The sequence below is a fragment of the Oreochromis niloticus genome, linkage group LG4, assembly GCF_001858045.2.
Source record: "Oreochromis niloticus isolate F11D_XX linkage group LG4, O_niloticus_UMD_NMBU, whole genome shotgun sequence".
Classification (NCBI taxonomy): Eukaryota; Metazoa; Chordata; class Actinopteri; order Cichliformes; family Cichlidae; genus Oreochromis; species Oreochromis niloticus.
In genome coordinates this window covers 34829374-34888970 of record NC_031969.2, presented here as the reverse complement: position 1 = coordinate 34888970, position 59597 = coordinate 34829374, and the positions used below count along the sequence as shown (strand labels likewise).

Sequence of the window (59597 nt, the reverse complement as noted above, 5' to 3'; positions counted from 1 at the left end):
TAGCTGCATCCTCAAAGCTAAAACCTGCTAAAAACTTGAGTTAGTGAACTCTGCCCTCGACAAGACTCACACTGAGCGTGTCAGCTATTAAACTGACCAAAACAGCTCACTCATGTTCGTATTTCAACTAATGGCCTTTTATCATCTGAGAGCTACGTGACAGTGGCTTACCTCTGGCCATGCTGCAAGGAGCTGTGACCGGAGCAGACAAGCACACGCCTACGTCATGAGGTAGTGCACGACCACGCAAACACACAGAGCACACAGGCATGGGATTAAAACACAAAATAAAATATGTAATAAAGAAGTGGTTTTTGGCGAAATTAATAAGCATTTAACACATCTGCTACACTAGGCCATCTTCACTGTCTACACAACAAATTTAAGGACAAGTTATCTTAAACCACACACAGGTCGCACAGATACAGCCACACAGGGATAGTGCACCCATGCCCCGTACTCAGTTACAGCCTGCAGAGGTAAAGGCGTTTTCCTCTTTCTAACAGCTCACCACAACATCTTCAACACATTTCCATTTGTCCTGCAGTGTTTAAGAAAGTCCTGGGCTTAACGTTTAAAACTGGACAGAAGTACCGCTGCACCTGCAGGAGCTGCTCAGCCACGGAAACCCAGGCCATGAAGCTCCCAGCGCACAGTCTGGTGCTGATTTTAGTGCCAGAGGAAGTTTGGAGCTCTGCAGCTTGAAGTCAGTGACCGCTTCAGAGCCAACCAATCAGACTGCATGAAGCACTTGATTTTATACACCTGTGGCCATGAAACCAAAAACAGAGTGTAGACCTGCACAGCTCCAACGTCCGGTCTTCCTCAGTCATGCTGGGTATGTGATTGCTGCAGAAGCACCAACCTGCTGTTAACTGAATAATGAATGTAACCTTGGCAACGATATCTTATCAGAGCTGAGGGTTTTTAAGTCTTTCATTACCAAAACTGTATCAGGTGTATCAGTAGAAATCAGCTGAGGGGCACAGTGACCATTTGGACCTCCTCCGTGCCGAGCCTTCATCTGGAACCGCTGCCAAGGTCAAAGGTCAGCGCACAAAGCAGCTGCTTCACTGTGTTTGGCACAAAGATGCAAAGATTTCAGGAAGAGCTCAGCGGGAAAGGAAGTTATTTCACTGATTCCAATGCCCAAATCAGACGGTTGGTGGTGGCAGTGCAGAGATTTTCGCTGTTTGAATAATGTCACAGAGAATGGCGTTACCCTATTCCCCACATCCGGGATTTTTCTTCCCACCTTGCCGGGACCTCGATTTTTTTTTCTAAAACTGACTTGGTGCGGGTTTATCACCAGGTTCCATGCGTGCCAAAGACGTTCCCAAAACCACCATAATTACCCCTTTCGGCCTGTTTGAGTTGTTGCGCATGTCGTCTGAAAGGCGCCGCCCAGACTTTTCAGCAATTGATGGACTCTGTCTTGCGCAGGCTGCCTTTTGTCTTCGTGTACCTGGACGATATATTGTGGCCAGCTGTTCTGAGAGGCAGCACGCGTCCCATCTCAGGGACACACAAGTATCAATAAACTCATACTGTTATTATCATTATAGTATGTATTTATTTATTTCATTACTTTATTTATAAACATGTTTAGTAATGTAAATTTGAACAGACAGAAAACACAGACATGCACGTGTCAGCACATTTTTTTTTCTTGTAAAAAAGGAATGTAGTCTGAGATTATCTGTCATCCTCCATGAGAGCAGCCAGACCTGCAGCTGTCGCTTTCACGATTCCCAGCTCAGCTGAATATGAGAAACCTAAAGGGCCAAAAATAAAAGGACTAAAATAAGAAGAAATAGAAAGTTCTTACCTGATCCTTTGACCTGTTAGAGCAGCGGGTGAGGAACACAGACTAATGTTAGCTTACGTCCAGGTTTTGTTCAGGTTTTTATTGTTTCATGTGTCTTCTGCATTCTTTGTTTTTAGTGATTCTTAGAGGGACATCAGGAAGAATCATTAAGGTAAATACTGTGGTAATAACGAGGTTCAGCTGTGCTTCTGTCCATGTTTCAGCTGCAGTAACAGGATGTGCTTAGCAGGGAAAATGCATCAGTGCAGCACCTCACAGAGTGGTGGTGCAGTCATTTCTAAAGGTGTGATCACAGAGTGGTGCAGTACCATTTCCAGAGCCAAAGATTTCTCCGTTTTCCAGCAGGGATACAGTCAGAGACGCTGATAGAAATTCTGAAGCATTTGAGAAACTAGGAATTTAAAGAATATAAGTGGTACATGCAGAAAGATGACTTCCTGGAAGACTTCCCACCCATCCCGGAGAGCCGACGGTAGAAGGCGGACTGTATGGACACGGTGGACCTGATGCAGACCTACAGCAGTCAGTACCTGGAGGTCACCTGTAAGGTTTTAAAGAAGATGAAAAAGAATGATCTGTTGGAGTCGTCGTCAGACACCGGCTCGAAGCCCAGAGGTGAGTTACACAATGTGATTCACTCGCTCTGGTTTTATGAATGAAACCCACTCAGTCAGGAAGTTCGTTTGCAGCCAGCGAGGCAGCAGTGAACTGCTCGCATCATCACACACACTGCTGCGCGTGTGTGTGGAAGCAGGAACAGTCGGTGATTCCAAGGAGAAAACGGTGAATGTTTGTATTACTGTCAGGTCAGCACGAAGCACTCACACAGCAGCTCACGATGCAGTTATTCCAACAATAACTCCAACAGCTTCTCAGAAACAATCACAGCAGTATGATTAACGTCCTAATAACAGATGATTAAAGCCAGAGCGGTGTATAAACAAACTCAGCGTCTTTGGAATCGGAGAGGATTCATCCGGAAACAAGCAGCAGGTTGCAAAGAGGTTCCGCAAGAGAAAAGACGACGTGGAGAGAAGGTGCAAATTAGTTTTACTGCATTTATTACAGTGTTGGGGTTATTGCACTTGTTCTTTCATGCTTTAGTTTTATCTGAGAAAACTACCGATGAAACTTTTCACAGTCATTAAAATGTAAGAAAACTTAAATCGACTTTCTTTGAAGGTTTAATCCGCAGCAGTTGGCATGTCTGTAACTTTTTAACAAAGTATAAAAAAGATGATCGATGATTTCAAATCTTGTGTTGTTTGCAGACAAAGCTGCTAAATCAAGCCTAACTTTCATTTGTGGGAGATGCTTTCTCAAACTATGGGGCGTTTAAACATTTAAATCAGATGCTTTCTTAACGTGTGCGTCATGTAATGTACTGCTGCTAATTGCACCGAATAAAAGCCTGTATTATTATTTAGGTTTGATACTGAAAAGAAGCGACTGCACCTTTGTTTAGAACAGCACAACTTTTTGTAAATCACCCCAAAACTACCCACGAGGGTCAGTTGGGGATTGTGCTGACACTGTTTAGTAAATCTGACTGTGATGAAAACATAAAATATCATAAGATCCATCGATCTGTATCTCCTTGAAAACATTTTAAGAAAATATGGTGCAACCTAGAAAAGGTCCTGTTGCCATGTTTGTCCAGCAGAGCCGGTTTCTAATGCTCCCAGCGCTCTGCTGCAGCGCTGACGGCCGCAGAGTCAGGATGTTACTGTAATTATCAGGTGATATATACACAGAGTTTACTCCTGAAATCATTTGTATCTGTAACGTCTTCAAATATGAACACTCACTGAGGTGTTTCTCATTTCTCGGAGCAGTGAGTTTATTTTCAGTGGACGCTGCTGATGGTCAGTCTGTGTTTGCCAAGACGCCCCACACAGCGTCGGAGCCTTCACCTACATCACTAACAAATATCCAGTATTGTGAGTGTTTGAGGGACGGAGGGGTTTGGTTTCACACGGTTTACTTCTCTGCTACAAAAGCAACCAATTACTGAGAATTATGTCAAATTCACCTCAATGTGTTCAAAATGACAGTTTCCAGAGGTTTGCACAGTTTTTTTTTTTTTAAAAAGTCAAATGATCATTTACACTTTGGTTAAAATGCTTAGAGTTGTATTTTATAATCAGCATTGGAAACTTTCTGTAGAAATGTATTCCTACATTCAGATGAGATTGTAGGAGATTCAGCAGGCACGAATGTTTCAGATGTGACAATCTTCTCTTTTATATCAGTAGGCACACAAAATGTTCAGGTAAACACAATATTGTAAGTTGAAGGATCCTGAGAAATGGAAGATCTGATTAGTCTGGTTTGGTGTTTGCAGCATTTTAAAGCTGACTGCACAAAATACATTCAATTTCTTACATTTTGATATTTAATATAATATTGAGGTGCAGGTGATAGAGGACGTATTCCCTGGATGTGGGCTGAACCTCTCACACTGATCTCTGCTGCCATCTGCTGTTTCAGCAGCAGGTTTCATGCTGCTGAAACAGCACATCTATATCCATCTATCTACATATATACAGTATGTAGATATAAAACCAGGACAGGTGAATCTTGAAAAAGTTACAAAAGTCTGATCTGAACATTTTGCATGAAGAATAAAGTCACATAACTTTTAAAACACGTCAGAATAAGAAACATTAAAGATGAAAAACGATGGCCGATGACCTTTTTACTTTTTTCTTTTCGACACTACACAGTTTACTGTCAGCTGTTCGGCTCTGCTGATAATTCGTGGCAGTTTCACACTGATATCACACTGATCAAAGATCAAACTGTGAGCTGCTGTATAGAAATATAGGTTAAAACTCAGAAGTGGTTCTGTCTGATTTCAGGCCTTTCAGTCTGAGAGCCTAAAGAATGATTAGCAGGTATGGAAACTTTGAGCACCCCTCCTCAGGTGGACTCTCCATCGATTTATCTTTGTTCTCTGCAGATGGAAAGATGTCAGCTGCACAGCCCGAGCTGCGGTTCCCATTGGCTGTGTGTTAACTATTGTCAGAGGTAGATATGCATTAATATTATGATATATGTTTGAATTCATTTACAGTGAAAATCACAAAATGACAAAATCCAATCCAGCACTTTGGTGCAAAGTGGTCAACAGACTGGTTCTTATATAACGCTTTTCTACTCTCAGCACTCAAAGCACTTTACACAACTTGTACATTCACCCATTCACACACGAACTTTCATCAATGCTGTTTCTTAGTGGTTCCAATCTAACATTCATACACATTCATACACATTCATACTCCGATGGATGCATCAGAGAGCAACACGGGGTTCATATCGTGCCCAAGGATACGTGGCATGCAGGCTGGAGCAGACTGGGATCGAATCACCAACCCTTCGGTTAGTAGGTACCTGCTGTCCGTGCAGTCAAAGATTTATTAATGTTCATTCTTATTATCTATAATAAAAATTCCCACGATGAGTCAGGCTGCAGTTTAAGCTGCAGTAAGAGGATGTGGTTACACCAAACCACTTCATCTGTTAACTTCCTGAAACTAAGTACCCCTCATAGAGCAGCGAGCATCAGTCCAGACTTCCAGCGAATAAACAGGTAAAGCCTTTTTTCACATTTCTTTTAACAATGAAACTGGAGCTACAGATGTTTCTAAACCTGAATCCAACTGAAGTGACATTGGATTTAACATGGGTGTGAAATCTGCAGTCAAAAGGGAAACTGTTGCTGCTTCCTGGAAGTTGCGTGTTTAATTTTTTTTTTTATGAAGCCGTGGTTCGTTCATTGTAATGAAAATGTCAGCTGATAAAAGAACATCTTTCTTTCTTTCTTTCTTTCTTTCTTTCTTTCTTTCTCGCACAAAATCTTCAATCACACAGTAAATTGTTGCAGCGCAGGCTTACTGTGAAAACCACAGTGTACAGGAAACCACTCGTGCAAGCTGTTGTGCGACACGGAGTTATTTCATGTGAATGAGCAACAATTTGGGACTTCAAAGGGATCCCTGGGGTACGCCACAAGTTTAGATAGTATTATTTCGGTATAGTAACATTGGAGCAAACGCTGACAAAAAAATGTAACGGTTTTTGTCAAATGGACAGAGACATGCCGACTATTTTCAGGAAGTATGACTGCAAACGTTTTAAAAATAGCATGAAGCCCTTTCTGTCTGCAGTAGACCTCCTGCATAGGCTGAACAGTGTTCTTAGGTAGGTCTGGTCAAGTTTAAAAGATTCAACAGTCAAATATTTATCAAAGCAGTTACTGATTAATTGTCTGTCAACAGTAAAATATATTACTGTCATCTGCAAACATAAATTAGTATATCTGCCTGGTCATTTCCAAATGCATTAGTGCCTGTCAGGTTTTTTAATGCTGCAGTGCTGTGGACACAGAGGGACTAAAAGTGACTGTCTAACACAACTGCATGTAGTTATCTGAAGGCCAAAAGATGTTTTTGTTCTGATGCAGGTATAAAGTTGCTCTTAGTAGAATGCAACCCCTCTGATAGATCTTTCAAATTAAAAGACCTCTGAGCAGCTGGATGACCTCACCATTTAAATGTCAGATTCAAATAATCATACCTCCTCTTCCTCCTAACAACTTTTCTCTGACTTTGGTAGAAAAGGTCATGAGGTGAAGGACGGGTGTGCCAGAGAATCTGACAGTTCTGATGTTAGACTGTGTGACAGGATTGAATCTGCAATGTCAACAACATGGACTACAAATTCACATTTTATATCACCTCAGTACATTCTAACATTGGTGATTCATGCACATATTGGATCATCGGCCGTTTTGATGTTAAAAATCTTTTCAGTTCAGTTTTAAATCACAACAGTTGCCTCTTTTTATTTTAATCCCTACACTAATGCAGAGAAAACCCCAACAAAACGCAGAGGGATGTATAAACACACAGTGAATTTCTATGTTATTACCATGTGGTAGTTTCTGTGTAATAAGCAGGAAACAGCGCAGCAGTGCTCAGTGTTGAAAGGAAGATTAAGGGCAGTCAGCACTCCTCCCATTCACTCTGCAGTAAAAACAAAAAGAAACACACAGATCTTTTTGGTTTATTATGGATGAAAATGAACTTGATTAGGACAATAGTGAGTGTGCATCACTTTAAATTGCCATGCCATAATTTCCTCAGAGATTAATAATGTATCCTGATTCTGACTGATTCTAATTCAACACTGACAGAACTGACAGCTACTTGCTGCAGGAGAGGCTGAATCTTTGGGTGGTTAGAGGTCAGTCAGTGATGAAGGCAGTGCAGGACAGTGGTGGACAAGCGGAAGAACATGGACGGCATCTTATTCATGTGTACTGGACATTTTAAATGTGTTCTCCACTTTCTTTGCTACCAGGAATATTTTTACCATATCATGCACTGTCATCCAGGTATAAACTATACTGTGAAAGAATATACTCTGCACTCAAATCTAATGTATTATTATTCTTTTAAACCTCATTGTTAGCATTTTGTATCTTGATGCTTGTTTTATTCAGTTATCATTACCATGGTATTACATTCCTGCTTATCTCACAGGAACTTCCACAGGTGTGTTTGGTAGTCATCATTGTTCCGTAAGGTTGTTTTAAAGGGTTATTAAAGCAAGTGCTTTGTAGCATTTGTAGCATATGTGTGGGTTTAGTCAGAATTTAAAGAGCAAGTAGTTACAACACGTGGTGGTAAAATATACAGAATATGTAATTGTTTATATTGTATGAAGCTGTGTTATGTTGTGTATAAATGTACAAATTTGCAAATTTACAGGTTAACCCTTTAAGACCTACCATAGAACCAAGTCCGCCAGAGCTTACTTTATATTTTTACATGCTGTGGAGCCATTTTTGGGAGCATTTCAAGTTGCTATACATCAATACAACCGTTATAGCCCAAATTTTAATAATATGTATGCATTAAGTCCATAGTAACTGCATAAATTGCAAAAAAAACCTTTTTTTTTTTTTTTACATATATTTCTACTTAGAGAAATTTAAGAGGTTTATCCCTCAAAACTTTAAATACAAAAAAGTTGCAAAAAATAGTTTACAACAACAGGAAATTTATAGTTTTATTTTTGAGATACACCAATTTTTATATACTGCAGAAAAAACGAAAAACAATCCTATAATGCAAATTTGCAGAGAAAACAGCATATGCATCAAAATAAACTATTTAAAGCAGTGCAATTTGAGTTCTAAGCATCCTAGAAACTATTCAGAAAAGCATAAAGTCAAACATGACTTTTAAAAACACCAGTACAGGCTTATAAGGCCTACAAGTAAAAACTACATTTTCCACGAAAATGACGTCACTTCCGGTTCCGGCCAGGTAATGGCGGACACGCGATAGTTTCCTGCTGACATCTATTTCAATGTAGGAAGTGTTATGAACAGCTGATCGATCGGCAAAGCGTGTTTCTGGAATATTATGTTCTTGTTCCTGCAAGCGCTTTTTATGCAATTTTTGCAAAGCTGTATGTGGAAGGAAACCTGACCTAGGACAAGCTGATGGCATAAGATGCAAGTACAACTCCTCCGGTTTCATATGCAATAAAAAATGATTGCGCTCACCTGTTTCCTTCCCTGCAGAAAGCCATGTTTCGCTTACTGTGGGGGAGCCAACATGAAAGATTGAAGAGAGACATTATGTATAGACCAATAAAAATGGGGGGAAGAGCCGACCCAGAAGTTGCATCTAAGCTTAATGCAATGTTTATTGCTCCAGTCCTTAAGGCTTGCTTTAGTGACTTTAATGATTTGATTTGGCCATATTTTAAAAGATTTTGGATTGGTCGGAGAGTCTTGAAGGCATGGGGCAGGAGATGCCCCCTTAGTACACCTTTCTCTGAGCATTATCCTGCTGTCTACGACATAGTGATTAAATCATTAAAGTGTTTTTCATCCCAGATCATGCCCCAGGCTATAACCAGGGCCAATTTAGAAGAATTATTATTTCCAACAGATAGAATGACTCCAGTAGGGAAACTTCTGGAAAACCTCTGTAAATGGCATGGCTTAATGTTAACAACAAGATTTTGTTAAATATTCATAAAGACTTAACTTGGCAAGCAGTTCTGGAATGCTTACCTACCTACAAGAGCGTTTTTGAAGGCAAGAGAGTGCACGAGGAGTGCGCAGTGCCCAAGATTGAGATGTGGGAATGACGAGACTGTTAGGCATTTGTTTTGGGTCCTTTTGCTAGGAGGTGTGGTGTTTATTGCGGCACCGGTTGAAAGAACTATATAAAGGGGATTTTGAAAGGTAAGGGGCGGAGAGAGGAAGATCGTTGGTGGATAACTGTGAACTGTGTTAAAGATGCATTATGGAGCATTAAATATTTGTGTTTTTAAAAAATATGAAATTTCTGCACGAGTTGTGGTAAATAGTACCTTTAATTTGTTGAATGATTATTTTTTAGGTGAAAATATCCTTTTGCTGAAGGGAGCAAAATAAAATGTATGGATGTTAGTTGAAAAAATTGGAATGTGGGATCCCTTATAGAAACTTTTATTTTTCCTTTGAATGTTTAATTTTTATTCCTTTTTTTACTCGTCTTTGGGGTGTTTGTAGTTTATTTTTGTAATTCCAGGTTTGTTTTGTCCAAAGTTAAGAATTTGTATATTTTTATGTGATGAACAATAAAAAATTTTGAAAATTGAAAATTGAATTGGTTCTACCGGGATTTAAAAAATAGTTACGCAAAACGGAGTGTGCCCGCTCCGACCGGCTTTAAAGGGTTAAAGATAATCACAGTTTGACAATAAGTCAGTGATTCAGTGGCCTGATGGCCTGTGGACTGTCCTTGCTTCACACTCCTGTAGTGTCTGCCAGATGGCAGTGGTGTGGGATCTCCGGTCCCTGTGTCAACTTCATGCGTCTTAGTCTGGGTTACAGTGTGTGTGTGTTTTATTTTGAAAATCCCACATCTTGCATGTGATGTCCAGTTTTGCTTCCTCTGTCTTGTTAGTTAGATTCTGTTCAGCTGTGCTCCCAGGTGTGTCCACTCTACCCTCATCTCCTCCTGTGTGCTGTCAGTCTGTTTGGCATTCGATTGGTTCCTGCCCGCCTCTGTTTTGCCAGGACTAACAAACAATATGATTTTAGGTTTGGGTCCATTCTGGGTCCTCATTGCCTGCCTCTTCTCTCTGGTGTCAGATCTGTTATGAACCAAAGGGAAATTTCTGACAAACTGCAGTTATTACTGGGAGCATGTTAGCGTGTTGGATTGATGTCTGAGTGTTACACGTGAGTGCTGAAAAAAAGACTCATTTATCAGGACCTCACAGAGTCCAGGCAATGTCTAACACAGGAGTTATCCTTTATTCTAAAAGCACATTGATTCTCCTTCAGCCTGCTGCCGCTGAGCTGAACTGCCTCACCGAGAGAAACTCTTCTCCTTCATCACGTCTCCTCGTGAATGAGCTGCCTGTGGCAGAATGCTGGCTATTGTTCAAATTAACTAATAATTCCAACAACTGTAAAACAACAACAGTCATTACTGATGCAGACTGAATTATAAAGAACCTCAGACACACATTCATTTAAGATGATTTGGGTTTGGAGACCTAACAAGTTACTGTCATTTCTTACAGCGCTGCGATGTTCACATTCAGTGACTCAACAACAGGTCACAGCATGAAATAGAAAACGCAGTGTTTGTCATGGTCCTGGGTCCGTTACCCAGTGTTTCTGTGTTATTAATAGGCTTTGATTTCATTATTTATCCGTTTTAGTCTCCTGGTTTCTGTTTCTGTGCTCCTCCTGTGCTCCGTGTACCATGTTTCCTGTGTCTCCTCAGTCAGTCTCTGTCTGTGTCTTTCTGGGTGTCTCCTGCTTTACTTTGATAGTCTCGTTTCCTGTGTTCAGTGTTTTCCTGTCCCACCGTCTCACTATGTCTGATTAGTCCCAGTTGTGTTTCCACCTGTTCCCCTGTTCGTACCCTCTCTGTGCTGGATGTTTCCTCCATGCTGCCGGTCTCAGTGTTTGTTTTCTCATCGGTTCCTAGTTTTCTAGTTTCTGGTCTCTTGAGTTCCTGGTTTCCGGGCTCCTGCCTGCCACACAGCATAACATGACACTGTTATTGAACATTTACATGATTAACATCACTTTGTCAGTTATGTTGAAATTCTTTTTTTTTTTTTTTTTTTTTTGTACAAATGATGATATATCAAATTGTGTCAGAACATTAGGGACAGCAGTGTATCCCTACTAATGGAGGTAATAAAGGAAGCACCTTTCCTTAGCTGTTATTATCACGACTCCCACGCACCTCCAGGTTATTTCTCTCTCATGTCTCCGTTAGTAACCTTCTGAAAGTGCAATAGTCTATTTGATCATATCCTCAAATTAAACCGAAAACACGGGCAGATAAGAAAAGGTCATATTTTGCCGCTTCTTTAAAGAACTTATTAAGTTGATGTTTAACTGACAAAAAAATGAATGCAAGAAAAGATTTCATGTAATGTGGCATTAATCTGTCAGGATTACTAAGCGTCTGAAGGAGACATTGACAGAGGTGAAACTATTCATTTCTTCTGTGAAACTGACACTAAAACCACATGTGAGACACACATGTGGTTTGGAAGGATTGTTCATTATTACACTGAAAACAGTCCAGTTAAAAAACCAAACAAACAGTTTAAACCGTAAAGCCGTAAAGTAAAATCCATCTGCAGTGGATTGTGTCTAACTCATGGGTTTATTTTATTCTTGTTGATCCACATGTCCACAGGTACAGATGTGCTGAATCTGGAGCTAAAGACATCTCCTGATTCCTGAGAGGACCAAGGATGGCAACACCAACAGAGTTGGAGGAAGTGCTGGAGGAGCTGGGAGACAGGGAGCGAAAAGATTTTAATGAGATGGAAACAAAGGATCAGGTGGAAAGTTTATCAAGCACTGACTTAGGACCTGAAGGTGAGTCATGGAAGCAGGTCAGTCAGCTGAAGCAGCTTCTGAAGCAGTTGAGGCAAAGTGAACTCCACAGTAAAATATCTCATACACTCACACATATATACATACATACTTAGTCCAGACCTATTGGAGCATAACTAAGGGAGGATTCAGGGTCACCTGATCCACTCCTAACTATATGCTGTGGAACCAGAAGAGGAGCTTCCAGTTTGAAAAGCTGAAGACTCTAGAACCCAGTAGACAGTACTATGGGATCTTTACAGTATGAAACAACCCTCTGAACCATCGGGGGGAAAAAACAGAATACAGACAGCAAGCTGGGAGGAAATGAGTATTTGCACCTGTGCCCTGCACCTCTCGCAGAGTCCAGCCCGTCTTCAGGAGTATCTTCTAGAGTATCTTTCAGCTCAGGCTCCCATCCCACCACAGAGATGATGCTTTTACAGGGAATTATACAATTTTAAAAAAATATCTGAATCAGAACTCTTTAGTGAGGCCAAGAGGAAATCGTGTGGTCTCAGTTGCTCTAAGACAGTAAGAAGAGTAGCTAGCTAAGCTAAATTAAACATTAATATTTATTACAAAGTTACAAAATTTAACTAAATGGTGCAAACAGATGAAACACAAAGAAAGTAAAAAAGTTACGCTTAAAAAGTTTAAAGGATGGAGGAAAAACAGGAGCAACTGCAACAGACTGCATGCAGGTTGTGCGCACAAACAGGTTGTTGTGTTGGTGTTTCACACAGCAGACTTTTCATGGGTGTGTCTTTGCTCCCCACAGATGTGAGATGCATGCCAGCAGCTCCGCCTCCACAACCTGAAACATCGTACCAAGTCACACTGCAGTCTGAACTCCAGAACATCTTCAGGTGTGCTCAGGAGGGACTCGAGAAGCAGACTGAGGAACGTTTGTATGACGTGACCCCAGAGCTGTTTATTACAGAGAGACGGACCACAGACTCCTGTTCACAACAAGAGGTCAGGCTGGCTGACCTCGAGTCAGAGAGGGCGGTTAAACCCAGTGACCTCTTCCAACAGTTTTCTAGTGAGGGCACTGCTGTGAGGACAGTGCTGACCAGCGGGATAGCAGGAATTGGCAAATCATCCATTGTTAAGAAGTTTTTGTTGGACTGGGCTGAAAAAAGAACCAATCAAGACTTACATCTGATCTTCCCCTTTGACTGTCAGCAGATGAGTTTATGGAAAGGAGAAACATTTAGCCTGGCAGAGCTCATCCATACATGTATCCCATATTATTCAGCCAGTGGTATCAAAGAAGAGACTTTAAATGACATTTTCACAAGTTTACAGAACTCAGGGGACACAAGTGAGTTCAGACTTCTGTTCGTGTTTGATGGATTGGATCAAAGTCGCCTTCAGCTCGACTTCACAGGAAAAACAGAGAAGTCTATTGATGTGACAAAGTCAGCCGGAGTAGAAGTGCTGCTAACCAACCTCATCAGGGGGAAACTGCTTCCCTCTGCTCGCCTCTGGATAACCACACAACCTGCAGCAGCCAATCGAATTCCCCCTCAGTATGTTCACAGAGTGACGGAGGTCAGAGGGTTCACTGACCCTCAGAAGGAGGACTACTTCAGAAAGAGATTCCAAGATGCGGAGCAGGCCAACAGGATGGTCGCCCACATCAACACATCCCAAGGACTACACATCATGTGCCACATCCCAGTCTTCTGCTGGATCACGGCTGCAGTTCTGGAGGATGTGCTGAAAACCAGCAAGGGAGGAGAGCTGCCCAAGACCCTGACTGAGTTGTACATCCACTTCCTGACGGTTCAGATTAACCACACAAAGCAGAAGGATGTCCCAGAAAAGTGCATTCGGTACATAATGTCATTGGCTGAACTAGCTTTTCACCAGCTGCTGAGAGGAAACGCCATCTTTACTGAGGAGGAGCTGAGCTGCAGTGGCATTCATGTCAGAGCAGCATCAAAGTACGCAGGACTGTTCACAAAGATCTTCAAGCAGGTTTGTGGACAAAGGAAGGAACAGGACCAGAAGAATATCTTCAGCTTTACTCACCAAAGCATTCATCAGTTTCTAGCTGCAGTTCATGTGACCATATCACTGTTTAGCTACAACAGAAATGTGATGCCTGTCCCCCGACTCACCGTGCAAAGTCTGTTCATGTGTTTCAGTAAATCGAACTCTTCTACAGCTCTGAATATCCAAAAAAATGCAGTGAAGACAGCGTTAAAGAGCCCAAACGGTCACCTGGATTTGTTTGCCCGCTTTCTCCTCGGTCTGTCACTGCAGACCAATCAGACTCTCTTACAAGACCTGCTGACACAAACAAGAAGTAGCTCACATAACAATCAGAAAGCAATCCTGTATGTGAAGAAAAGGATCAGGAAGAATCCTGGTCCAGAACAATGCATCCTTCTGTTCCACTGCCTGAATGAACTGAATGATCGTTCTCTAGTGGAGGAGATCCAACGATACCTGAGTTCAGGAAGTCTCTGCATAGATAAACTGTCTCCCACTCAGTGGTCGACACTGCTCTTCATCTTACTGTCATCAGAAAAAAATCTGGATGTGTTTGACCTGAAGAAATACTGCGCTTCAGAGGAGGCTCTTCTGAGGCTGCTGCCAGTGGTCAGAACCTCTAGAAAAATTCTGTAAGTTCATAGATAATTGAGTCATCCACAAAACCAAATATAATATAACTCCTCCTAAGCAAATCGCCTTACAGAGCTTACAGAGTTGACATTGCGAGACATAGCAAGCAAGATGATGTTATTTACTAGTCCAATAACAAAAAGGCCAAGCCACACATATGTTTCTGGCCTCTATTTTGCTCTCTTCTGCGCTTTCTCTATTATCATGCTTTTGGTATATTTGCCGCTGCTGTAAATACAGAATATGTCAGTGTCATAGCTTGCTGAAAACCTACAGTGGGTGTTCTCTCACATAAAGTAATTGTGACAGCTCAGCCAAATGCAACAGCTGGTGCGAACAGGATACAATGGTTCCTGACAGAAAGGCCAATTTTCCTCTTACAAGTCAGGTGCCATCAAGAAGATTTTACAGCTGTAATTCTAAGTAAGAATAGTTGCATAACATTGCTTTAGAGTATAAAAGTATTTGTATATGATAATGTTAACAAAAGGTTCATACACCCGCTTATTTCCCAAGAAGTCACCACAGCAGAGTGAGAGGGGAAAGACAGGATAAAGACATGCTGTGGAAGAGAGACAGAGATTAATAACAAGTACGATTCAGTGCAGAGAGGTCTGTTAACACACAGTGAGTGAAGAAGAAAAACTTACTGAATCATGGGAATCTTTAAAATTTTAAAGATTTTGAATTCAATTCTGGATTTAACAGGAAGCCAATGAAGGGAAGCCAAAACAGGAGAAATCTGCTCTCTCTTTCTAGTCCCTGTCAGGACTCTTGCTGCAGCATTTTGGATCAGCTGAAGGCTTTTCAGGGAGTTTTTAGGACATCCTGATAATAATGAATTACAGTAGTCCAGCCTGGAAGTAATAAATGCATGAACTAGTTTTTCAGCATCACTCTGAGACAGGATATTTCTAACTTTAGAGATGTTGCACAAATGGAAGAAAGCAGTCTTACATATTTGTTTAATATGTGCGTTGAAGGACATGTCCTGGTCAAAAATGACTCCAAGGTTCCTCACAGCATTACTGGAGGCCAAGGTAATGCCATCCAGAGTAAGAATCTGCTTAGATACCATATTTCTAAGATTTTCAGGGCCGAGTACAATAACCTCAGTTTTATCTGAATTAAGAAGCAGAAAGTTAGCGGCCATCCAGGTCTTTATGTCTTTAAGACATTCCTGCAGTTTAACTAATTGGTGTATGTTACCTGGCTTCATGGACAGATAGAGCTGCGTGTCATCTGCATAGCAGTGAAAATGTATGCTATGTCTTCTAATGATGCTGCCTAAGGGAAGCATGTATAATGTAAACAGAATTGGTCCTAGCACTGAACCCTGTGGAACTCCATAATAGACCTTAGTGTGTGAAGAGGACTCTCCATTTACATGTACAAATTGGAGTCTATTAGATAGATATGATACAAACCACTGCAGTGCAGTACCTGTAATACCTACAGCATGTTCTAATCGCTCTAATAGGATATTATGGTCGACAGTATCGAACGCAGCACTGAGGTCTAGCAGGACAAGCACAGAGATGAGTCCACTGTCAGAGGCCATAAGAAGATCATTTGTAACCTTCACTAAAGCTGTTTCTGTGCTGTGATGAGCTCTGAAACCTGACTGAAACGCTTCAAATAAGCCATTCCTCTGCAGATGATCAGTTAGCTGTTTGACAACTACTCTTTCAAGGATGTTTGATATGAAAGGAAGGTTGGAGATATGTCGGTCATGGACTTACATGTTTGATTTGGCTCAGATTTTATGCTGAAGGTTCTTCCAGATTGAACATTCCCATTTGGGAACAGAGTAACACTAGGAGTGTGCTAGCTTGTGACTCGGTGAGGCTGGATTTGTGTCTTGAATCATCAGCAGTGCAGATATCTAGCTACTGCTTTAAAATGAAGCGAGGTGACCAGTGGTCACTAAAGCAGTAATTATTTGAATGTTTCAAGTGTTTAAGTTTTGTCTCTTTTTCATCATAGGCTGAGTGGCTGCAAGCTGTCATGGAGAAGCTGTGAAGCTTTGTCTTCAGTTCTCAGCTCCCAGTCCTCCAGTTTGAGAGAGCTGGATATGAGCAACAACGATCTTCAGGATTCAGGAGTGACGTTGCTGTCCACTGGACTGCAGAGTCCACACTGTATACTGGAGATTCTTAAGTTAGTCATTATCAGTAAAAAAAAAAAAAAAAAAAAATGAAGCATAGTATTCTTTGCAGATTTTTGATAATACAGACTTTTTTATTCTTCAGCTTAAATATTGAAGCTTTTTCATGATTTCCATGTAGGCTGTCAGGCTGCATGGTCACAAAGGAAGGCTGTGCTTCTCTGGTCTCGGCTCTGAGCTCCAACCCTTCACATATGAGAGAGCTGGACCTGAGCTACAATCATCCAGGTGACATGGGAGCAGATATGCTGTCTGCTCGACTGGATGATCCAAACTGGAGACTGGATACTCTCAGGTATGCTCTGAAAGAACGAGAAGCATACGTGTTCTGATGTAATTTTCACATACGGTGGATGCCAAAGGTCCCTAGTATAACAAATGTCAGTGACAGTGCTGCTATTAATGAATTCATGTTACCGTGTACCGTGCTGTTAGATTTAATATTGCATATTGCAATATTAAATCTAACAGCAATCTCTACATTTGCAATTGTGGTAACATAGCAGTAACAGGACCGCTGTTTTTTCTTCTTCTGCACATCATACAGGTCAGCTGTTTGACACATATTTCACGTTGCACTAATGCAGCTCTCCTCTGAATAAATCATGAGCTCCACCTGAGTCTCAATCCTCAGGACCCTTTGCACAGTGCTGGGGAGTTCTGCCAGAAGCATAACTTAAAAAGCATACTGATTCTCCTTCAGCTTCCTCTGATTTATCTAAATTACTGCACTGTTTTTGAGAAAAACACAAAATAATAACCTGAGTTATTATTTTGATTGATGGGCCCAAAACTCTCCCTGCTCTGGTTTGTGCATTTTTGAGCCATTAAATTGCACTGCTCTTAGCAAACGTTCATCCAGTTCACCTCAGGTTTTTACTAAAGTGAATGTGTAAATAAATGATTGCACATTGTTAGAATAGAATAGAAATATTCTTTAGTGTCCCTCACTGGGGAAATTCAGGAGAAATTTAGTAGATCACCTGTGGCATCACAATAATTTCCCCTGCTTAGTAAATCTGCTGCAGCCAATAAAATTAAATCCATGTTATTTTCTTATATTTAGCTGCTGTGATCCCGTAGAACTTTCCTTCTCCCTATTTACCATTCCCGTGACTGCTCCATTCCACGTTTATCCCAGCTCACCTGAAGTAAACATGAATCCATGATAATCTTAAAGGCTGTAATACTGCAAAAGACATTAATAATGCAAACTGATTCCACAGAAATATAAACACACTTTTGTCAGTTAATATACCTTATTTTTTTTGGGGGGGGGGGGGCTGTCCCGTTTGGCTCTTTTGCCATCAGAATTATTGTCTAAAGGTGAAGAAAGATGCCCAATGGATTTACTTTACCAAATGGACCATCCCAGCCTTGCCGTAATAGTCTATTTGATTCCCCTTTTATTGTTTATTTTATTTTATTTTCACTTGCTAAATACGGGACAGACTTGACTGGGGGAAAGAAAGAGGGAAAGAAAAACAGCGGGGAAGAGGGACGGGGATAAAGGGCAAAAAACAAAAACCAACAAAATAAGCAGACAAAAAATACATCTATCAATCACCTGGATCACCTGTTGAGAAAGAAAAAAGAGAAAAAAAGCAGAAGAAAAAAAAGAGCAACATAATAAACAACATCACGATGATCTATGGGAATGTAACAGTAAATACTAAATATTAAACATTATTGTGCAGCACGTAAGATCGACAGCGCACAGTGTGCTTTGAGGTAGGAGCCAAAAAGGGTGTAGTTTGTGTGTGTGAGCACCCGTGTGTACACCTGTGAGCATGGACGCGCTTGTTTTTAAAAGGTTCCTTCATGTAATGATCTGCTAGAGGGTGTGGGGGGGCCACAGCCCCGTCCTCCAGGGCATGAAGCAGGTATGGAGGAGATCAAGACTCCAGACATCCAGAGGCCCTCAGAGCACAAGAGACCAAGGAAGACCAACAGAGGGGCAGCTGCGCCACTATCCCAGAAAGAGCTGAGGAGATACCTTATAATAGAGATGGACCAATCCGGTATTATGTATCGGTATCGGTCCGATACTGACCTAAATTACTGGATCGGATATCGGAGAGAAATAAAAAATGTAATCCGATCCAAAGTATCACAAAATCACCCCACAAAACGTGCTACTTGGCGTAACCCAGCTCAGCGCATCGGAGCAGTATGTGTCACGTGATAGAGCGGCTGCTGTCTGGAGACCTGTCGGCGGTCTGGTTGAGCATTTGGAGCCTTGCTGTGCTTCCAAACCGCGGAGAAAACTATCCCAGAGAAGTAAAGCAAGTGTGTAAGTTCATCTCTGAATTTTTGCATAGAATTTCCACGTTAAGCTTAACAACTGATATATGGAACCACAGCTGGGCTGGCCATCGGAGTTCCATATTGAGGTGAAAAGGAAGCGATTTGTCCCGTACTTCAGCTAGAATGAAAACAAACAAACAAACAAAAAAACAAAGCTGGACTTCTGTCTTTACGCTGTCAGCTGCCTCTTCTTCTCTCACTCTCCCCCTCCCTCTCCTGTTGCTACTTCAGTCATGAAACTGATCAATGATCAGCTGATCGGCTTTTCTGTCGCAAGTCAGCGGATAAACAACAGCAGCACGTTTAAGCTTGATCAGCTGTTGTTAGAATTGATTTAATATTAATTTCTAGTATCAGCTGATGTTTGCTGGAGCCACAGCTGTAAAGCTGCTGGTCATGATGTCGGTTTGGATATGTAGTGAGAGGGAAACATGAAGATGAAACCAGGAGATGTCCTTACTGAATCATCAGAGCTGAACAGGTGATGGAGAAACAGGTTTACCTTTTAGGTGACATGAATGAGTTGAAGTTATGAACTGTTTCTGAGAGACAAATAACATCAGGATCCTTTTCTAAGTAGCTGACAGCTGGTAACTGTGCAGGGGCGGGTCTAGTAAAGTGTTGCCAGGGGGCCAGGTAGGGCATTAACAGGGAAAGGGGGGCACAAAGACATACTTTTCTTTCTTATTCTCATTTAAAATATCTAACTTTTAATAAATAATTATCTGAATCTTACAACCAAAGTGGTCATCTGATTAAATGTATAGAAATCCATTATTGTATATATTAACTATTAAGTCTAATAGTAAGCTATAGTACTTTTTCCTTTGGGAAGGTACCGTCTGTGCAATCTGCAATTCTGTTGAAGAAAGATGTTGAATCTATTTAATTATTGTAGAAAAATAATTCATTTCTGTGCATTTTTTTTTTTTTTTTTTTTTTTTTTACATGTGCATTAAATTAAAGTTGATTACATCGATTAAGCATCGCGAGGCGGAGGGTGGGGGGTGGTTCCCTAACATTTTTGCAGGGAGTTGGCAACCCTGTTAGTTAGGTTGTTTAATTTCTGCTAAGTACTCTTTATGGAGGATGGTGCAGGTTTAAGTTTAGGCTGAAGTATGAAATATTTTGGGTGCAGTGTATTTTTTGCATACAGGTATAACAGAATAGCTTTAGTGTTGTGTTTTTTAAAACTTGAGTATGAACTTATACAAAATGCAGCAAGATGTTTATAAAAAACAGTTTTATTGATTACAAAATACACTGTATTGGATTCATATCGGTATCAGCAGATATCCAAATTTATGATATCGGTATTGGACATAAAAAAGTGGTATCGTGCCATCTCTATTTTATAATCTGGAGAACTTTGTTCTTCATGCAGCAACAGCTCAAAGAAAAGTAGTTTTTGTTCCAGCAGTGTGATGTTCAGAGTTCAGCTGTGAGTTTATCAAACTGTTTTTAAAAAAATTCAAAATATTTCACCATAATAAACATCCAATTACAGTTAATATATATACGAGCTGCACCACTTTCTTAAATGATTTTTTCATGAATGGTCAGATGGTCCATCGCAAAGGATGGTCCAGCGTACTGATTCAGCTGTTTTCATCTAGTAAAAGAGTGAAGGCTTTGAAACTCAGAGAGAGAAATGAAAAGTAGTTTCTTTGGAGGATGTTTCTATTTTTGTGCAAAGCTCACTGAACCCTGTGTTATATTAACATAAAAATAAAGTCATATCAGTCAAGGGGAATTCAAACTTTAGTCTGACTTTAGTTTAAAGAAGGACAAAAATTCTTTATTTTATATATTGACAGGAAAATGTGCACAGTCAGGGGTTAAAGTGGATTCAGCAGGTGGGGGAACCTAAAATCAGCTGTAAGGTTCAGGGAAAATAATCATAACTCTCCAGTAGATTTTCTTAGTGTACAGGCTGTGATCAGCTGACCTGCAGTTTGTTTAGCAGCAGGTTTGACAATATGAACAAATGTAGAAATGCGAGGAATAAAAGTAAAACTAGTCAGAAAAAACTACTCAAGTAAAGAACAGATAGCTGAAAATTGTACTTAAGTACACTAATAAATTATTTGTACTTCGTTACTTTTTTTTCTTTTGCCTGTCCCATTCAGCACTGTAGCAATCAGCATTGTTGTGTGAAGGCCAAGAGAAATGCCCAGTGGATTTATTTTTCCAAGTGGATCATTACAGCTTTGCCCTACTGGTCCACTTAATTGATCTTTATTATTATTGTTTAATTATATTATTATTTTTTTAGTTAGTTGTATAGTTAATTAGTTATTACAATTGGACCAGACATGACTGTGGGAAAAATAGGAAAAGGAAAGATGTAGACAAGACAAGTTTGAGAAAAAAAGGAGGGAAGAGGGACAGAGAGAAAATCCACTGGATCACCTGCTGGAAGAAAAAAAAAGAAAACAAGCAAAAAGAGAACAACACAGTAGGGAGACCACAGCAACACCTAGATAAGTATAAGTAATAATAAATAATAAATATTGAATGTTATTGAGCAGCACACAAGACTGACAACGCATGATATGCTTTGAGGCAGCAGCCAAGGAAGACAGTGTGTGTCTGTGTACACCTGTGCACACCTGTGTACGTGAGCACGCTTGTATTCAAAAGGTTTCTCCATGTAACGATCTGATAGTAGGTTTGGAGAGTTTACTTCTCACTTCTGAAACCCAGAGATAGTCTTTAGAGAGAATGAGAGAGGAAAGAATCAGAAAGGGTTTTATTACCAAATGTTGAGCAGGTTTACAACATTAGGAAATTGCTGCAATACTTAGTGCAAACATACTGTAAAACAACACTTAAATAAACATAAAACTAAAAAAAAAAGTGCTGAGCAGATAGATATATACATGAATGGAGGTGATGATGGAACAGATAGGGTCATGTGTTAGTGGTGGGAACAGTCATGTGGTTATTGTTCATGAGTCCAACAGCAGAGGGGAAGAAACTGTTCTCATGGCGAGAGGTTCTGGTGCCAATGGACCGGAGCCTCCTGCCTGAGGGGAGCAGGTCAAACAGACTGTGTCCAGGGTGAGAAGGGTCAGCTGTGATCCGAGCTGCACGCCCCAGTGTCCTGGAGGTGTACAGGTCCTGCAGAGATGGGAGACCGCAGCCAATCACCTTCTCAGCAGAGCGCACAACACGCTGCAGTCTCTGTTTGTCCCTGATAGTGGCTCCAGCGTACCACGCGGTGATGGAGGAGGTGAGGATGGACTCGATGACTGCAGTGTAGAATTGCATCATCGTCCATGTTGGCAGATTGAATTTCTTCAGCTGCCTCAGGAAGTACATCCTCTGCTGGGCCTTCTTTATGACGGAGGTGATGGTGGGCTCCCATTTGAGGTCCTGGGTGATGGTGGTACCCAGGAAGCGGAATGAGTCCACAGAGGTGATGGGGGTGTCAGTCAGGATTCCAAAGCCACCAGCCTGCCCACACCAGGGCAGATTACAAGAACTTACTCAGCCATGCACTAAAAACCCGGTAAAGAGATAATGTTGCATTTAGATTGGCTTTTAATTAGATTTGTGATGAACGTTTGATTGTGCTGTTTTATGTAAATCTGTTTGTATATCACTGTGAAGCACTTTGTGGTTTTTATCCTGTGAAGACTGCTATATAAATAAATTGAAATTTGAAATTGAAACCAAAAGTTTAACTTTTCTGATACGTTATCATCAAGTAGACAATGCAGTCAATGAATCTGACAAACTGTGCACATATACATGGAACAGTAATGTAGCAAAACACTGCATAATGCTTGAGTTTTGCATTTTTATGGTAAATTTTCATTTTCAGTTACACGATTATTCAAAAGTATCATGCATGTTGTGATAGTGTTATTTTGTGAGTTACTCTTTGATTCCCAGCCTTAATCATTTCAATCGATTAAAGTGTGAAGCAGTTCATAACTGCACCAGTAAATGGCTGTTTTGTAATGCAGATTGGACCATGGTGGAGAGCAGAGGCTGAAACCCGGCTTAAAGAAGTGTAAGTGATTTTACTCAGTTTATTCTGACACGTCACAGAAAAAAGAAACTAAAAAACAATTCAATTCAATTTTATCTATCTAGCAGCAAATCACTAAGGTGCTTTATATTGTAAGGTAAAAAAGACCCTACAATAATACAAAGAAAACAGAAAACCCCAACCAACACAGAGCAAGCACTCGGTGACAGTGGGAAGGAAAAACTCCCTTTTAACAGGAAAAAACCTCCGGCAGAACCAGGCTCAGGGAGGGGAGGGGCCATCTGCTGTGATTGGTTGGGGTGAGAGAAGGAAGACAGGATAAAGACATGCTGTGGAAGAGAGACAGAGATTAATAACAGACATGATTCAGTGCAGAGAGGTCTATTAACACATAGTGAGTGAAGAAGAAACACCCAGTGCATCATGGGAATCCCCAGCAGCCTACGTCTATTGCAGGAAAAGGATCCATTCATATGAATCTGGACTTGCGGGTGTCTTTGAGAACTCCCAAATAACACAATTTAATGATGTTTTGATTCAATGATACTTTGTTCCTGGCACACCAGTTTGATGCACATTTCTGAAGCCACCATCTCCAGCAGCTCCATTAGATTTTTATTTGTGCCATCTGCAAATAAAACTAATTTTGATATTTCAGACACCTAAAGAGTAGTTTTGGACCCAGTACAGAACCTAGTGGAATACCTCATGCAATGTCCAAGTATAATGACTAATATTCTCCCAACCTCACAAACCGTTTCCTGTCACTTGAATACGTATTTGCCCAGTGCAGTACAACCCCCTCCGGATCCCGTGCCATTCAGGTTCATTAATGAACAGTTCATGATCAACTGTATCAAATGTTTTTTTTAGATCTAGGAATATTTGCCTGCATACTGTTAACAGGAATGAAACCCGCTAACGTGATTTGCTGTGTGCTTTGTCTCCATCAGATGCCTGCGAGCTGCAGATAGACCCAAACACAGTAAGCCGAGCCCTCAGATTGTCCAACAACAACATGACGGTGACAGCGTCAGACTTTCAGTCATATCCGAATCATCCAGACAGATTCGACAGTTGGCCCCAGCTTCTGTGTAAAAATGAACTGAGCGGTCGCTGTTACTGGGAGGTGGAGTGGAGGGGACTAGTGGACATATGTGTGAGTTACAGAGGAATCAAAAGAAAAGGGAACAGCCCTCGAAGCAGGTTTGGAGGAAACGATCAGTCTTGGAGTCTGAGCTGCTTTCTTGACCGCTACGCTGTCTGCCACAACAACCAAGGGAAAGAGATGTACTTCCCTTCCTCATCCTCATCCTCATCCTCTTTCTCTAAGAGAATAGCAGTGTATGTAGACTATCCTGCCGGCATTGTGTCTTTCTACAGAGTCTCCTGTGACACTCTGATCCACCTTCACACCTTCAACACCACCTTCACCGAGCCTTTGTATGCAGGCTTTGGCTGTGACTCCAGGCTGGGCTTTAACCTGATGTTTAACATCCAGTCCTCAGTGTCTCTGTGCAAGCTGTAGGAGGATGAGTGTAAATGATGAGTATGAATCAGTCAAGTTTGTGCACTTTAAACAGAACAAATAACACTTTATCATAGTGATGTGTTTTTGTTTTTTGTTTTTTTACTGATTAACAAGAGTTGGAAAAACTGGCACTTCTTCTCAGAGTAATGCTCAATAGTGGGAATAGAGAGTATACAGCTGTGTTATTAGCCCTTTGGCAAGGATGGCCAAAGGGCTAATAACACAGCTGTATAAAACCGAGGAAACATCCTAGGAATCACAGGAAACAGCAAAATCCATTAAAACTGTGGAAACAAACTGAAAACTGAATGTGGGGCAAAGGGCTTGTTTGTATGGTAATAAAATGTAGAGGTCCATCAAGCATAGAAATAAGTATACTGCAATTGTTACAGGTTCAGCATTGGTCATGTGTTATTACTTCTCCTGCTAAATACACACAACAAGCATACAAGCTGGTTTTATGGACTTCATATGTATTTGTTTCATAATCTTCAGTAAGTATGGATCCATGAAGCGTCCCATGGACATCCGCCATGTCACCATGACTACGCTCCGCCCAGCGGGAAACTTTCAGACCAGGTCACAACCTGTGCAGAATTTAATGACCACAAAGAACAAAAGCAAAAGATTCATAGCTGGGAGAAAATGCTCACGCACACACACACACACATATATATACTTAGGTGTGTACTGACTTTTGTTCCCAGTGGTTTAGACTTAATGGCTTTGTGTTGAGTTATTTAGAGGGGACAGCAAATTCACACTGTTATACAAGTTGCACACTTTACATTGTATCAAAGTGTCATATCTTCAATGTTGTCCAATGAAAACATTTACAAAAATGTGAGGGGTGTACTGACTTTTGTGAGACACTGTGTATATATATATATTTTTTTCTGTGAGATTTGATGATGGATGGATATGAAGCCTGGAGATGGAGCTGTGATGGTTAGGATGAACGGTCATGGTGATGCTTACACTCTGAGCTTAGGGGGAGCACAGACTTAAAGTCACAAGGAATAGAGAGCAAGACAGCGATGTTCCCATCAGCTTGCTTTGTCGATTGGTTGTGCACCACTGATGATATGCGCACTGGTCAGAGAACCAGTGGAAAAGTCTTGAATAATTAAACCCATCTGAAGGCAAACATGGACTTGTGCAGAATAAATTCAGGAAATATTTTTAACTGGAAGGAAATAAGCAGAAGGAAAACAGGTCATACTTATTAAAAGTAACGTCTACACTACAAATACAGTGAAAGCCAAAAGCATGCAGTCACCTGTGGTTGCACAGTGTAGATGCTCTGATTCACGATCTCGATGGTGCACTGGCGATGTGTTAGTGACTGCAGCACACAAAGAGAAGAGCATAGAAGCAAGCCCACCCCAGTCTGAAGAGAAACATTAAAAAGACTTTGATAAAAAGCTTGGTGGGGAGAATATCTGAGGCGCTTGAAGACTGCTTCATTTTATCTGTTAATCCCACCATATCATCAAATGTCGCAGGTGTAAAAGTAGACCAAGAGTGAGAAGGGGGCACCTCGCTAGCAGAAAGCTTTAGGGGGAGATGTTGGCATTGATATCTTTGATCTTATCAACAAAAAATTGAAGACATTTTTTTCTGTCTGCTTTGCACATTTAGAGGTACCATATCTGGGGACACAGTAGCACTGATTTTGTCAAGCAAAGTCTGGGGATTTCTCTTGTTTTTAATATGAGTCGAAAAAATATTCTGATCTGACATTTTTCATTTAAGGATGAGATTTCTAAGACAGAGCCTGTGTAGTTTGGTTTTCTTCCACTGTCATTCTGTTTTGTGGCATGTTCTCCTTAAGTTTGAAATAGACTGATTTATCCATGAGCATGCCTTTTCCTGTGAGATACACCGTGCTTTCATAGGAGTCACTTCATCCAAAATGTGTGAGCATCGAAGCACTGGATAAGAGTGTTTACATCATTTCCATTAGAAAGCAGAGAACTGTCAGACAGAGAACCTCTCGGCAGTAGTCTCAGTCATTATGGCTCTATGAGTTTTTAATGTGAAGAGTATTTGTTTAGAGCTAAAGTTAAGGTCAAAAAAGACACAATTATGATCACGTACAGGTACGTCCTCGACAAACACAAGGTCCAAGGTACGGCCTTTCAGATGTTTGGTCCAGAAACAAAGTTAAAGGAATCAGATACAGATCAAAGTTCAGCTGTTGAGTTTGATGTGGCATCATCAACAAGTTAAAATCCCCATGAATCAGAACCTTCTCCAACTTAATAATAGAAGATAAAAAGTTTGTAAAATCCTTTAAGAAGACAGCAGCAGGGCCAGCAGGGGGAGAACTGAAAACACAATAAAATATGTTCGTAGAGCCAACCTTAATCGTTTGCACACTCCCAGACTCTCCCCAGCAAGTGATGCAGGTAACATATGGAGTGCAGACAAACATGGTGTGCTAAGGAAACAACCACTCAAACCGCCACTACCCAGCATGCTTCGGATTATCACACAGGTCTGGCTACATCGTTTTATCCCGGATGCTACAGTGTAGCTAGTGGGCCGTACAACTCACCGCCATGATTGAAATGAAGACTTGGGTTGGAGCGTGTGGGATGGACTGTGTGTCTATATTCACAACAACTGGTGCATAAATAGTGAGACCACAGACAATTTTCCATCAGAGGAGGAAACACACTGGATCGGGTCTATTGCAACTTGAAGCACGCTCACCGCATAGTCCCCCTCCAACACCCAGGAACATCTGACCACCACTTATCCTGATCCCAGCCTATACTCCCCTCAGAAGAAGAATCAAGCTAATCAGATATGACTCAAGAGAGTTGAAGCCTGGACAGAAAGATCAGTCACTCATTTGCAGGACTGCTTTGGTGCCACAGAGTATAGAATACCTAAGACTCCAGGACCTGCAGGACCACACAGACACTGTAGTATCATGCATCAAGTTCTGTATGGACACCGTCACAGCTGATAAACACATATGTGTTTTATCCAAACGAGAAGCCATGGATGACATGTGAAGTTCAGCCAGCAACTCTGCCTTCAGGGCAGAAGACAAAACACTTCATACTGCGTCATACTTCCATACCGCTATAAACTCCCAGGGACCCTAGTTAGACTGCTCTTCATAAACTAGAGCTCTGCTTTCAAGATTCTTACAAACCTTTGTTGGGATTTCTTGTGAAAGACAAAAGAGCCTGACAAAAGGAGGGCACCTTTGTTAAACACTAAAACACATGGGTATTGATGTGCCCTGAACTGCAAAACATCTGCTATTTACTCCGAAGGACTAGAGCGAGATTTGAATGAAAAAAACAAGCAGCCTTTAGCACAGTCATATAATCAAAAAAAAAGCTGCATCACAGATCCCTCTCAGATCACCGCTTTAGCTTGCTGCATTGTGTAAGAAGCTACAGGAGCATAAAAAGCAGGACCAATGCATTAAAGAATAGCTTCATTGGCATCAGGCTACTCAACAATCACAAAGCAGTCACTGAACATCACTGATCCCTGTGCAATATCCCTCCTATAGTGCAAAGTGCAATAATAATATACTAATAATAGATGGATATTTTATATCTATTCCACTGCTTACCTGTACCACTGTTAAAGGAGCTATCATTAGGATTATTACATATTTATTATTTTATTTATGATTATACAGAAGATATTCTTATTACTATGTGTGACTGTTTGTCTGTATACACACAAGTTCAGCAGTTCTTCCAATTTCATTATGTGCTTTGGTATGGTTACAATAATAGAGCTTAGTTTATTTCATCATATTTTTATGTTTAAGCCATTTTTTGCTGGTTTTTAGTTTGTTTTTTGTCTGCTTGGGAGCTGACACAGTCTCTATGGAGATGGGGTTTGGAGGGTAAAAGGAGGAGAGAAGCTGCAGAGAGGCGTGTAAGACTGCAACTCTGCTTCCTGGTCCCAACTCTGGATAGTCATATTTTGGGGGGTGTTAGGGTTGAAAAAATTTTTTTTCAGTATAAATGAAGCTGGTTTAATTATTTGTATATACACACTGCAAATGTGCTCATATGAGTTGGCACTCAGTCTTTCGAAGGTCGAAAGCTTTGTTCGGTGTGACTGTCCGGGCTGATATATTGTAGGAATGAGTGCAGAGGGTTGATTGCAACACGCTTGCACACAGATAATGGTTACAATAAGTCTCTGGGTTAGAGAGTCTGAACATGATATCCTGAACCAGAACTTAGAATCAGTAGAAGAACAATGGATGATAACATTAGATTATCAAGGCTAGGCAGGAAGTGTTTTCCTTTTTCTGTCTCTGACAGAGGAGGGAGCAGATACCAGACGAGGTTGGACATGAACGGGGAGGATTCGCAGGGAGACAGCAAGACTGCCACGTCCGTGTGGGAGCCAAAGAGCCATGATAATCTTTGTTTTGTCTATTTCACTAGCAGGGACTACATCCTTGGTAACAATGGGCGATGAGGGATGAGGAAGTGTGAATAGTGCTGCGGTTTGGGGAAGGCCTTGAAGGGGACTGGCGACGGCTCTCGGGCCGGGCAGATCCCCCAAGAAAGCATCCCCTACAGGAGCGAACACTGGGCATTACGGAGTTCTTGGAGATTGTTGTGAATGTTTAACAGGTAGGCTTGTTATGACCATCAATCCAGGAGCTTGATTAAGTGGTCGGAGATTCCTTTGCGGGAGGTGGAAGTCGCGGCGCCGATGTGGAAGGAATGGCCAGAGAAGAGATTTGGAGGAATCCCGGAGGATGAGAGCACTTGACGAAAGTGTGAGAGGAACCATGTCCTGGTTGGGGCGTGGCCAGATTAGGTGATGAACAGAGGATCTGAAGGTAAGGCGTGCTGAGACTTTCTGAGGTCGAGGTAATGGGTTAGTGATTCGAAGGGACTTAAAGGTGAGTTTATTTTGAAGTAGTATATAGGCGTGGGGCCGCCCGATTGATTGGTTTTGCTTCGTTTGAGGAAGAAAATGAGGCAGTCTTCGGAGACTGGGTGGATGTCGCTCAAGCACGGGTGAAAAGTCGGATGGAACTTCGAATGAGGAGGATGAGGAGGTGAACTCGGAACAGCTTAAGAAGCCGAAGAAGGCGAGCAGGAACATGGCCTTGAGTGTGCGTGCCAGGAAGTAGTCGCTATACTTCAGCCGGAGGGTAGAGATGCAGCGATGTAGAAGATCTGAAGTTTGGGTTAAGCAGTGTAGGGTCGTGGCAGGTGACTGACGCTGGAGACCTTTGATAAGTAGTGATATCTGGGAAGACGTAATGGTTGGGCATGGTGAACCTGTGAGCAGTTTGGCAAAGAAATTGATGCCGCTGAGGTATGTCTTTATGGTGGGAATTTTGATGCTCAGAAACCGGAAGGCATGAGATATGAAGCTGGAAACTGTTGCGATGTCAAATGACGGGAAGGGCAGGTTGAAGTTATTATGGAACAAACGGAACGTGTTTCAAGCGGTCCAATAGGAGGACAATGTGCTTGCTGCAAGGCTATTTATAATCGCTTCTTGGGAGATGCTGATGAGTTCTGCGATGCTGGGGTTTAGATCTCAAACGTCATGGCTGAAAATGAAGGAACTGGGATCGGAGCTGCCTCTGCGTGGGGCGCCAAGGCTGTGAATGTCTGGAGGGAGAGACGAGACAGGGAGTCAGCAATGGAATTGAAGTGGCCTGGAATGTGTTTTGCTCTGATTAGGAACTGATGGGTGACTGATAGCCACGTGAGCTGCCACATGAAGGGCATGATGGAAGGGGAATTGCTTCGGCCTTTGTTGATTATGTCGACTACGGCGAAGTTGTCGGACCGAATGAGGATGGATTTTTTTGACCATTCATGGCCCCACAGTGAGGCTGCAATGACTACCGGGTAGATTTCGTAAACGGCTGATGAAGGCAGGAACCGATCGTGGATATATTTACGGAACTCGGGAGGCCAAGCTGAAGAGAACCACCTTCAGCTGTAATAGCCCACAAAGCCGGCAGAAGGGGCGGCAACTGTGAAGAGCTGAACGTCATCGGGGTGGGACAGCTGATCGTCGTAGAAGAAGGTGATGCCATTCCAGTTAGCGAGCAGAAGTTGCCAGAGACACAGTTCGGCCCTGGAAGAGCTATCCAGCCTGATGGAGTCAAGGAGTGACGGTTTAGACGCAGTGAGTGAAAGCAAGTGAGAGATAAAGGAGCGGCCTTGAGGGATTATGCATAGAGCAAAGTTTAAGTGTCCCAACAGGGAGAGCAGCTGTCGTTTGGAGCAAGTGGGAGCGAGGAGAAAGTTTTGGAGAAGGGTGATGCAATTGAGCTTTTTGTTGGGCAGGGAGGCCTGGAAACGTTCAGTGTCGAGGGTTATCCCGAGGAACTCCAGGGATGTTGAAGGTCCCTCTGTTTTCTCTTCCGACAAAGGAATGCCGAGTTCGGAGAAGACAGACCTGAGAGTGGATAACCCGTGAGCTGGTGGTGACGTGGGAGGGGAGAGTCGTCGAGGAGGTGAACCAAAAAAGGCAGCTTATGGTTGTTAGAGAGGATCCAACATAGGGCTTCGGAGAGTGAATCGAAGAGCTTGGGGCTGCTTTTGCAACCGAAGGTCAGTCTGACAGCGAAATAATAGGCATCCCTTCACTTGACTCCGAACAAGTGCCAGAAGTCGGGGTGAATCGGCAAGACCTCAAAGGCACTTGTGATGTCGGCTTTACAAAGCCATGCGCCTCTACCGGCGAGTTTAATAAGAGAAATGGCATGGTTCACTGTTGAGTATTTGAGAGAGTAGTCGTCGCTGGGAATGAGGCTATTTATGCTTGGAATCTGACTGCCGTGGGGAGCAGAAAGTTCGATGATGATGCACTTTTTTCCTGAATATTTCCTGATAGTGATGCCCAGAGGATTGATGTGAAAGAGGGGGAAGGGAGGTTCAGGGAAGAGTCCGATCATGAAACCCTCCCTGACTTCCTTGGCGAGCAGGCTGTCGATGGTTTCTGGGTCTTTGAGTGCTGACTGCAGGTTTTTGCAAGTGCAAGAAAGCGATGGCTGGGAGACGATCCCTGGGTGGAAGCCTTCCGAGAAACCTTTTATTAAGAAGTTGACGAAGTCTGGGTTAGGGTGATTTTTTAAGGCATCTTTTAGTGCCGAAATGTGGATGGGTGTGGAGGCTGACAGAGCTTGTCATGGCTTGGTGGGGTTGTGGGGGTATGCGGGGCGGGAATGGCCGCCGGCAGACGTGGCAGTAGATTTCCCGATCGAGACTGCCCCAGAAGGTGTCTTGGTTAAACTGCTGAAGGCAAGCAGCTGCCTGAGAAGCAAACTGGATGTGGTACTGATAGAATCCGGTGCCGCCAAATCGTAACGCGAGGTTGAGAATAATGGTCAGATAGGAGTCGAACTCTTGTTTTCGGGAGGGAAAAGCAGTGCAAAGGACGTCTCTGTATAAGGAGAAGGCTAGAGCAAACTCGACCGGAGTGAGCTCTTTCGACCGAGAAGGGGCCGCACCAAGCATAATAATGTAACTGTCATGGACATCGATCACCCTAGGAAGAGCAGGTTGCGTGAGAGGAGGAAGGATGAGCTCAGCTAAATCTACATATTTACCGATCATTTGTTGGCGAAGGTTAGCAGATAAAGGAGAAGGCTTTGGGGCCGGTGGGTTGGGAGGAGGAATTGCCGTGGCCAGCGAAAACTGGGCAGTGTTAGCTTGAAGAAATGGAGCCTGGGCAAAAAGACTAAGCCAGGTGCAGCTCTGAACTTCGCAGATGGGAGGAAGAAAGGCTGCTGGGTAGGAGGGATGAACAGTCAGACGGCTGGTTGCTGGAATGTTAGCTGAAATACGGTGGGAAGGAGCGAGGGTGAGAGGACCTGGCAACCCTGTGCCGAGGTTAGCTGCGGTGTTTAACAGAGAAGGAATAAGTGGCTGAGGACCTAGCATCCCGGTGCTGAGGTTACCTGTAGTGTTTAGCAGAGGAGGAAAAGGTGGCTGAAAACCTGGCATCCCGGTGCCGAGGTTGGTGGCAGGGTTTAGCAATGGAGGAATATGTGGTTGAGGGCCTGGCAACTCGGTGCCGAGAGAGTTTGTTGGGGCGAGCTGCGAAGGGGGGATTGGGGCATGCAGAACTGGCAACCCTGGACGAGTGTCACGCTGAGTGGGAGGAGCAGCTCAGGAGGGAGCATGCGGAGTGGTGGTGAGCTGCGGCTGTAGCTGGCTGGGTGAGGCTGAAAGGAGCGAGGAAGCATTGTTAATGGAGGCGCTAGCTTCATTTGTGCCCGGAAGAGGATTAACTCTGTTCGGCGAATGAGAGTGGGAGCGCTGAGATGTTAAGAAGAAACGGAATAATGTAGCCTTGTTATCGGATCGACGAAAGCGGATGCCTCTCTCTTTCAGAACACGTTGGATACGGGCGATGGTCCAGTCGGAGATCTTCGTGGGCAGAGAATCTTCGGGAGACCTCACCGGAGCGTGGGAATGGCGGCGTGACCTCGGAGTTGAAGGCTGAGATCGATCGTGTTTCCGGGAAGGTCCACGGGGCTGGAGACGCGCCTCGGGGTGATCCGGAGTGGAGCTCTGCCGAGCACTTTTACTGGGAGGGGATTGTCCTCTAGTAGCAGATCAGAGGTTGTAGTTTTGCGGGGAAGGGGATCGACCGGAGCTGCTGTATTGTTGAATGGAGCGGAGAGAGGAGTTCCGGGGAATGCGAATGGCAGACCTGACGGCTGCGCGGCGAGGACGGCTTCCGGCGCCCCCCGTGTGCGGCAGCCTGTTACAGCAGCTCTGCTCATTCTGAGTTTCTTTCCTTCTTATCTTTTTCTTCTAGTAATTTTTATAACTAACGTATTAGTAATTAGACTCTGCAACCATGTTCTACCGTTTTGTGCTAGTTCTGGTTGTTTTTCTTAGTTTTTTTCTATTTTTTCACCCGTGTCTGGGGACCCAGAGCAGGGATCCTTTGTTTACAGTAGGGATCAGCTGTTAGCGCTGCGTCCCGCAGCGGTACTGCCGGCGGACAGACTCGACATTCCCAGTGAACTGAGGAAGAAAAGACGGGGGTGTCGTGCTGGGAAGGAGCGCCGTCGCCCGAGAAGGAGACGTTATCGACCATCTCTTCCTTCTGTAATTATTGGAAATGTACGATCTTTGCCCAATAAGATGGATGAGCTAACGTCGCTAACCTGGTCACAGAGGGAGTACCGGCAATGTAGCATCATGATGCTAACGGAGTCGTGGCTAACACCGCTAACTCCGGACACGAGCGTGACACTACCGGGATTCCAGATGCTGCGAGCGGACAGGACAAGAGAGAGCGGTAAGAGGAAAGGAGGGGACTGGCAGTGTTTGTGAATGACAGATGGTGTAACCCTGGGCACATCACTGTAAAAGAACAACTCTGCAGCAGAGACATTGAGCTGTTAGCCGTTAGCATGCGTCCATACTACCTGCCCCGGGAATTCTCGCATGTTATCGCGATAACAGCGTATGTCCCCCCCTCGGCCAACGCGGATGCAGCCTGTGACTCTCTCCACTCTGTGGTCAGCAGACTGCAAACACAATCTCCGAGAGCCCTTCTCATAATATCAGGGGACTTCAATCATGCCTCACTGGACTCCACACTGCCCACCTTCACCCAGTATGTGACCTGCCCAACCAGAGACAATAAAACACTGGACTTACTGTATGCCAATGCAGAAGAGGCATACAGTTCATCACCTCTCCCTCCCCTAGGCAGATCTGATCACAACCTGGTGCACCTTGTCCCTGTGTATGAGCCCTTAGTGCGCAGGGAGCCACCAGCCACCCGCACAGTGCAGAGATGGTCGGAGGAGAGCGAGGAGGCTCTTAAGGATTGTTTTGAGTCGACTGTGTGGGAGGTGATCTGTGACGACCACGGAGAGGACATCGACAGCCTTACTACATGCATTACTGACTATATTAATTTCTGTGTGGATAACACCGTACCTACCAGGACTGTACGGTGTTTCTCCAACAACAAACCCTGGATTACCCCAGAAATTAAAGCTGTCCTCAAGCAGAAGAGGAGGGCCTTCAAATCCAGAGACAAAGAGGAGTTGAAAAGGGTGCAGAGAGAGCTTAGGGGACTGATAAGGAATGGGAAGGACAGCTACAGGCAGAAGATGGAGAACCAGCTTCAGCAAAACAATGTTGGTGAAGTCTGGAGAGGCCTCAGAACCATCTCAGGCCACAAACATCAGAACTCTCTGCCTGGGAGGGATGTGAGGTGGGCAAATGAACTGAATCATTTCTTCAACAGATTTGATTCAGCCATGAGGCAGTCTCCAACATCGGCTGCAGACTCACCCACCCCCACTGCTGCTGTTCCACCTCTGACACCTCAGACACTTCACACCTCCTCTATTCACCCTGCTCACTCCTCCCCACCCCCAACAACAGCATCCAATACACACTCAACACAAGGCTCCAGCCTGTCTCTCTCAACCACCCAGGTTAGGAGGGAACTGAGGAGGATTAAAGCCAAGAAGGCAGCGGGTCCAGATGGCATCAGCTCGAGGGTCGTCAGGTCCTGCGCGGACCAACTGTGTGGTGTGATGGAGCACCTCTTCAACCTGAGCCTGAGGCTGGGGAGAGTCCCACAGCTCTGGAAAACCTCCTGTGTTGTTCCAGTGCCAAAGACTTCACGCCCCAAGGACCTCAACAGCTACAGGCCGGTGGCTCTGACATCCCACCTGATGAAGACCCTGGAGCGGCTGGTCCTGGCTCAGCTTCGGCGCCTTGTGAGCTCATCACTGGACCCACTTCAGTTTGCCTATCAGCCTGGCATTGGAGCGGATGATGCCATCATTCACCTCCTACATCGTTCCCTCGCTCACCTGGAGACCGCTGGGAGCACTGTGAGAATCATGTTCTTTGATTTCTCCAGTGCCTTCAACACCATTCTTCCCTCGGTTCTGAAGGACAAGCTGGAGAACTCTGGAGTGGACCATCACCTCACTACCTGGATTTTGGACTACCTCACCGACCGACCACAGTATGTGAGGACTCAGGGCTGTGTGTCGGACAGGGTCGTCTGCAGTACGGGGGCCCCACAGGGAACGGTTCTGGCTCCGTTCCTCTTCACCATCTACACTGCAGACTTCTCCCACAACTCCACCCAGTGCTTCCTGCAGAAGTTCTCTGATGACTCTGCAATAGTCGGCCTGATCACTGATGGGGACGACAAGGAGTACAGAGGACTGACTCAGGACTTTGTGGACTGGTGCCAGCTGAACTACCTCCAGATCAACGCCAGTAAAACCAAGGAGCTGGTGGTAGACTTCCGCAGGCACAAACATCCTCCACTGCAACCACTGAACATCCAAGGTATGGACATCGAGGCTGTGGACAGCTACAGGTACCTTGGTGTTCATCTGAACAACAAACTGGACTGGACTCATAACTCAGACGCCCTCTACAGGAAAGGGCAGAGCAGGCTGTACCTGCTTCGGAGACTCAGGTCGTTTGGAGTGGAGGGCCCACTCCTGAAGACCTTCTATGACTCTGTGGTGGCCTCAGCCATCTTTTATGGTGTGGTCTGCTGGGGGGGCAGCATCTCTGCTGGGGACAGGAAGAGACTGAACAGGCTGATCCGAAGGGCCAGCTCTGTTCTAGGATGCCCTCTGGACCCAGTGGAGGTGGTGAGTGACAGGAGAATGGTGGCTAAGCTGTCATCCCTGTTGGACAACATCTCCCACCCCATGCATGAGACTGTGAAGGCACTGAGCAGCTCCTTCAGTGGGAGACTGCGGCACCCACGGTGTGGGACGGAGAGATTTCGCAGGTCTTTCCTCCCCACTGCTGTCAGACTCTACAATAAAGACTTTTGCAGCTGATCAAACACACAAACCCACACATGTGCAATAAGACTGCTATACGTGCAATTCTTCTTCTGACGAAGTTGTGTTTTTGTATTTTCCTACTCAGTTGTATATAGTATTTGTATTTCTATTTTATTCTATTGTATATATTATTCTATTCTATTTTATTCTATTGTATATAGTATTTTATTTATTTATTTTATTGTATTTTATTGCATTCCAGTGTTTTCTAATTTCTGCTACATAACTTTGCACTTTTGCTGTAACAAAACAAATTTCCCACCTGTGGGACTAATAAAGGCCATCTTATCTTATCTTATCTTATCTTGGAAGGCGCGCCGGATGGGCCGGCTGTAATAGGGCACTCCGCGGCGGCTCCACTAGGGAGATCAGTTTGCAGATCCCGAACTGCCCGGGGAAGATCAGGTGGAGAAAGAGTGAGGTCTTGCTCCGATGGGCTGAGTGACGAGGATTCCATGGTAATGGGCCGAAGGGTGAGTAGGAATCAAGCTCTTAGAATTGCGAGGCGTCTGACGACGAGGGGGGTTCGCATGAAAATGAGAACAGCAGGTATTGGAGAGGGTTTTTTTTTTTATAGCCTTAGGCCGGAGGGGGCGTGAAGGAGGAGTGGTCCCACTCCTGAAATTCAGATGATATCTCCACAAAGTTGTACAGCCCATTTGAGCGTTATTCTTTCTGTGAACCAGATGCCTGATTTCACACAGAGGTTCACAGAGCTGTGTAAACTTGTAATTTCAACTGCCAACGCAAATTCAGCCTTTTAACTGACAGAACTTTCTCCTGAAATTCATTCTGAAAAATTTGAACATGACAGAGGTTTAATAAATTTGTCCTTATTTCTAGAAATGAGAGCTGCTCCATCCAAAGTGGGATGGATGCCGTCTCTCCTAACAAGACCAGGTTTCCTCCAGAAAGTTTCCCTATGAAGCCCACATCGTTTCTGGGACACCACTCAGACAGCCAGCAATTTAAGGAGAACATGCAGCTAAACATGTCACTCCTGGTCTGATTGGGGAGGGGACCAGAGAAAACTACAGAGTCCAACATTGTTTTGGTAAAGTTACACACCGATTCAATATTGATTTTTATATTTATTATTTATGTAGTGCCAACTCACACACAGAAGACACGCAGAGCAAACTGCAGCCATCACCTCTGCTTCTTTGTTGTTTTTCAGGTCTGTTCGTCTTTATGGTGAACATACCAACCACATACTGTATTGGACAGATGACGGCTTATTACAGGAGTGCTAGCCACTGCGCTAGCTGTGTAGCATACTACTCAATTCCATTTTTTTTAAATGTAGCATCAAATGAGAACAGCAGTCCCCTCAAGGTGCTTTATATTGTAAGGTAAAGACCCTACAATAATGCAAAGTCAGGAGTGTACCAAGGGATTCCTCCTGGCCACTCGGGAGGATCCACTGTGGGAGAGCTAATTGGAGCTAAGCTACTTCAGCCTTTACAGACTACAAGGGTTTGGCTAGTCAGGGTTATTTTCAACAGTGCAAAGCCTGTCCTCCAAACCCAGACACAGGCTACATTTATTAAAAAAAACCATTAATGCTAAAAGAGGCATAGGTCATGTTGCTAGGTTACAGTATGATATTAGCTGCTATGTAAAACTTTGTAATTAATTCAGAGCTACACAAAACACCACTGTGTGTAACAGGAAGTGGCACAATACCGCGGTGATAGCCAACAACAATTGAGATAAAGAAGTGAAAGCAGCAGGAATGAAAGCACACACAGAAGCCTTTAAAGAGTCCTCTTTCTGCTCATGACGAAAGTGAAACTGCTCAACTGCTAATAAATTAACCCTTGGTGTGCGGGAATGACAAAACAGAAGGACAGAAGAAAATGGAAATGGACATTTAAAAGAATGTGGAAGCATTTCACAGAAAATCAAGTTAAATGCAGACTCTGCAACGCACAACAGCACTGCTGCCATGCACGAGCATTTAAAAGGGCGGCACCCCGCAGCTGTGACGTCAACTCTGAATGGGTCTAATAGGTGAGGGGGTGGGAGGTGTGGCGTTTACACACCAGTAAAGTTTTTAGTGGTTTATTCCTAATAATAGACACTAAATATTCCAATATGGTATTTTGGGCAAAAAATGAAAAAGATGAATTCCTGTATTTGATAAACAAATTATAAGAGTCCATATCTGTGAAGTTGTTGCTCAAAGAACTGACAGTTACATCGCGCTTGCTTTAAGGTTTTGCTTTCAAAACCTTTCTCAGTGTGCAAGAGGACAGCTTGTTGCTACTTGCTGCAGGAGGGGCCGGATCTTTGGGTGGTTAGAGGTCAGTCATGTGTTGTCATCCAGGTATAAACTATATTTTGAAAGAGTATACTCTGCACTCGAATCTAATGTATTCATATTTATTATTCTTTTAAACTTCATTGTTAGCATTATGTATAGGTTATCATTACCATGGTATTACATTCCTGCTTATCACACAGGAACTGCCACAGGTGTGTTTTGGTAGTCATCACTATTCTGTAAGGTTCTTTTAAAGGGTTATTAACATCCTATGTTATTAAATGGAAAGTTTTGCATTTTGCATTACCTTGTAATATAAAGCACCCTGATGGAACTGCTATTGTGATTTGGTGCTTTAAGTAAAACTGAAACTGAATTGAATTGAACATTACACAGTTAGTGCAGTGGCTAGCACTCCTGTAATAAGCCATCACCTGACCAATACAATATGTTCAGTTGAATGCTGATTGGTTGAAAAGTTGTCTCAATCAGCAAAGGTGGTGACCACAATAAAGTTCACCGCAAACGAGGTGATGGCTGCAGTTTGCTCTGCATCCATCTTCTCTGTGGCAGGGACTGAGCTGAAGGATCAATGACACATCGTCAGATGTTCCTTTAGGTCTCGGGTGGGGAACTCCAGGCCTCAAGGGCCGGTGTCCTGCAGGTTGTAGATGTGTCCTGATTTAAATGGCTAAATGACCTCCTGAACATGTCTTACAATTCTCCAGAGGCCTGGTAATGAACTAATCATTTGACTTAGGTGTGTTGACCCAGGGTGAGATGTAAAACCTGCAGGACACCGGCCCTCGAGGCCTGGAGTTGAACACCCCTGCTGCCAATAAACAAGCATCTACATAGCACCAATGCAGTACCACACAGAAGCCTCTAGATGCCACTGTCTAACTGCAATCTGCTATCTTCTTTACACTCATTTCATGTTTGACCAGAAGTTTTTCTCAGTCTTTTTTCTCACTTTCTTTCTCTCCGTCACTCCAGTGTATCAGGCTGCCGCATTCCTCACATAGTTCTTGACTTTCTTTGACTTTATGATTACTGTTTATTGGTGTTAGAAGCTTCCCTCTCTGCATCATTCTTCTGTCCATTGTTGTTCCTGATAACATCTTGGCCCCTGAACGACACTGTTAATAAATTCAAAATTCATAACTCAGATGACCTTTTCCTTGGACAAATCTGAGAGCAGTGCTGAGACAGACATGACACTCGGAGACAGTGACAGTGAAAGCGGTAAAACTTGTTGAACTTGAAGCATATTTTTATCAGATTTAGCCATTACATGTATGTACATATATGTACATGTGTGTGTAGATATATATGTATGTATGTATATGTATGATGCTTTGCAACGATGGGCGTAGCTGCGGGAAGCTTATTGTTTTTGTTGATGAGTGAGTATAGGGGTGGGATTTAATAAGTTTTCTTCGTCCCACTCCTTTTCAGGTAATTTTTTTTTGTTTGTTTGTTTTGTGCACTTTATGTTCAATATATGTTTTTTGTTGTGCCTGAAATGAACTAATAAATGAATGAAAAAAAAATGATTTGACTGAAAAATCTTACCTGTGCAGGTGTGCAGGTACATTACTTTGTTCACATTGTGAGATATCTCTTTCTATACTTACGCAGAGTGCATCTGTGTGCTAATTTTTAGCTCAGACGTGTGAGTCACTGAAGCTAGCAGTGCTCCATGAGAAAGTGTTCATGGGAGTTTGGATCTCTGGCAAGCAGAGCGAGGGATGTGATGTCATATTTGATTTAACTGAAATGTGAACCACCTTGATCCAGTTTTAAAACATTTTTTGTTGTAATTAATCAGCGACTGAATTTATATGCCAGGATTAGTGATGGTAAATTCAATTCTTTTTACTGAATCGAGTTTGAATCGGTCACCAAAATGAATCAGGTTTTTTGAGTCATTTGAGTCACTGAGTCAGTTGCCCAGAGAGTGCCAAAAATGTACATTTTCACTCAAACCTTATTTGTTTCTCTTTTCATGTAAATCCTACGGCTAAGATGAGTGATTGAAAAAGAAAAACAACAACAGCAAAAAAGTAAAGGGAACTTTTATTTTTTATTTTTATTTTATAGGATTTTGGAACGTGATGTCACTGGGGTGGGCGTGGAAAGGATTTTGGCCTGATGCGCCATTTTCCGGGGCCAAACAAAGCGCAAGCGAAAAAGGAGCGAAAGCACACACAACAGCCATGGTTCGTACTTGCCGTGTGGTCGGCTGCAATGTTCGATCGCACGACCGGCAAGAGAATAAGCTTGAGAATGGTTTGTCTTTTTATTCTTTCCCAACCTGGAAGCAACATGAGGGAGCTCATATAGCGGACCTTACCAAAAGAAGGCATCTAGCCTGGATAGCAGCCGTGAGACGAGCTGATATCCAGTTCTCTTCCATCTCCAGATATCGGTTGGTGTACTCCAGACATTTTCATTCTGGTAAGTTCTATATATGTTCATATCACTCTTTATAGCTTAATAATATTATCGTTGGTGGTCTCGGAGGTTATAGAAATTGCGAACAAACATCGAATGGAGACATACGTGCTATGTAACGATTCGCTCATTCTTTCGCACAACTGTAGGGAAGCCTGCCTATGAAATGTATGTAATATCTTGCCCGATTATCAATGTGGTAGCTTGCATCAACTTTACAATTATGGACACATAATATGACAACGAGATTTTAGCAGTTCATTGATAAATGTATAACATAAATTTGGGGTGCGGGGTGAACCATGGCTATTACACTCGATGCACTCCAGCTGACTTGCCTTGGTTTGAATGATGACGTACTCACAGTTTGGCGGCTTGAAAATAGCCAAATCTTGCACCCAGCCGTTAGTAAATTGGATGTGCGCCTCCAGCGACTAATAATTACGAAACTGGTTCGCAGTGTAAGCGCTTACTCCACAAACAAGACACTTAAAGATATCGGGGTAGGACAATGGCGTTAAGTCGTCGGGGTCTTTACTCCACAGCTGTATTTCATATGGGTCCACATTTGCAATGCACTCTATTTTTTTGCAAGTACCGCTGCTTCGCCTCTGGACGCAATCGGTCTCTATGCCGTCCATTTTCTTTTGAGCTGCTTTTAAGCATGTTTCTTGTAGTCGTCGTTCCAACACAGTGTGTTTGTTTTGATTCGTGGCCCCGGAAGATGGCGCCGCGCTCCCACAATACATTGCGGTGTGACGTCTCCAAACTCCAAAGCCCTATAAATATTTTCCTCAAATGTGTCAAATATATATTTTCTCATCTAAATAATTTAGTGAAATACTGAATTTTTGATTATTTTACTTACATTATTGCAGCAGCAGAATGCAACTCAGCCACTGTATTTTTTTAATAGTGGTGGAACTGAGTTCATATATTTTTTCCTTTATTCTGCTTATTATCTTTGCAAAACAAACAAAGTGTAGACTGAATGATATATTGTGTCAGTCAGAGCAGCAGACTTCATCTCAGGTGAAGGAGCGACTCTTCCACTGTAACACACTGAGTTTCAGCAGCTGAGAGCCGGGAGGGAGGAGTGAGTGAGTCGTATGTAGCGCGAGTGTCCACTGAGCTGTGAGCCAGGGGGCGGTAATGCAGCTTAACGTTGGTTGCCAACCAAGAAGAAGAAGAAGAAGAAGTAGCTGTGAGCCAGGAGGGAGGGGGTGAGTGAGTGAGTGATACGTTCATGCTACGATTCCACACAGGAAGGGAGGGGGTGAGTAACTCAAATGTGCTGTTAGCATGTTAGCAGAGCGATGCTACTGTGAACCGAGGAGCTATTGTGTTGATGTGAGCTTCTACTCAGGCTTTTTTCTTCCAGTCCAGAGCAGAAATGTTTTTGTTAAGAAACTGGCTGTTGTTGTTTTTTTCCCACAATTTTAATTATAAGCTAGATATGTTTCTACTAATGAAAATAGGTTTCCAACAGTAACAGGAATGAGTCAGTGAATGAGTCAGTTGGACTTGTGAACCATGATTCATGAGTCAGTAAAGTGACTCTCGAGTATTGAACGATTCGTTCATGACTCGCACATCACTCAGTGATGGGTGTCCACAAAGAAGAGCAGTTTGTTCACTGACCACACACACCCATATTTTGTTTTCAAATTCCATTGCAGTTTATTTCACACCTCAAACATTTAGTAAAAAATTAAACAAATAAAAGTAAACTGCAATAAATTACAGGTAACAATAAAATACACTACTAACTCTTTTACACTACATCCACACCTACACGCGTATTTTGAAAATGCAGCTTTTTCTATGCTTTTGGTCCTTTCGTCCAAACGTAAACGGTGTTTTGAATCATAGAAAAAATTAGCTTTTTAAAAACTCCTGTCAGGTTGGAGATTTTCGAAAACTCAATTTTTGCGTCTACGTGTGGACGAGGAATACAGAGTTCGTCACACAGCGTCAAAGGTATGTGCCTTTTTTTACGTCACGCTGTGTGCCACAATATTGTTTACATGAGATGAATTTCTACAATCGCGGATAGAGACAAAATACTGTTACTGTTAATCTGAACACACGCAGTTACTGTCCCTCCATTTAGAAAGGCAGAGGCATCACGGTGTAATTATTTTACGTGTAGTTGTTTTTTTTAATAATATTCAACATTGCTATAAATACATTTAAAAAAAAAATACCTCTCTGTGCAAAATGGATTCAAAAACATAAACAACTGTGGGATGTTTGTCCGTGATTTGAACCGGGGGAACAAATAGATATTATTTGTATCCCACTGTAACTTTACTATATGAAGAGCTAACATGTCCAAAATGTCAGGAGCAGTTAGTCATTACAAGAAGTGTTTGTGAACTAAAACATATACACAGTTACACCGTGTGAACAAAAACATTAAACTTAAATTTGTGCGTGTGTCTGTTCTTTTGGTTTTGTTTTATTTTTTGTTTTTTTAGGGACGTAAAGCCAAACTACCTGCGATGGGTCTTGACAGGACCAAGAAGGCCAAAACTGAACTGACTGTGTTCAGTATCCTGAGTTAAGAAGAGGCTGGGGAGCAAAATTTTATCTTCCTAATCCACACAGTATTACATAAGTGATATCACATATTGCACAAATGTTAAAAAACGAATCACATATGTGTTAATACAAATGTATTTGTGTCACACTCTTGGGTTTTCAGTCAATTTCCTGTTTTCTTTTGTAAGTCATTTTTATTTGCTCTTTGTTTGTCTTCCCTTATTAGTGTTACTTTATATTTTGCCTTTGTCTCACCTGCACAAGTGCCAAGGTAGGTCTCCCTGACAGAATTTCCCCTGCATCGGGAGCAGTGCTGGGCTCTCCAAATCACGGACAAACAGTATCCCACATTCTTGAGTTTTAGTTCACAAACACTTATTATAATGACTAACTACTCCTGACATTTTGGAGATGTTAGCTCTTTACACAGTAAAGTTACCCTAATTCTTCCTTCCTATTTCCTTGGCAAAAAGTTAAGGCAGATATTAAGCCTTAGTTTTCAATAAAGGGAGGCACTCAAGCAGTCCCTTTGAAATGTCTACACAAGATGCAGAGTCTACTTGTACTTGTGCATAGACTTGGCTTTAACCCTTCTCTTTTTTGCTTTGTATTCCTTTTCATTTTCTCAAAGTTGATAAAGGTTTTAAACAAAGTTTTTTATTTGTTTAAAATGGCTACAAGCCACCTTCAGGCAAGCACAGTATGCTTAGTGCTTAGTGTTATAGTAAGAGAACGTACAACAAGTGCACTGAAGTCTTTCAGCTGATGCAAAAAGACACAGATTTCCAAACAAACTTGGCATTTTTATCACTTTCAAGTCCTCACAGTGTACAGAGTAATGCTTTTCTTTTACTGCAATTCTTGCCAAGGCAGAAATGTCTGTTTCCATGTTTGGATAGTTCTCATTGTCGAGCTCTGCTAGTTTTGCAAGTAACACTAGTTGCTTGCAAAGAAGTCCTCTTAAGCCATATGAACAGTTGCAGTAGGACTCAACAGGGCAGACATCATACACAATGTCTTCTCTAGACTCAGATGGGACTTGATATTTATTAAGTCCATGGCCTACTTGTATTAAATTCAATCTGAAGCCAGGATGGCCGGTGAACCATTCTGGTCTTTCTTTTTTTTTGCCTGTCCTGTTCGGCACTGTAGGAATCAGAATTGTTGTCTGGAGGTCAAGAGAAGTGCACAACAGATTTATTTTTCCAAGTGGAAAATATTTATTTATTTTTATATAGAGAGAGGAGAATGAATATATATAAATATATAAATATTTATTTACATATTTATTTTAACGTTTAAGTTATTACAAATGGAACGGACATGACTGGGGTAGTGAAAAGGAAAAGACATAGACAAGAGAAGTTCAAGAAAAGGAGAGGGAAAGAAAAGCAGAGGGGAAGAAGGACAGAGAGAAAAGACACTAAAACTCTGCTGGATCACCTGCTGGAAGAAAAAGAAGAAAACAAGCAAAAAGAGAACAACACAGCAGGGAGACCACAGCAACACCTAGATAAGCATAAGTAACAGTAAATAATAAATATTGAATGTTACTGAACAGCACACAAGGCTGACAATGCATGGTATGCTTTGAGGCAACAGCAAAGGAAGATAGTGTGGGGATAGAGGAGGAATGCCTCCCCCACTGAACCCAGTAGGCACCCCTGTTCCCTGGTACCCACCAAGGGCAGGGGGCCCAGGTCCATCCTGACCGGGGCCACAGTAGCAGCACTGCCAAGCTCCACAGAGCCCGGGCGGCCCACCCAACCCCACTGCAGAGGAAACTACACTGACCCTATCATACAGTCATCTCTCAGTCTAAATAAGACAATAGACACCCAGGTTGAGTTCATTCTCCACCTCTGCTAGATCTTTCCCCCACCTGCAGAGTGAACACCTGGAAAGCAGAGACCTGCAAAGGATGTAACAACTTCCCCGCCATCTGAAGAAGCCCCCAGTTCCATCGATGCACCAGAGCCCCTCCCGCACCAGGGTTGGGCCCCCATGCATGCACCCACCCACAACCCCGGCGACAAACCAACCAGAACCCCAAGCCCGTCCCGAGCCCACCCAGGGGCATTTAGGCAAGGCCGACAATGTATGATATGGTTTAAAGTAACAGCCAAGGTAGATATAGTGTGTGTCTGTGAACACACACTATATCACGCACACAGGTGTGAACACCTGTGTGCACACCTTTGTGCGTGAGTGCGCTTGTATTCAAAGGTTTTTCCATGTAACTATCTAATGGAGGGTGTGGGGAGTCATAGGCCCACCCCCCAGGACATGAACCAGGCATGGAGGAGATCCAGGCCCCAGACATCTAGAGGCCACCCCAGAGCACGAGAGCCCAAGTAGGACCACCAGAGGGGTAGCCGCACCACCCTCCTAGAAAAGAGCTACGGGGAGCCCCAGACAGGGGCACACCCAGCAGCCATGGTGCAGAAGCTACAGGGGACTGCGGTAATGTGCCTGCAGGCCCTGCCGACTAGCTGCGCCATAGTCCAACCGAGCCACAGGCACTAGGTCCCGCCAAGCAGCCACAGGGACTGAGTCAGTGCATACCCAAGCACCCAGCCCCGGACACCAACAGTCACTATTGCACCGACGGCTGGGGGCATCAGCCACCGGCGGGGAGTGTGATTGGTGGAGATACAGGAGCATGATCGCTGACAGCTATAGGGGGAATCTCAATGTCTGAAATATCACTCAGCAGTGAGCTGCTGATAGGAAATAATCCAGATGAGAGTAGGAGTGATGGACATCTGAGAAGAAAGTATATTCCTTATGGTTGGGGTGAAGGGAGCGACATGCATCGCAAAGACCAAAGTTGCTCATATACTGTTTGATTATATTTGTGGACTGCCAGTTGTGCTGAGTTCCTGCTGTGTTGAGCCTGTTCATTTCTTCATTTAGTCCAAAGAACAACTATGCAATTTAGGTGTTCAGAGAGTGCAGTAAAAAAACATGGAAGAAAGAAGGGGTCACCAATGTTTGGACCATATATACCTACAATACATAGCTTTATGTTAAGTTTAGATAATTTATGATTAGGAATCTACCCTCTGGATCTATAACTGTGTCGGGTACTGTGAAATTAATATTTTTATTTATTAAAACTGCTACCCCCCTTTGTCTAGAGTTATGGCAGGCTGAGAACACATTAGTAAACTCAGGTGTTTTAAATCCATTTATACCTGTGACAGGTCTGTGAGTCTCTTGTAATAGGACAACGTCTCCCTGTAGTTTTTTGAGTTGGCTAAATATCTTTAACCCCTTTTGTCTGGTGCCAGCTCCATTCACATTCCATGTGACAAACCTCAGTGTGCCCAAAATTGTGTGTGTATGGCTAATGATGCACGCGGTGTGTGACACTTAGACACGTGAAAATGGAAATACATCATGCATTTGTAAATAGAGAGAGGCAAAATGTGTGGCGAGAATGATGTTATTTTATGACATCACCTTAAATTAGCAAATATATATTATAAGTTAAAGAGATGTTAATAAAAGAGTTCAATTTTATTTATATAGCGCCAAATCACAACAAAAGTCGCCTCAAGGCACTTTATATTGTACAGTATACCCTATAATAATAGATAGAGAGAAAAACCCAACAATCATATGACCCCCTATGAGCAAGCACTTTGGCGACAGTGGGAAGGAAAAACTCCCTTTTAACAGGAAGAAACCTCCGGCAGAACCAGGCTCAGGGAGGGGCGGGGCCATCTGCTGCGACCGGTTGGGGTGAAAGAAGGAAAACAGGATAAAGACATGCTGTGGAAGAGAGACAGAGATTAATAACAGATATGATTCGATGCAGAGAGGTCTGTTAACACATAGTGAGTGAGAAAGGCGACTCGAAAGGAAAAACTCAATGCATCATGGGAATCCCCGGCAGCCTACGTCTATTGCAGCATAACTAAGGGAGGATTGAACCTAATGAAGAAGAAAGCTTTGTTTTCATACATGAGGCTCGACTGTATAATATGAAACCACCAGTTTCATAGCAAGGTTATTATCGTTAACGAAAACTAACGAAATAACGAATAAAACACATTTTCGTTAACGGAAATAAAAATAAAAACGAGACTTTGCAATAAAAGGAAAACTAACTAAAACTGAAATGACCGTTCACAAAACTAACTAAAATTAACTGAATTTATAGAGAAAATGTGTTTAGTTTTCGTTGATGTGTATGTGTCCAACACCATACGTTAGTCTAGGGTGAGAATGAAGTGTATTTTCCAGGTTATGTTCTTGCTGTGCCTTATTATGCCAGCAGGTGGCAAGTACCTCAGTCGGGTCGTCTGTGTCGCTGCTCCGTCCACGCGTAGCATCATGTCAACAAAAGTCTGGAGAAAGCGTCAGAGTCCAATTTGGGATTACTTTGAATATGACTGTGTTTTGGATAAAGCAAGTGTCTTGTAGTGGAAAGAGACAAATTATGAGGGACATTTCTAAAAGGAAAAAAATCCCACAAACCTTAAAGTGCACTTGAAAAGCTCACACAAGAAGGCTAACCTAGCTTACCTGGAGAAGGTAAGGGAGCACGCCCAACCCTCATCCCCAGAAACAGAAGCTAACCCCAGGCAAGGCAGCGTGATGCATCCCGAGACAACAGGACTGGGATATCTACATAACTGTGTGAGTCAATTGCCTTAACACCCGGTGCTGCAAGAGTTAATAGTCTCATTGGGGCCAAGATATACATTTTATAGTTGCCTGGTATCAATGGTTGTTCATCTGCCTTTATTTATTTATTTAAAGAACCCATAGGTGGGAATGTGAGTTGTCTGTCTCTGCGTGTTAGCCCTGCGACAGACAGGTGACCTGTGCAGGGTATGGTAGCTGGAATAGCAACATACCCAAGGATAAGCAGAAGAGAATGACTGATATGATGAAACTGGGATTTTGTTACACTTAATTATTGCAAACACAACTAAAACTATAACTGAAACTAATCAAAACTAAACTGAAACTAAGGATTTTCAAAAAAATAAAAACTAAACTAAACTAGCAAACAATTGGTAAAAACTAATTAAAACTAATATAAAATTGAAAATCTGAAGTCAAAACGAAATAAAAATAAAAACTAATGAAAATTGCAAAACTATTAAAACCCAGTTTCATAGTTAACCTGTGGGATGGGCTTAGGTCTAAGACAGCTTTTAAACTCACGATAGCTTCAGCTAAGACGACGACCGACACAGTGAGTCACGCAGCTCGACATGAATAAAAGTGCTGGTGGTTTGATCCACTTTCTGCTTCACTTCACTGCAATGTTTACAGACCGGGTTCACTTTGGCATTTGGAACCACACTCCATAAGAACATATTTGGTTTCATGCTGTTTTACATCACTGATCCCTTTGAAGTTCAACAAATATTAAACAACCTCACATGTTCTTTCAGACAGAGGCTCATCTTGGATATAATGTTGGTACAGTACTTGTACTGTACAGTACAGGACAGTGCTGTTCCAATGCATTGTTCATTGAATTAGCTGTTCTGACAACATCTGAATGTGACATCTAAAGACACTGAGCTGCCTTATTGTAGCACGATGTCAAGAGTTTCATGTCTTATTGTAAGTGTCATGGCCCTGGGTCATGTGACCCAGTATTCTGAGTTTCTTGGTGTTTTGTTATTCTTTTTAGTCTAGTTTCATTTCAGCTTATCTAGTTACATTCTGCCATGTTTTCTGTCCAAGTTTTCTTTGTTTGTCAAGTTCAAGTCATGGCTGTGTCTCCTTATGTTTCCTGTTTTATTTTGAAAGAGCTTTGTGTTTTCTGTTTATTGTATTTAGTTTCACGTGTCCTGTCATTATGTTAATTGTTATCAGCTGTTTTCCCCATGTGATTGTACTCCCTTTAAATACACACAAGGAATGATCAGTCTGTGTGTTTCCACTCAGTCAGATCGTCTGTTAACCTCACCACAGTTTTCATAGGCTTACTCCATTGTTTCTCTGTGTTTCCTAGTTTACTCAGTGTTCATAGTTTGTCATAGTTCTTCACTGAGTGTCACAGCCTTCTGTTAACACAGTGTTCATAGCCTCCTTAGTTTCCCTAGTTCCATGTTTTTCTTCTGCAATCAGCCAATAAAGGCTCGCTTTATTTTTGAAACTACGTTTTTGTCTCCACCGTGTCTGCATCTGGGTCTACCTCTTTCCTCACACCGGCGCACCCGCCGTGACAGTAAGTATGTGAAGTTGCCATTATGATTAGCAGTGCAAACTGACAAACATATAGGAAAAGCTGTGTAATTAAAACACACACACACACACACAATATGTACATTATCCTAATGAACTATTTCACATTGGATTTCAGTAAACACTGCACGGGTGACTTCATCACTTTCACATTTATGTCGCCCACCTCCACCCAACACTTTTCCAAGGTCTCCTGTGTGCTACTTCATGAATAGCTGATATTAAAACAAAAGCTTGTGTTGTGAATGGGGTCATGTTCATTCAAAAGGCAAAAAAGGATTGGCACAATTTGACAGCAACTAGAATTAAAATAAACAAAAAGAACAAGCTATATCTCTTATTGGGCATCTAAAGCAATAGAAAAACACCATTCAGCTGCTCAGGACAGAACAGAAAATACCCTTCGTGTTAACCCAAGGACAAAACCTTTAAAGCACTCGCTTCAACAAAGTAACAAGACCCGTACAGCCCTTCAAATCTCTAGCTGCCCCAATACCACGTATCAAGGTCATTGAATTCCTTGTATTCTTTGTGCCTACGTAAATAATCACAAGTCAGGCATGCATATTCTGCTGGAAAGTGGAACTTCTTTACTTTAAAATGTTGCTTCCACTCAAAGTACCTGAGGTACATTTCCTCATTCTTGTCCAGAAGCAGCAGGTAATCAGCCAGGTCCTTGGGTGAGCTGAAGTCATCGACATGAATGAAGGCGTCACTCTGGACAATCTTCTCATAGTTCTGCCTGGTCGGGCCCAGAACCACTGGCACTGTTCCTACTGAGAGTGGGTTGAATAGTTTCTCAGTAATGTAATCCTTGTGGACGGAGTTCTCAAAGGACAGATAGAACTTGCAGCTGGTGATGGTTGGCATGAAGTCATTGTCAGAAATGTGCTTTCCAAATGCTCGTCCATATGCATGGACCTTAACATGTTTCTGCAGCTCATTGAAATATTTCACCCGCACATGCTGTGGGTTCCAGTGGCTCACTATCCAGCAGACCAGCTTGTTTTTACTGGGTGGTACAAAATTCTCCTCGCCCTCTGCTGGTACGATGGACCCATAAGGCGCTCCGATGCTTGAATCCAGGTGATAGCTGAGAGTCAGATTGAACAGCTTCTCTATCCCAGACAGCTTGGATGAATGTGTTGGCGACTCAAGGTTAAACCATATCCACTTCTGGAACAATGGTCGCTGCAACTGCGGCAGATTGGACAGGTCACCACTGATGTCTCGGTGATGGATGATGACTCCATGTGACTTATTGTAGAAGTTCCTGTCTGCTGTGAGGAAGCAGTTATCAATTTCAAAGAGAGAGCTGCAGACGCTCAGGTCAAACTTACTGCCAAAGGGCCAGAGCCAGATCAGCACAATGGTGGCATTCTTATCACTCTTGGTGGAGATGAGGTTCTTCACATGTTCTGACACTGACTCTACAGGACCTGATAACCAGCCTTCATAAGGTTTAAAATACATCAGAAACACAGTCACGAAGACTCCCAGTACAAGTATACCGAGGAGAAGGGGTCGCAGGACTCCGTTAGAAGATCCAGATGCCATACTGTGTTCTAAAAAGGACAGACCACAGAGAACAAACTCAGTAATGTCATGGTCAGCAGGACACAACATCAAGACTGATCACCTTATCATGTTTAGGTTCTCATGACACCAGCTTGTAATAATATCTAATGGATCATTGACTCTGAACAGAATATGTGCCTTTAAATACGTAGTGGTATGAATATATACAGTTGTGTGCTTAATGAAGTAGTTTACATCACAAATGAAAGTGTGAAGCCTTCTGAACAATATTGCAATACAAATCTGGTGGATTTTACTGAATGCTGAAATCCAAGCAAGAGAAGAGTTTGTTGGGATTTGAGGAAATTGCCCCTACACCAGATCCAAGTGGTATCAACCTCCTCTGTGACTCCATGCTCATAAGAAAAGGAGGTAGCAGCTATCCTTCTTTGCTCTTGGCAAAATAATGATGGTTTTTAATTTAAACTCATCCCTCAGTTCTCTTCTGCTTGTCTATGTCAGGGTCACATGGGGGTTGGTGGGTGGTTGGTAGAGGGGCTGGATTCTATCCCAGCTACTACCTATTTGTCACAGGGCTAACAAAGAAAGACAGAAAACCATTTGCACTCACATTCACACCTATGGGTAATTGAGATTCACCAATAACTCCATGTCTTTGGACTGTGGGAGGAAGCCAGACTACCCAGAGAGAACCCACACAAACCCAGGGAGAGCATGCAAACTCTACAAAGAAAGTGGTAGAATCAAACTCAGGACCATTTTTTTCTGTGAAAGAAAAACTCCCTTTTAACAGGAAGAAACCTCCGGCAGAACCAGGCTCAGGGAGGGGCGGGGCCATCTGCTGCGACCGGTTGGGGTGAGAGAAGGAAAACAGGATAAAGACATGCTGTGGAAGAGAGACAGAGATTACTAACAGATATGATTCAGCAGAGAGGTCTATTAGCACATATAGGTGTAGGCTGCTGGGGCATTCCCATGATGCATTGTCACTTTTTTCACTCACTATGTGTTAATAGACCTCTCTGTATTGAATCATACTTAATCTCTTCCACCGCATGTCTTTATCCTGTCTTCCTTTTCTCTCCCCACCAACCGGTCGCAGCAGATGGCCCCTCCCCTCCCTGATGCTGGTCCTACTGAAGGTTTCTTCCTGTTAAAAGGGAGTTGCACACTCGAACAATGATGTACGAGTGTGCGACATCCTTGGCAGCAACAGACGTGTTCAGATCAACAATGGATAACATATAGAGTGCAGGAGAGAGTATGAGTGTGCAGTGTTTAAAGTGTGGATGTACCTAGATTACTTTAAGTTTTAATCCGCAAAAAGTGACAAAAACCTTAGCATTCACTGTACATTCTGCGTGGGAAGAAAACTTCTTCTACAGTGAAAAGTTAAACTTCAAATCTGGGTGAGCAGCTAACACGCTGCAACGGGAATGCGAAATTCACAGAGAAACCCCCGGATCCCCCCACTGACATGACCGCTGTGGGCAAACCTCCACCCACCCCATTCCTGCTAAACAGGTGACAACTGATTTAAGAGCGATGGGACTCAGTGCTGCTGAGTTTTGATTTTATTTATTTTTTGCTGTTTTTTATCTGCATCTATTTGAAAGAGTGAGTGTAAACACAAAACATGATTTTATTTTATATGCTGGAATATGCAGAAAATGTTAAACAATTTCTTCAAGTCAAAGACTGTTACATATAATTACATTTTTGCTTGATGCAATGTGCATGAAGTTGAACGAAAGAAAACTAATAAAACAATTTTTTAAAAGAGATTTTCCATTTGATTCAATTTTATATGAAGGATTATGCAGAAAAAATAAAATTGGGCTGAAAGATCTATTGCTTCATTACAAATTCAGGTTGTGTATCTTACTTTTTAAAAGTAACCAAGTAACTAGGTAATAAGTAACTGAGTACTTTTGAAAATAAGCAATCAGTAAAGTAACAGGATAACTTTTTTGAAGAAGTAGTCACCCCAACCGGTTGCAGCAGATGGCCCCACCCCTCCCTGAGCCTGGTTCTGCTGGAGGTTTCTTCCTGTTAAAAGGGAGTTTTTCCTTCCCACTGTCGCCAAAGTGCTTGCTCATAGGGGGTCATATGATTGTTGGGTTTTTCTCTGTATGTATTATTGTAGGGTCTACCTTACAATATAAAGCACCTTGAGGCGACTGTTGTTGTGATTTTGTGCTGTATGTATGTGCCTATAATTAGCTTGGACAGCTGGGTCTAGAGATGGCTTTTTATTTTTTTATTTCTCCAGGCTAAATGATGATCCTCTAAATTTGTGACACACCATTTCCTCTCCAGCTTACGAGTTATCTGCTTTAGGCTACGTGTTTGAGAATTATACCACGGAGTCAGGTACTTCTGATTTGAGGCCTTAGTTTTCACAGGAGCTACAGTATCCAGAGTCGTACGTAGTGAGGAGGTAAAATTATTAACAAGATAATCGACCTCTGTTGGAGTAGCGTTCAGATAGCTGCTCTGCTCTATGTTGGTACAGGGCATTGAAGATGATAACAGTGGGTGGATTATATTCTTAAACTTAGTTACAGCACTTTCAGAAAGGCATCTACTGTGATAAAGTCTACTCTCCACTGCTGTGTAATCAATTATTGTAAATGTAAATGTTATCAGGAAATGATCAGACAGCAGAGGGTTTTCAGGAAACACTGTTAAATGTTCAGTTTCTATGCCATATGTTAAAACAAGATCTAGAGTGTGATTAAAGTGGTGGGTGGGTTCTTTTACATTTTGAGAGAAGCCAATTGAGTCTAATAACAGATTAAATGCCATGTTGAGGCTGTCATTTTTAGCATCTACATGGATGTTAAAATCACCCACAATAATTATTTTATCTGAGCTGAGCACTAAATCAGATTAAAAAGTCTGAGAAATCAGAGAGAAACTCTGTGTAAGGCCCAGGTGGACGATAGATGATAACAAGTAAGACTGGTTTCTGAGTTTTACAGCTGGGGTGGACGAGGCTAAGCATCAGGCTTTCAAATGAATTAAAAGTCTGTCTGGGTCTTTGGTTGATTAATAGGCTGGTGTGAAAAATTGCTGCCACACCGCCCCCTCGGCCTGTGCTTCGAGGTTTCTGGTAGTTAGAATGACTCAGGGGTGTTGATTCATTTAAACTAACATAATCATCCGGCTGCAACCAGGTTTCTGTAAGGCAGAGTAAATCGATTTGTTGATCAATTATTAAGTCATGTACTAACAGAGACTTGGAGGAGAGAGACCTAATATTTAATAATCCACATTTCACTGTTTTACTCTTTGGTTCAGATGTGGATACTGTATTGTTCTTTCTTTGGGATTTTTTATGTTTAAGTCCTTTTTTTTCTGACAAAAGTTGATGTGAGGGATGGATGATCACCACGCTGTTTAAGTTTTCGGTTTACCACCATTTCATGAAATAGGGCATAGTATCTGACAGGGAGAAGACAGAGACCTCTGTCTGCTAGGCTGGCCTGATAGACTGGCCTGGATACCCAGCTAGTAGAGATTACATGATAATAACACCAATTGACTAATTTTTAATTTCTGTGTTATTGATTAAGTGCTCAGCTGTAGTTTTGGTTCTCTGGTCATCCATCTCTCTGACCAGCCTACCCGTGATATAGGAACCAATCACAGTAGAGTATTCCTCTGCAGGCAACCTGGCATGAGCACTATAAGCTGTCCGTGGTGACCAGTCAACAAATCAGATTCAGCAACGTGCAGGATTTCAGCAGCTGTGTTGCAGAGTAAGTCTATCTGGTGGGGCTAGTGAACGCACTTTAACAATGGACAGAAGAAGCTTTCTTGAAAAAATTGTGGAAATGAAAAGGTCTAGATAAAGTGAGAGCGGGTGGAGAAGAATTTTCCATCTGCATGAGAAGGTCGCTGCCTCAGAATCAGGTCTCCCATCTCTGTTTTCTTTCTCTTATCCAATTCAGGGTGGAGTGGGGCTCCTAACCAGAGCTGGGCTTTAGGATCTCTTTTTATTTTAATTGATTTAACCCTTCTTTGTACACGTAGTCCCATTCAGACTTAGTCATTTCCTCTTTTAGACATTTTATGATCTAAAGACTATAAAATATGCGTATAACAGCAAAATGCAAGCTTCAAATAAGACGAGAGTTTAATGTGAAGCTACTGATTTTGAGCACAGAGCAGTAAATAAACATTTGATGTGGCCTTTTTAACTGAAATGAAAGATTCTATTACTCACCGTGTTTCTGACTTCGTTTTCTCTAAAACATCCACCTGCGCTCAGCTTTGCTTCCTCCTGCACCCGGAATATTGTCAGGCTCCACCTTTACCTGGAAAAACCTGAGTGATACCAGCACTGAGTAAATAAGCCTGTGATCATTTCAAAGCAACAGCTGGAAAATCAGAATTAGTGCTGTGTGTCATGATTATATGTAACAGCAGTAATAGGTTTAAATCTGGGGTGTGATGATAAAGTGCTCAGCTGTAGTCATTAAGACTTCATGATAAGCAGTTTGTGACCTTTGTATCATACGGCACCATATCAACACTCACACTATTGTTAGTAAAAGCAGTCAGGGTGGGGTGAGTGAGGCCACATTCAGTGAGTTTAACACATGTGACCAAACTGGTTTTGTGCTGGAAATTTATGGATCACAGAATTTATTACAGACAACCAGGAGTGCAGTGTGCCCTCACTGACTGAGCTGAACCTCTTCACCCCAGATCGCTGCCATTAGTTTGTACATTAATACAGGGTGAACATATTGTTCTGTATCCTTGTATTCAGACATCAAAGACAGTTTATTTACTTACAGTATCCACGTGTCTTATTGTAAATAATAAAATAAACACCAGGAACTTTGATAAACATGCAGATACTTCAGTCAGTGATGCATTTAAAATGACACCAATGTAAAAGCATTATTAATGTTTTAAATATCAACTGTTGGATTCCTCCCTTTCTGTCTGCTCCTCTCATCTCTTCACACACCGAACAAACTTTAACTCCAAATTTAGATTTGTGAACTCACCGAGTCTCAGCTGAGCTCCTCACAGCATCACCACCAAATCAAAAACGAAATTTTTAAAAATCTTTTGTACTTTCAGACTCCTCCCCTTCTATTTCTTCTGGAAAAACCTGTTACCAGACTGGATGACATCATCTCACCTGTTGAACAGGAAGTAAGTCAACGGTTTAAACCCCAGACAGGTAATCATTTACACAATCTTTATTGTAAAAATGTCATTGGTCAAATTTGATAAATCTATACAGGAAATAAAACCTACATGTGCAGGTATGAATCAGCACTTCTTTTCTGCTTTGCAAACTCACCTGTCGAGTTCCTGTCACACCTGAATGTGGCCCAACCCACCGACTGACAGGCTCTGCTGAAGTATTGTCCTTTTCTCTGACAGAGGTCAAAAGCGCCTGCTGTGGTGATTAAATATTTAACTAAAGGTCATCAGAAAGTAAAGCCTGGTGTGGTTCCTGCTGTCACGTGTGGTCCTGAAACACACACTTGTTCTTATTATTCAGCTGCTGATCTTCAAATGATCTCTGAATAGTTTCTGAGATGTTTAAATGTTTGTTCTTTATTTATGATATAGAAGTCATGTTGGTTGTGACTGGTGTGATACTGGTACGACAATGTCTCTTGTACTCAGCGTGGTTCCTCCCCTGAGGGTAGCAGCAGAGCAGGTTTTCTTTTAGTGAGTGTGTTTGTCTCTGCTGAATCGGAGTGTAACTAAAGCTGGGGATTTTCACTCTCTGAAAACTTGTCCAGAAGGTGCATCACATCAGCTGCAGGACTGTTTTGAAACATCAGTGCTCTCATATATTAACTTCTGTGTCAACAGGGTCACTGTGGACAAACGTCTCCGGGTGTATTCCAACCAGAAACCGTGGATGACCAAACAGGTCCAGGCCCTGCTGAAGCAACGTCACACCGCTTCCAGATCCGGTGATGGTATGTAATACCGTGGTGGGGCTCATCTCTGTGGGAGACGAGACGGCATACAGAGCTGAGGTTCAGAGGCTGTCGGATTGGTGGGCAGACAACAACCTGGACCTCAACACCACCAAGACAAAAGAGCTGGTAGTCGACTCCAGAAGGAGGAAGTCTGTGCTACAGCCCATCAGCATGAGTGGGGAGTGCGTGGAAAGGGTTTCTCGTTTCAAGTTCCTGGCTGTGCACATAGACGCAGACCACTTTCTGACAATCCTCAGAAAAATGGACCTGAAGAAGGAGCTGCTGATCATCTTCTACCGCTGCTCCATTGAAAGTGTGCTGACATACTGCATCGGTGTGTGGTTCTCCAGTTGCACCGTGGCACCCATAAAGGCACTTCAGAGGGTCATCAATATGGCCCAGAAAAGTCATTGGACATCCTCTTCCCTCCCTGAAGGACCTGTACAGCACATGCTGGCTCCAGAGGCCAGGCAGCATCCTACAGGACGGTACACACCCAGGACACGGGGTGTTTAAGCTGCTGCTGTCTGGCAGGAGGTTCAGGCTGCTGAGGTCGTGGACAGACAGACTCAAGGACAGTTTTACAACAGGACAACAGACCTACTCAATACTAACAGCTGACCTGATTGGCTACCTCCATACACTTTTGTGTTGTGTGTAACGCAGACCGGTGTGTAAAAAATATTCTTCATTAGAAAGAAGGAAGAGAAGACAGGCTCAGACTTGCTAAGGTCTGCAGCTCAGGTTCAGTTCCATCTGAATGATATAGTTGTGATTGTATTTGACAGTAAAGACTTCCTGTGATGTTAAAAAGCTGCTGGATTTACTGAAGAGGCTCGGAGTCAGTTTGTGCCTGAAAGCTGTGAACAGGAGGGTTTTTGTGGCCGGCCTCAGGCCATGAAAGGCTCTCTCGTTCAGAAGGAGAATATTTAAATTAGTTACACAAATGTAAATGACAGCGTGTGCGGCACAGCATTTACTTTGCAAATTCACATGAACAGTGAAACGATCGAGTTTTTTGCCTGTTGGGCTGTGATAGCTGCTGCTGGGAGATATTAATCGTGTGTGTGGGGGGGGGGGGTGTCTGGAACGAGTGTGCGATCATGTCAAAGCTATGTGCAGCACCACACCGTCTGTCCTAAAAATCTAAACAATGCTGGGTTACTGCTCCTCAGTGATGCTGGACTTTACTGAAACACAGCAGAACTGAACTCAGAGCCAAACCGGAAAAAACCTGTCACAGACTTTGGTCTGAGGAGTGTGATCTAGAAGTTTTTTATAATAACTATGTACAATTAGATCCACGTATAGTTTTCAAGTCAGACATAATCAGAATCCTGTGAATTTTACAAGTGATTTTATTGTTAGGTTAAATTTCTCACCTTAAAAATGATGTTTTCTTGGTTGCTGGTGTAGCTCAGTGCGTTGGTGACCACATGCCGTAGGGCTGAGCGCAGCCGGCTCGGGTTTGAATCCGACCCATGGCCCTCCTCCTACGTCTCTCTCTCTGCTTTCCTTACTTCACTGTGTCTGTCAAAAAAGCTGAAAAAGGCCAAAAACCCAATATATATATATTCTTTGGCTGTGAGACCAAAAGTAACCTGATATAGATTAATATATGATGTGTTTCTACATTGTTACAATGTAAAATATAAACAGAAGCTAAATTACATTATAAAGTAGAATTTTCCACAACAGAGACAAAAACTTTATTCCAGCTTCTTCAGTTTATCTGCTGTTAATAAGAAAACAGCAATATTCTCTTCAAATATTCTTTTTTTTTGTGATGGCTGCAACACTTTTTGGACATGTAGTAAAGACACATAAATGCAACTTTACTCCAGCAAGAAAAACCTTTACACATGTTCAATAAATCAAAAACACAATAGGCATGAAATTAGAAATATGAAAGTCTTGTAAACAGCAGCAGTTTCTGAACCGTAAACACTGACAAAAATTAAAAATCAACGCTGACGAATGAAAGTCAGTAAAATGTAAGTTTGGATATCCTCTAAACGATGATACTGTAGGAGAAACCATGAACCAATATAAATACCTGTGCATAAATCTTTTGTTCACATCAGACAAAAGCATAACCCATCATGTCCCAGTATTTATAGCACAGTAAACTACAGCCAAGAGCTGTCGTGTCTCTCATAGTTAGTCATGAACACAAGCTGCAGAGCAGAAGAGCTCTGAACTGTAATCACGTTTATAGCCCGACACACTCCTTTGTTTCTCGTTTATCTCTGCGAATATTTCCTGTCTTACTGTTAATGATTTAAACACCTTTGCTAGTGATGTACGTGTCACATGATGGCTGCAGGGATGCTCCGCCCTGATGACAAACGCCTCTCCAGGTAGTTTCTGCTTACTCCTAAAACATCACATTA

The 59597-nt window shown here is 42.6% G+C and overlaps 2 protein-coding genes and 1 pseudogene across 4 annotated transcripts; 1 reads left to right on the top strand and 2 right to left on the bottom strand.

The window, feature by feature from the left end:
- Positions 1-5325: 5325 nt before the first annotated feature.
- On the top strand, positions 5326-25236 carry LOC106098033 (NACHT, LRR and PYD domains-containing protein 12). Of its 2 annotated transcripts, none has more exons than XM_019357518.2 (7): positions 5326-5420; positions 11566-11750; positions 12529-14383; positions 16371-16544; positions 16673-16846; positions 22833-22879; positions 23812-25236. In XM_019357518.2, exons 2-7 carry the CDS (start codon positions 11624-11626, stop codon positions 24384-24386), a joined length of 2952 nt encoding a protein of 983 aa, XP_019213063.1. In that variant the 5' UTR covers positions 5326-5420; positions 11566-11623; the 3' UTR covers positions 24387-25236. The 2 variants fall into 2 exon arrangements, with proteins under 2 accessions (XP_019213063.1, XP_019213064.1); XM_019357519.2 differs by lacking the exon at positions 5326-5420 and adding an exon at positions 9796-10079.
- A 3269-nt stretch (positions 25237-28505) lies between these two features.
- LOC100707606 (uncharacterized) lies at positions 28506-32365 on the bottom strand (annotated as a pseudogene).
- A 17371-nt stretch (positions 32366-49736) lies between these two features.
- LOC100707879 (alpha-(1,3)-fucosyltransferase 9) lies at positions 49737-56389 on the bottom strand. 2 transcript variants are annotated; one of them, XM_019357523.2, is made up of 3 exons: positions 56266-56389; positions 55473-55573; positions 49737-51267 (listed from the first exon to the last, which is right to left on the bottom strand). In XM_019357523.2, exon 3 carries the CDS (start codon positions 51257-51259, stop codon positions 50183-50185), a length of 1077 nt encoding a protein of 358 aa, XP_019213068.1. In that variant the 5' UTR covers positions 51260-51267; positions 55473-55573; positions 56266-56389; the 3' UTR covers positions 49737-50182. The 2 variants fall into 2 exon arrangements, with proteins under 2 accessions (XP_019213068.1, XP_019213069.1); XM_019357524.1 differs by lacking the exon at positions 55473-55573 and having other exon boundaries at positions 56266-56308.
- Between the last annotated feature and the right edge of the window lie 3208 nt (positions 56390-59597).

What these genes read in the sequence shown, in the direction of transcription:
- LOC106098033 (XM_019357518.2), top strand. Translation starts at nt 11,624, where the DNA reads ATGGCAACACCAACAGAGTTGGAGGAAGTGCTGGAGGAGCTGGGAGAC. An exon ending in CACTGACTTAGGACCTGAAG is followed by an intron (nt 11,751 to 12,528) that starts GTGAGTCATGGA and finishes TGCTCCCCACAG; the next exon opens with ATGTGAGATGCATGCCAGCA. An exon ending in TGGAGACTGGATACTCTCAG is followed by an intron (nt 16,847 to 22,832) that starts GTATGCTCTGAA and finishes TTTGTAATGCAG; the next exon opens with ATTGGACCATGGTGGAGAGC.
- LOC100707879 (XM_019357523.2), bottom strand. Translation starts at nt 51,259, where the DNA reads ATGGCATCTGGATCTTCTAACGGAGTCCTGCGACCCCTTCTCCTCGGT.